This window comes from Mesoplodon mirus (assembly GCF_964341445.2).
Source record: "Mesoplodon mirus genome assembly, chromosome: 15".
NCBI lineage: Eukaryota > Metazoa > Chordata > Mammalia > Artiodactyla > Ziphiidae > Mesoplodon > Mesoplodon mirus.
Genome location: NC_138991.1, coordinates 87,189,743 through 87,261,625, shown reverse-complemented (window position 1 = coordinate 87,261,625; position 71,883 = coordinate 87,189,743). Strand labels below are relative to the sequence as shown.

The window sequence follows — 71,883 nt, the reverse complement described above, 5'->3', positions numbered from 1 at the left end:
GGATCTTAGCTCCACCACTAGGCATTGAACCCACACCCCCTGCACTGGAAGGCAAAATCTTAACTGCAGGACCACCAGAAAAGTCCCCATCTGTGTTTTTTAATTTTTCAGTAAATTTCTTTATTTATTTATTTTTGGACGCATTGGGTGTTTGTTGCTGTGAACGGGCTCTCTCTAGTTGTGGCAAGTATGGGTTACTCTTCGTTGTGGTGTGCGGGCTGTTCACTGCACTGGCTTCTTTTTTGCAGAGCATGGGCTCTAGGTGCGTGGCCTTCAGTAGTTGTGGCTATCAGGCTCAGTAGTTATGGCTCGTGGGCTGTAGATCACAGGCTCAGTAGTTGTGGCACACAGGCTTAGTTGCTCCACGGCATGTGAGATCTTCCTGGACCAGGGCTTGAAACTATGTCCCCTGCATTGGCAGATGGATTCTTAACCACTGTGCCACCAGGGAAGTACCCCCCCCATCTGGTTTTGATATCAGGGTGATGGTGGCTTCATAGAATGTCATTGGATGTATTCCTTAATCTTCAATCTTTTCGAAGAGCTTGAGAAGAATCAGTGTAAGTTTTGCTTTGTATATTTGGTAGAATTTGCCTGTGAAACCATCTGATCCTGGATTTTTGTTGGTAGGGAGTTTTTGTAAATTACAGTTTCTATTTTGCTTGTAGTGATCAGTCTGTTCAAGTTATCTATTTCTTCTTGATTCAGTTTTGTTTGGCTGTAAAAAACAACATATATTTTTAAGTTATGTTAGCAGCTAAGTACTTACCATGTATTAGACCACAAAAGAGCAAAGAAAAAAATATTAAAGTATTTTTTCAAATAGAAAAAGTATTGAAATATTTTTAAGAAATTGGGATAATAGTACTAGTTACAATAATGACAAATTGTTCTGAAATTAAACACTACTTTATCTAAGATGCATATCATATGCTTATCGTTTTACTGTTTTTAAATACATGGAATGTTTTCACCTTTCTAAAGTAATTATTTTATTTTACCTGTATATTGGGAAAAAAATTTTAGTTGCACATAATATAAAAAATTACAGTTTAATAGGAGACATTAATCCATTTACCTTTGCTGTAGTATTGAAAATACTTAGGTTTAGAGTTACCAGGTTATTGAGTACCCTTATTTATTTATTTATTTATTTATTTATTTATTTATTTATTTATTGCGGTACGCGGGCTTCTCACTGTTGTGGCCTCTCCCGTTACGGAGCACAGGCTCCAGACGTGTAGGCTCAGCAGCCATGGCTCACGGGCCTAGCTGCTCCGCGGCATGTGGGATCTTCCCAGGCCGGGGCACGAACCCGCGTCCCCTGCATCGGCAGGTGGACTCTCAACCACTGCGCCACCAGGGAAGCCCTATTTATTTATTTATTTATTTATTTATTTATTTATTTATTATTATTATTTTTTTGCTGTACGCGGGCCTCTCACCGTTGTGGCCTCTCCCGTTGCGGAGCACAGGCTCCGGACGCACAGGCTCAGCGGCCATGGCTCACGGGCCCAGCCGCTCCGCAGCATATGGGATCCTCCCAGACCGGGGCACGAACCCGTATCCCCTGCATCGGCAGGCGGACTCTCAACCACTGCGCCACCAGGGAGGCCCTATTTATTTATTTTTAAAAAGACTTAATTTGGGGGAGGTATAAATTATTTATTTATTTATTTATTTTTAGCATCTTTATTGGACTATAATTGCTTTACAATGGTGTGTTAGTTTCTGCTGTATAACAAAGTGAATCAGCTATACATATAAATACATCCCGATTTCTCCTCCCTCTTGCATCTCCCTCCCACCCTCCGTTTCCCACCCCTCTAAGTGGTCACAAAGCACTGAGCTGATCTCCCCATGCTATGCAGCTGTTTCCTACTAGCTATCTATTTTACATTTGGTAGTATATATAAGTTAATGCCACTCTCTCACTTCGTCCCGGCTTACCCTTCCCCCTCCCCATGTCCTCAAATCCATTCTCTACGTCTGCGTCCGTATTCCTGTCCTGCCCGTAGTTTCTTCCCAACCATTTTTTTTCTTTTTTTAGATTCCATATATATGTGTTAGCATACAGTATTTGTTTTTGTCTTTCTGACTTACTTCACTCTGTATGACAGACTCTAGGTCCATCCGCCTCACTATAAATAACTCAATTTCATTTATTTTTATGGCTGATAATATTCCATTTTATATTGAAGATGTGCAAAATCTTTTTTATCCAATCATCAGTTGATGGACACTTAGGTTGCTTCCATGTCCTGGCTATTGCAAATAGAGTTGCAATGAACATTGTGGAACATGATTCTTTTTGAATTATGGTTTTCTCCAGGTATATGCCCAGTAGTGGGATTGCTGTGTCATATGGTAGCTCTATTTTTAGTTTTTTAAGGAACCTCCATACTGTTCTCCATAGTGTCTGTGTATCAATTTACATTCCCACCAACGGTGCAAGAGGGTTCCCTTTTCTCCACACCTCTGCAGCATTTATTGTTTGTAGATTTTTTGAATGATGGCCATTCTTACCTGTGTGGGATGATACCTCATTGTAATTTTGATTTGCAATTCTCTGATGATCAGTGATGTTGAGCATTCTTTCATGTGTTTCCTGGCAATCTGTATATCTTCTTTGGAGAAATATCTAATAGGTCTTCTGCCCACTTATGGATTGGCTTGTTTGTTTCTTTGATATTGAGCTGCAGGGGGTGCTTGTAAAGTTTGGAGATTAATCCTTTGTCAGTTGCTTCATTGGCAAATATTTTCTCCCATTCTGGGGGTTGTCTTTTCATCTTGTTTACGTTTTCCTTTGCTGTGCAAAAGCTTTTAAGTCTCATTAGGTCCCATGTTCTTATTTTTATTTTTATTTCCATTTCTCTAGGGGGTGGGTCAAAAAGGATCTTGCTGTGATTGATGTCATAGAGTGTTCTGCCTATGTTTTCCTCTAAGAATTTTATAGTGTCTGGCTTTACATTAAGTCTTTTATCCATTTTGAGTTTATTTTTGTGTGTGGTGTTAGGGAGTCTTTTAATTTAATTCTTTTACCTGTAGCTGTCCAGTTTTCCCTGCACCACTTATTAAAGAGGCCGTGATTTCTCCATTCTATATTCTTGCCTCCTTTATCAAAAATAAGGTGACCATATGTGTCTGGGTTTATCTCTGGGCTTTCTCTCCTGTTCCATTGATATATATTTCTGTTTTTGTGCCAGTACCATACTGTGTTGATTACTGTAGCTTTGTAGTATAGTCTGAAGTCAGGGATTCTGATTACTCCAGCTCTGTTTTTCTTCTCAAGATTGCTTTGGCTGTTCGGGGTCTTTTGTGTTTCCATACAAATTGGGAAATATTTTGTTGTAGTTTTCTGAAAAATGCCATTGGTATTTTGATAGGGATTGCATTGAATCTGTAGATTGCTTTGTGTAGTGTAGTCATTTCACAGTGTTGATTCTTCCAATCCAAGAACATGGTATATCTCTCCACCTGTTTGTGTCATCTTTGATTTATTTCATCAGTGTCTTATAGTTTTCTGAGTAAAAGTCTTTTGTCTCCTTAGGTAGGTTTATTCCTAGGTATTTTATTCCTTTTGTTGCATGGGTAAATGGGAGTGTTTCCTTAATTTCTCTTTCAGACTTTTCATCTTTACTGTATGGGAATGAAAGGGATATCTGTACATTAATTTTGTATCCTGCAGCCTTACAAACTTCATTGATTAACTCTAGTAGGTTTCTTGTAGCACCTTTAGGATTCTCTATATATAGTATCATGTCATCTAGTGGCAAACAGTGACAGCTTAACTTCTTCTTTTCCGAGTTGGATTCCTTTTATTTCTTTTTCTTATCTGATTGTTGTAGGTAAAAATTCTAAAAGTGTGTTGAATAATAGTGGTGAGAGCGGGCAACATTGTCTTGTTCCTGATCTTAGTGGAAATGGTTTCACTTTTTCACCATTGAGAACAATGATGACTGTGGGTTTGTCATATATGGCCTTTACTATGTTGAGGAAAGTTCCTTCTATGCCTACTTTCTAGAGGTTTATCATAAATGGCTGTTTAATATTGTCGAAAGCATTTTCTGCATGTATTGAGATGATCATATGGTTTTTATCCTTCAGGTTTTTTAATATGGTGTATCACATTGATTTGCATGTATTGAAGAATCCTTGCATCACTGGGATAAACCCAGCTTGATTATGGTGTATGATCCTTTTAATGTGCTGTTGGATTCTTTTTGCTAGTATTTTGCTGAGAATTTTTGCATGTATGTTCATCAGTAATATTGGCCTGTAGTTTTCATTATTTGTGACATCTTTGTCTGGTTTTGGTATCAGGGAGATGGTGGTCTCATAGAATAAGTTTGGGAGTGTTCCTCCCTCTGCTATATTTTGGAAGAGTTTGAGAAGGTTAGGTGTTAACTCTTCTCTAAATATTTGATAGAATTTGCCTTTGAAGCCATCTGGTCCTGGGCTTTTGTTTGTTGGAAGATTTTAATGACAGTCTCAATTTCAGTGCTTGGGATTGGTTTGTTTATAGTTTCTATTTCTTCCTGGTTCAGTCTTGGAAGTTTGTGCTTTTCTAAGAATTTGTCCATTTCTTCCAGGTTGTCCATTTTACTGGCATATAGTTGCTTGCAGTAACCTCTCACAATCCTTTGTATTTCTGCAGTGTCAGTTGTTACTTCTCCTTTTTCATTTGTAATTTTATTGATTTGAGTCTTCTCCCTTTTATTCTTGATGACTCTGGCTAATGGTTTTATCACTTTTGTTTAGCTTCTCAAAGAATCAGCTTTTAGTTTTTTTGATCTTTGCTGTTGTTTCCTTCATTTCTTTTTCATTTATTTCTGATCTGACCGTTATGATTTCTTTCCTCTGCTGACTTTGGGTTTTTTTTTTTTCTTTCTTTCTCTAATTGCTTTAGGTGTAAGTTTAGCTTGTTTATTTGAGATGTTTCTTGTTTCTTGAGACAGGATTGTATTGCTATAAACTTCCCTCTTAGAACTGCTTTTGCTGCATCCCATAGGTTTGGGGTCATCATGTTTTCATTGCCATTTGTTTCTAGGTATTTTTTAATTTCCTCTTTGATTTCTTCAGTGATCTCTTGGTTATAAAGTAGTGTATTGTTTAGCGTCCATGTGGTTGTATTCTTTTACAGATTTTTTCCTGTAATTGATATCTATTCTGATGGCATTGTCGGAAAAGATACATGATACAATTTCAATTTTCTTAAATTTACCAATGCTTGATTTGTGACCCAAGATATGATCTATCCTGAAGAATGTTCCTCAAACACTTGAGAAAGAGTGTATTCTGTTGTGTTTGGATGGAATGTCCTATAAATATCAATTAAGTCCATCTTGTTTAATGTATCATTTAAAGCTTGTGTTTCCTTATTTATTTTCATTTTGGATGATCTGTTCATTGGTGAAAGAGGGGAGTTAAAGTCCCCTACTACGATTGTGTTACCTTCGATTTCCCCTTTTATGGCTGTTAGCCTTTTCCTTATGTATGGAGGTGCTCCTATATTGGGTACATAAATATGTACAATTGTTATGTCTTCTTTTTAGGTTGATCCCTTGATGATTATGTAGTGTCCTTCTTTGTCTCCTGTAATAGTCTTTATTTTAAAGTCTCTTTTTTTCTGATATGAAAATTGCTACTCTAGCTTTCTTCTGATTTCCATTTGCATGGAATATTTTATTCCATCCCCTCACTTTCAGTCTCTATGTGTCCCTAGGTCTGAAGTGGGCCTCTTGTAGACCGCATATATACCGGTCGTGTTTTCAGATCCATTCAGCCAGTCTATGTTTTTTGGTTGGAGCATTTAATCCATTTACATTTAAGGTAATTATTGATATGTATGTTCTTATTACCATTTTCTTAATTGTTTTGGGTTTGTTATTGTACGTCTTTTCCTTCTCTTGTGTTTCCTGCCTAGAGAAGTTCCTTTAGCATTTGTTGTAAAGCTGGTTTGGTGGTGCTGCATTCTCTTAGATTTTGCTTGTCTGTAAAGGTTTTAATTTCTCTGTCGAATCTGAATGAGATCCTTGCTGGATAGAGTAATCTTGGTTGTAGCTTCTCCCCTTTCTTCACTTTAAATATGTACTACCTGTCCCTTCTGGCTTGCAGAGTTTCTGCTGAAAGATCAGCTGTTAACCTTATGGGGATTCCCTTGTATGTTATTTGTTGTTTTTCCCTTACTGCTTTTAATATTATTTCTTTGCATTTAATTTTTGATAGTTTGATTAATATATGTTTTGGCATGTTTCTCCTTGGGTGTATCTTGTATGGGACTCTCTGCACTTCCTGGACTTGATTAACGATTTCCTTTCACATATTAGGGAAGTTTTCAACTATAATCTCTTCAAATATTTTCTCTGTCTCTTTCTTTTTCTCTTCTACTTCTGTGACCCCTATATTCGAATGTTGGTGTGTTTAACATTGTCCCAGAGGTGTCTCAGATTGTCCTCAATTCTTTTCATTCTTTTTTCTTTATTCTGCTCTGTGGTAGTTATTTCCACTATTTTATCTTCCAGGTCATTTATCCATTCTTCTGCCTCAGTTATTCTGCTATTGTTTCCTTCTAGAAAATTTTTAATTCCATTTACTGTGTTGTTCATCATTGTTTGTTTGCTCTTTAGTTCTTCTAGGTCCTTGTTAAACATGTCCTGTATATTCTCCATTCTAGTTCCAAGATTTGGGATCATATTTAGTATCATTACTCTGAATTCTCTTTCAGGTAGACTGCCTATTTCCTCTACATTTGTTTGGTCTGGTGGGTTTTTACCTTGTTCCTTCATCTGCTCTGTGTTTCTCTGTCTTCTCATTTGGCTTTGTGGACGGTGTTTGGCGTCTCCTTTAGGCAGGCTGAAGATTCGTAGTTCCCGTTGTTTTTGGTGTCTGCCCCCAGTGGCTAAGGTTGGTTCAGTGGGTTGTGTATGCTTTCTGGTGGAGAGGACTGGTGCCTGTGTTCTGGTGGGTTTGTCTGGATCTTGTCTTTCTGTTGGGCAGGTCCGCATCCGGTGTTGTGTTTTGGGGTCTCTGTGACCTATTATGATTTTAGGCAGCCTCTCTGATAATTGGTGGGCCTGCATTCCCGTCTTGCTAGTTGTTTGGCATTGGATGTCCAGCACAGGATCTTACTGGTCTTTGAGTGGAGCTGGGTCTTAGCATTGAGACGGATATCTCTGGGAGGCTTTCACCATTTTGATATTACAAGGTGCCCAAGGTCTCTGGTAGACCAATATTCTGAACTCTGCCCTCCCAACTCAGAGGCACAGGCCTGACACCCGGCTGGAGCACCAAGACCCTCTCAGCCACACAGCTGGGGGTGAGAGTAAGAGCTAACTTTGGTACATCTCAAAGAACACCAATGAGATTCACTCACCATTTTCTCTCCATCAGTGAAGAAAACAAAATTCAGTGTTCGGTGAGTCAGCCACCTTGGTAGCCAGCCTCCAAGAAGGCCCTAATCATACCCTAATTATCTCCCAGTCATCATGCACCTGTGTGCCTCCTCACAGTTGAAAAGGGCTGATGTTTTAACTAATAAGACATTGCAGAAATGACAAAGTGCAGCTTCCAAAGGTATAAAAGATATTGGAGCTTCTGCTTTGGTTTCTGCTAGATCACTCTTCCTGGGGTAAGCCAGCTGCCATGTCATGAGGACACTCAAGCAGCCCTAAGGAGAGATTCATGTGGCAAGGAGCTGAGGCCTCTTACTTACAGCCACATGAGTGAGTCATCTCACAAGTCACAATACTTAATTTTATTTATTTATGGTTGTGTTGGGTCTTCGATGCTGCACAGGGTTTCTCTAGTTGTGTCGAACAGGGGCTACTCATCATTGTGGTGCATGGGTTTCTCCTTGCTGTGGTTTCTCTTCTTGTGGAGTATGGGCTCTAGGTGCATGGACTTCAGTAGTTGTGTCACGCAGGCTCAGTAGTTGTTGCTTGCAGGCTCTAGAACGCAGGCCAAGTAGTCGTGGCACACGGGCTTAGTTGCTCTACAGCCTGTGGGATCTTCCCAGACCAGGGATTGAACCCCTGTCCCCTGCATTGGCAGGCAAATTCTTACCCACTGAGCTACCAGGGAAGTCCAGTGTGCTCTTTTTTAAACCTAGTCTGTTTTCATTATTTTCTATCTTAACTGTTCTATATTAAATAAAAAAAAATAATACTCCTTTCTACCCCTCCTCTTTGAGGATGATATATGAAGAAGTATGTCTTATTTATTAATCTGAAATTTTCACCTTACTTTTAAGAAGTAATCACAATGTCAAGTATTTAATACCTTTCACTTCCACCTTGAAAAGCATGGATATTAAAGTGCTAATATAATTACCTTCCCTAGTCTATCATTTTTACTTTTTGTTATGTATAAAAAACAACTAAAAATATGCATGGTTTGTAAGGAAATGACAAATTTCAGAAAATTCAGAATCTGCATGCACTCTATACATAGCTTCTAGATATAGACACAGAAAATTGCCAGATACTCAGAGCCCCCCTTGTCCAATTCTAGTGACTCCCCTTAAGGTTTAATATTGTTCTGCTATCTAACAAAAAGATCACTTTACCTGTATTTTGTATTTTATATAAATGTAATGACACAGTAAAATCACTTTTGGATTGGGCTTTTTTATTTTATGTTGTTTGTGAATACGCCTATATGGTTGCCTGTTGTTGTTGTCATGCACTGACACTGTTGCATAGGATTCTATAGTGTAAATATTTAACTATTAATTAATTTTTTCCAAAATGTATTACAATATGAGTGATTTTCAGTTTGGGTCTATTGAGAATTGCACTGGTATATACATACTAGAACTTGAGCTTTGGTGGTATGTGTATAAATTATTGTTCAATATACATGTAGTAGTAAAATTTTTGACTCATAGCTTTCATCTGTTTATCTTTTTAGATATTTCTAAATATTTTCAAAACACTTGTATGATTTTTCATCCTCAGCAGCAGTGAATGAGATTCAAGGATTACACACATTCTTGTCAAACTTGATAATACCTGTCATTTTCATTTGAACTTTCTGGTTGGTGAGTGATAATTCCAGGTATGACTTTTTTGCATTTAATTGACTACTAAGAAGCCAAGCATCTTTTGATATGTTTACTCAACGTTCTGTACTCTCTTTCTTGAAATATCTTTTGGTATATTTTTCCCATCTTTGCTATTACATTATGTTCTTATTGAAGACTTTTTTTTTTTTTAAACATCTGAAGACTTCTTATTTAGGAGTTTTAAATATATACTTGATATAAGTTCTTCTCTCTTTCTGTCTCTCCTCTTTCTTTAGATGAGTGTCAGTTTTTAATGTTAATAACATCTAATTTGTTATTTTCCTCTATTTAGTCTTATTTCTATTTATTTATGTAATCTTATCTGTTGGAGAACACATTATATATTCTAAACCACAAATATGTTTTCGTTTCTTCAATAAATCTAATTGTTAAGCTTTAAATTTAAGTTAACTTTCTGAACTAAATATGTTGTATCATAGTGAGCATTAATTTGTCTATGACAGCTGCAAGGTTACATTTATTCAGAAAATGTTGTATTCAGCTTTCTTTTCATTTGCTCCTACTTCTCATTGATTCACAGAGGTAAACATCACTTCATCCATGGATCTGACTTTTCTTGATTTCTCATGGTCATCCTCACTAATTCTTCTTGCCTCATGAAATCTTTAGGCATTGCATTATTCCACAAAAGCAAAAAGCTTCCTTGGGCCTTTTTCCTCAGAAGATTGATTATTCCCACATTTTAAATGGGAGATTGCAATAAGTTAGGAGAAAATGCCACAGGGGTCTCTCTCTCTCTTTTTTTTTCTTTCACATCTTGTATCAGCCTCTGCTTGCACTCTGTGTTCAAAGATTTTTGTACAACACATTGATAGAAGTGCCAGGTGTTTCTCTCCTTGGGGCAAAAGACAGACTAATTACCTGACAAATAAAATAAAGACAGTGTCTTTCTCTGTTCAAATGTTGGAAAGGATTGCTTGCATCCTAATTTAAAAGTTTCAGGTGAGTGAAGCTTAAGATGCCAAAGCTTTAATCCATATTTGCACCATGCACAGCATCCAACAGGACTGCTTTACATAACCCCATGAGACTTTTGTGTGCAAGTGAAATAGATAAAAATATAAAACTATTGCTGTCTTTTTGGGTCATAAAAAAGATTTTTTGTCTCATTTAAAATATTTTTTTTTCTAAAATCCAAAAACGTGTCAGGCTAAAATATTGGAATTTCAAACATGGTAAAACCCCTTTTGAACGATGCGAAGTGAGACTTCTTTGTAGTGCTGATTTGCATTGCCCACTTGCTTGGTTGGCCAAAAAGGGCCTACGCGTTTTTTCCTGAATATATTCAGGAACAAAAAACGTACGCCCTTTTTGGCCAACTGCATCATTGTCGAAGTTCTGCCGCTTTTCATGTGCTTTAAAGGCGACTCCGATCTACCTCTTGAAAACGGTTTCCTGCAATTCTGCCTTGTTTTCAAATCCTCTTCGTTGCCTTACCTCAATAAGGTACGAAAGTTATCATTTATTATCCTGCAGGTTTGTGAATTTTAGTGCCTCTGAGATCCATTTTTCAACTCGCCTTTTTGGGAGCTGGCCTCCAAACCGCAGGATTGCTTCAGGCCCTATTCTGGTTCCGGGGGGCAGGCAGAGCCTTTGGTTAATTCTTCTTCCTGATTGGAAATTAGAGTGACATGTGTCTGTCCAAACACCTAGAGCTGATCTCTCATTGGTTCCCCCTCTACCCGTTCAACCTCTGGACAAATTGCAAACTGTATGAAACAGGAGGTTAAAGGTGCTGATTCTCCAAGTGGGGAGCTTTTTGGTAAAGCATCTGGAATGGCGAACCCGAGCACCACGAGATGAAAAATGAGGTGCGTTTTAGAAACGTTTCCCGATCATATGGTGTACCATCCTCTGGGTTTCCCATGCATGTTTTAGCTGTAGGAAGATTCCCTTGAACCTGGAGATTTCTGACCCATGGAATGGGTAGCACGCAGTATTACTTTAAAGGGTCTGCATTTGCTCACGCAACCTCACCAATCCAGTCACCCCCAAGAGTGTCCAGCCTTATGTCTCTTCCAGCTGTGGGTCTAGATGTGGTCAATCCAGGTTCCATCACAGCCACTGAACGAATTTTGTAAGAATTTCTCTCTCTTTCACTATCTTTGCTTTTTTTTGTAATTTGTATTTATAATGGGATTTAGCTGATTTTCAATGCTGTGTTTGTGCCCCTTTACACCCACTATATTCACTTACCGAGAAATATCAGTAAATACTTTTTAAGATTCTTACTACGTGGATATATTCTTCTGTGGTGAATAAGGTGTGTTGAGTCCAGTTCACTGAGCAATGAGTAGGTCTTTTCTATTACATATTTGATTGATGGAACGGTATCTGTGCTAATTTCAAACTATTGTTTTATGCATCACCCCACCTCACCTTTCCCCTTAAGCAGCCATAAGTGTGTTTTCTAAATGTGTGACTCTGTTCTGTTTTGTAATTTAGTTCATGTAGCGATTTTTACATTCCGTCTATAACTGATATCTTATGATAAGTTTCTTTATCTGTGTGACGTATTTCTCTTAGAATCATCGTACCTAAATCCACTCATTATGCTGCTACTAGCCTTAGGACATTGATTTCATGGCTGAGTGATATTCCATTGTACATAAGTACTACAACTTGTTTATCCATTTTTCTCTTTCATGAGATACTTAAGGTGTACCCGAGTCGAGGATTTTGTGAACACAGCAGCCCTAAAATTTGGGGTGCCTGTGTCCTGTCGATTTTTGGTTTTCTCAAGATATAAGCCCATGAGTGGAAGTGCCCTGTGCTCTGTAGCTCTGTTTTTTAGATGTTTTAGGAAACACCATACAATTTTCGAGAGTGGCCGTTGGCAATTTATATCACGCCCATCAGCGTAAAAAAGCTCCCTTTTCTCCTTGACTTGCCCTGCATTTCTGGTTTTTACACTTTTTCAGCATGGCCCTTTTGACTGATGCCTAGTGAGACTTCTTTGCAGTGTTGATTTGCATTGCCCGCTTGTTTGGTTGGCCAAAAAGGGCGAATGCGTTTTTTCCTGAATATATTCAGGTGCTCACCAGGGCGTGTAGCAGGTGTGGGTGAGTGTCACGTAGCTCACACCCAGCGCATAGAAGGTACGCAAGATGGAGAGGCTACTGTCCAGTGAGTGGCCGCCCTCCACACCAGTGAGGCAAGCCAACTTCCGGGTATTGTTGAGAGCTGGGGGCACGTAGGTCAGATGATCATTTTCAGAGGCAGGGGTAGCTTACTGAAGTCCCTAACACCCACTACCACCAGTCTGTTTACCTTTTTTTTTGGCCGTGCCACGCAGCATGAGGGCTCTTAGTTCCCCCACCGGGAATCAAACCCGACCCCCCTGCAGTGGAAGCGTGGAGTCTTAACCTCTAGACTACCAGGGAAGTCCCCCGTCTACCTTTAACTGAGGTCACAAGCTCCAGCTCAGAATAGGAGGCACACATGAGGCGGATGAGGTCAATTTGTTCCAGGATGAGGCGCACAGCATCCCGTTCGTGGGTCTGGCATGGGACGTAGGCTGCCCAGAACTGAGGGAAGGCCAGGGCTTAGTTTGGGCTTTGGAACTCCTCGGGCTTCTCTTAGCCTCCTCAGCTGGCACAGCACTCACTGTGCCCAGAAGTCACATGTAATGCGTTGCTTTTTCTGTGGTACTTGGAAGCCCGTCAGGTGGGCTCACTGTGACCCCTGTAGCCCCCAGCATCCATGGCATGGCACTTTCTAGGTCACTATGGTAACTTCGTTCCAATGTGACTAACCTGTGGTCTCTGTGGCCCCCAAACTGCCCCACATTCCCCAGCAGCCATGGTGGCACCTTGTGTGTCCCTTTGGTACCTGGCCACCCACGAGACCACCTTTCAGCCTGTCCAAGCTGGTCTAGCCATGGCTGAAATTGCACACATTACCGTGCTATAGCCCATTGTGGTAAAACTGCCTCAGGACCAGGGGCATGTTGGTGTGGCTGGAGGGAGGTCAAGGCAAATGGGTGGGCTCCTTAGGTCTTGGGATCGGGCAGGACACATTGCCTGGCCTGGGCCAGCCTGGGGGTCCCCCACCTCACACTGTCACACAGACTATACTAGGAGCAGCTGAGGCCTGGGCTGAGGGTTTCCCACCAGGGAGGGGATGACAGAGAAGGGGAAGGGCATCCATAGATGATGGAGAAGACATCCAGGGGTGGTGTGAGGGAGCCTCCCCACTAGCGCTACATGCTCCGGACCTCCTCCCCTGCCCAGGGCCAGGCTAGGCCCCCACCGGCCCCCAGCAGCCCGTACACACTGCAGCCACCCTTCCACAAGCGGGAAGTCCCGCATCAGGGCCCGCGTGCACTCCCGCGGACTTGGGGTGCTGGAGGTGCCCAGCGTGGTCTGCACGAGGGTTACCGATCACAGCAGCAGACCCAGCAGGAGCAGTAGGCACAGCAGAGGCCGCTGCCTGCGTGCACGGGGACCTTCGAGGCCCCCGGGCCGCAAGCTGCGCAGGGCAAGGCAGGCGGGCAGAGGCGGGTGTGAGGGGGCGGGCGATGGGGTTCTGCCCGTCAACACAGGCCACCCAGCGGCGCGGCCTCGCGAGGGGGGCGGGGTGAGGGAGGGGATACAGAGTCACAGGACCCTGCGACCCGTGTGTGGAGAGCCGCGATCCGGGAAGCCCGGCAGCCACAGGGCGGCACTGCCCTCCCGCCCCCTGCTCAGAGGCAGCTCCCGCAGGCTAAGCTGGCCTCTGCTGAGAGCCCACTCGCCTCCCATCGCGGGTTCCCTCCGCCCCCGCCCCTCTTCCCACACCCACTGCTCCGAGGGGGCGCCCTAGGGTGCTCTCCCCCGCCTCTAACCTTCCTGTCCAAAATGGGGTGCTTCTCTCAGAGGGCCACCTGCAGCCTGTGGACTCCCGGGAGCACACCTCGTCCCCATCTGCCTGCAGCCGGCCCCACCCACCCCGAGGGCTACGTGCGAGGGTCTCTGTGGCCACAAGTGCTCTGGGCTCCCGGTTTCCCGGTACTGGGCCATGGGGGCTGGTGTGGGGGAAGAGATAATTTCTGGAAATGGGGGGGTAACCTTGTGAGCTCCGGATTCAGGAGGGGGCCCTCTGCCCCCGACCTTCTCTCTCCTCGTACTTGACTCCCCAACCTGCATGACCATTCTCTGGGGACTTGAACCAGCGCCTGGGAACTATCAGGAACCTCCCCCACTTCTGTCAGCCAGCCTCAGGAGAGCGCCCTCAGGAGCTGCTACACCTCCCCAGGGCCTGAATAGAGGGACTTTTGGGATGTGAACTGAACAACCTTCTGGGGAGAGTCAACACCCTTTTACTCAACAGAGCAGGAACTCAGTCAGTAGGCTATTTGTGTGGAAGGAAATGAAGTCGCTTCCATGGCAGAAGAGCCCCCACCGCAGCAACCTTCGTCCCAGAGCTGCTGGCTGACCTTCTGGCCAGGATCCCTCCTACCTCAGCGTGGAAGGCCCGGCCTCGTGGAGAAGTGTAGGTTCTGAAGAAAGACCTGGCACCTGGGTTCTGCTGCTACACTTGCCTTATCTCGTGGCCCTTGTGGCTCTAGCTTTCCCAGAAACCTCAAGGGCTAAGTGCCTGTGCTTGCTCAGAGGCCGCACGCCATTCCCCATTTCCAGCCTCAGGCCCTCCCGCTAGCTGCCTCCTCTAGGGAACCCCTCCCCCCACACACACACTGGGGATGTGCCTTCTCACAGAAGCTCAACCACTGAGATGATTTAGGGACTGTGCCCAAACTCCTGCATCCCCAGCCTCTCAAGTTTTTGCTCTGATCCCTGGCACCCCCTGGAGCTGTTCCACCTTTGGAACCTTTTCCAGGTGGCAGGAGTGCCTAGCACAGGGGTAGTGACCTAAGTCTGAGCACTGGCGACCCTACAAATCTGTTACAGAAAAACATTTTATTGAGCAGTAAGGGACCCCACTGGGGACAGAAAGGGCTGGCAATAAAGGAGCATGTGAACCTCGGGGCGGGGTGCGTGCTGCTTGACTCTCCATCCTGTTCTTGCTTCAGGGAGCAGGGCTTCCTGGGCCTCTCTGTCCTGCCTCCTGAGACCCCAGGCAGGAGGCTCTTTGCGAAGCCACAGATTGCTGCTTTCAGTTTCAAAAAGCCCAGCTCCCCCCTGGTTTGTGGTGGCCGCTGACAATGGCTCAGGGCAGGAGCCCATGTGGTAGACTACTAAGGCTTCTCTGCACCCTGTCTCTGCTCCTGCATCCTCCTCGGCTCGCAGAGTGCAGACTTCACTTTCTCCAGCTCACAAAGGGGCCCGTGAGGATTGAGCAGAGGAATGCCAGGTTTTCTTCCAGGCCAGCTTCCGCCCTGGGATGTTCAGGGCAGACTCTCATTTCAAACCTCACTTTCTGAGGCTCCTGGCTGAGGAAGGCTCAGACAGAACGACGCAGGTTCTAATCTGTGGTAGTGGGCAGTGGGGGGGGGGGCGGGAGGGGTCACTGCAGGAAGCGGCATTCGCTGTCTTAGGCAGTTAAACCATTGCCCTGTCTTCAGAATGGTTCAGCCAGCAAGATTCTGTGGAGTCCGCCTCCTGGCACCATGCTACAATCGCCGGATTTTGGGTCTGGAGCAACCGAGATCTTCGTCCGACTCTTCCGGAGTGTGCTTTCTCTCGGGAGCACATCTGGGGACTGGCTTCTCGGCTTCCGCCTTTGCTGGCATGGCCAAAGGAGCATCCCCGTAGGCCCGGTAGCCACCAACCAGGCAGTATGTCTCTCCATGCCGGCCCAACTGCGTTTCTCCACACCCTCGGTTGAGGACATGGTAGTGACCAGGTTTAGGAGGAGAAATGGGAGCCACAGCTGCTGCAAAGAAAATCAGAACTGATCAGTCACTTCTGCTGTACACAGTCTCCTGCCAGAATTTCCCTCTCTCATGTCTCTCCCAGTTTCTGGCTGAAGACCTTTAATCTACTTGACATCCAAAACACAGACTTGGCCCATCAGCTCTATGAGTCCCTAGAGAAGGGACACTGGCTGCAAAAGCAATTCCTAGAGCCTACGGCTGCATCAGGTGAGGTAGTCTCTTCACCGTTGCCAGGGAAAACAGTAGAACCCGAAAGAAATTGCAATCATGATCCTCTCCATCTCTCCCTTCCACAACAGAGAAAACATTTCTTGCAGTGTGTCACTTCTGAGGCTTTAATGGAAACGTCTTTCAAGTTTTGGAAAAAGATAACCTAATATAAATTGGTTAAGGACCCCTCCCACCTTGGCAACCCCTCTTGGGCCCCATTTATAATGCCTGTTACAACCACACTGAACTCTAGCCCTCTGATACTTTTATCTAGATTAGATCAAGGCCGAATACTGAGGCAGAGTGATCAGGAGACTCAGAACCGGGTTCTGGGTACCAAGTGTAGGCTCACATCCACCCAGCCTCCTGGGACACCATCTGCTCAGCCCTCCAGTCTCACTAGCACTTCATCACCCCCCTTGGTTCTTCCGGTCTTCCCATGAATATGGCACCACCCTCTCCCCTAGTACTCAGCAGCTCAGTATCGGATGTGTCTGAGGGGACCGATATAGATGTGTACATGACAGCACAGAGGTGCCTGGGTTTGAAGGTGCGGTTCAAGAGTGGCCCTCTTCCTCAAACTGCTCCGTTTACCATCTGCCAACAAAAACGCACTTGCCTTTTGCTAAGAGGCCAATCAGGAAAGGGTCTGAATGGAAGCATCCTGTAGCCCAAAGCGGAAGGCAACATTTGTAAAGATCAGAAGCTTCCTGAACACTAGTTCAGGGATGACCTTTCACTTGTCCTCAGCAGTGAGCACTGTGGGACCCTGAAGGTGTCCCAGGTCACTGGTATTACTTACAGCTGGGAAAGTGCTGAGGTTTACGTAGTGGGCAAGCCCCACAGGAACATGTGGCAGCCAGGTGAGGTTGTGTGTACACCATGCCTCTTCTACAGGTGCCCGGTCTCGGTGTACCTGCTGCACTGCCCAGCCAGGGAACAGAGCACAGGTTTGCGTAAATATAGACGATCCGGTCAGACATTCTCTCTCAGACAACCAAAGAGGTTGGTATCTGGTGGAGAACTGGTAGGGAAGTTTCTCTCAGGGCAGCACATTTCCATAGTTATGCTGCCATGGAAACTGTGAGAAAGCCTGTGAGGTCATCACTACCCAGTGAGGTCATAAGAAGGAACCTGTGACTTGCGGTCAGGCTTCAGGAGGAGGGGCAGTTTTGTGGAGGAGAGCAGGGTGGAGGCAGAGGTACTCTGCCTGGTCCCTCACCCCTGGGCTTCCCCACCCATGCCCTAGTCTAGTAGACACCCCACGTGGGGCGTGCAGGTGGGCTGGTACAGCCCCAGGGGCCCCAGGAGGGCAAGAGAGACCCACATTCTGAAATTGGCTTGAGAGGCAAGATTAACGTTAAGAGACAGCTAGGTTGTATGGCACTGACCCTAAGAGGCAGAGAATTGTGTGGACTGGGGAATCAGGGAAGGCTCCTTGGCAGTGGGCCTGAAGGACAAGTGAGATCTGGACCCATGGGGAAGAGAGGGAAGACATTACAGTTTGGAAGAATACAAGCAAAGACACACTCTTCTCGACCTTGTCCTGCCCCAAATATAAATTCATAGAACCCTCACATTTTTACACCTGAGGGCTTAGAAAAACCAAGATGTTAAGGAGCCTACCCAGTGTTACACAGGTAATGGAGAGGGGTTCTGCTCAATGGTTAGTTCATGTCGGGGCTCCGGATTTACAGCTGATAGGAATGTGAGGACAAGCTCATGCCGTTTCAAACATTTCCAAGTGATACTGAGAGAGATGTTAAAGGTGCAAAATGAGGGTGCTGAATGACCTCACAAAGTGGGAATGGTGGGCCCATTTTAATATGAAATTCAAAACAAATTCATGACAAAAGGACATAATACAAAATGACAACATAATCATTACACTCCCCTCTCCCCTAGAAGTAAAAATCATTATAATCCTCTCTCTCTCCACCATGAAAGGATGAGATAAAGGCTCAGCAGCAGCCCCCGTGAAAATCATGGTCAACACTGTGAAGAGGGGTAAGACAACTTGGTCCGACTCAGAGAAGGAAAGAGACAACTCTGCCCTTAGCCTGATCAGGCCCACAGGAAGGAACCACATTTGGGGCAGCTTTTGATAGTGTGGCAATGAGAGAGAACCTTCTTTAGGAGGGGACTCCCTGTTGCCGACCTTGAAAAAGCAAAGATGGGACCTTCATTTACTGGGGCTGTTGCAGAGGGGATGTGCCCAGGAGGTAGAGACTGCTTGGACTACCCTTTTAGAGGTTGGGCCACCCTGGTTGAGAACCACAGCATCTTCTATCCCTAAACTGCTTGAATCAGTGGGTGCCCGTTAGGACAGACGAAGTCAGGCCTCATTGGAGCAGACTGCCTTTTGGAGTGGTAGAAGGTAAATGTGAAGGGGAATGCTCTGGCGGAGGTTTGTCACGGCAGGTGGGCCAGCATGAGACCATTCAGAATCTCCAAGGCTCCGGAGATTACTTGGCTGGGAGCATCCCTCTGATGTGGTGTGGGGACTCCTACCTTAACAGGACCTGGCTGGGCATCTGGGGGAGGCAGAATAAATGGTTTATTAACTTAAGAGAGCGAGAGAATCACCTGGGGGGTTCCACCAAACCACTTAAAAGGCCTTGTACCTGGATTCTTGAGCCAACCCTCAGAAAACTTATCTAGATCTGGAGTAGGGCTCAGGAAGCTGCACTTTTCATAAGCTTCCTGGGCAGTCCCACCACAGTGGTCCATGGATAGAGAGACCAAATTATTGTGTATTCTCGGTTGCTTTTGGGAGTCAAAGTGGGCAATATTAAAAACTGCAGCAGGCATATGTATAAACAGGGAATATTCAAGGCAAGCAGAGGTGTATAGTTATTCTATGCATGAATCAGATTTGAGAAAAGCTAGCCTGGTGGTTAAAGAACACAACCCTGAGGACAGACAAACCAGATTCTTTCCTACTGACTTGTGTGATTTTGACCAAGTTCTTTCATCCTTCTGACTGTTTCTTCATATGGAAAAGAGCTATGACTGTACATTTAGCACAATATTCTCTTTCGGCAAAGATTGCTCTGGGTCCATTTGTGTTCTCTGCAACTTAACCCTTTCCAGTGCGCAAGCATTTTTAAGTTGTTTGGTGAAGTATTACATTTGACTTTCAACAGTTCATTACTTTGGGCAAAGCTTATATAATGCTGCAGAGACTAGAACATATGCAGAGATAGTGAGAGGATGTTATAAGCTTATTCTGCTGGTTTATAAAAAAGTTTAACCTTTTCTTCTCTTCCTCCACCTGCCACCAAGAGATGAGAAAGAAGGCAGAGCCTGGAAATGCACACCAAGCAATATTTCTGTGTCAGTTTGCCTTTTATTCCTCTGCCAGTACTTCCCAGAGAGATTTCACCAAAAGTGCCTAAGCTTGCCTTGGCCATTGTTGTGAAGAAAATTTCTCTTTATTGCTAGTCACATCCCCTTTTCCTTCTCCTGGAGGCTTAATGGATGTTTGGGGGCCGGAAACAAAATTTAAGCTAAAACATCAATTGAAAGAGCCTTCGTCCTAAGTGTGGTAGTTTGGAGTGTGAATCTTCTCAGGGTCTACTGAATTCTGCCCCAGTGGAAACTGTTATTAAGGGGCACCCATAGAAATATCGCTTATTGTTAGAAACCATGACATAATACAGAGCCAAGATCGACATTATTCTTCACATGAAAGACTACAGAGAACCAAGCTCAGTAGTTCACCCTCAAGTGCTGGCCAGCAACTAACCTTTTGAAGCCAGACAGCAGCCCGGGTCTTCAGAAGGTGACTAGGCAGTCCAGAGCACCCTACTGACAAGTGTGCTCACCCGTCCAGCACAGAGGGAAAGGTCCCTGTTACGGCATCATATGTAAGCCTGCTGCAATAAGGTTTGCTGGTGCAAAGGCTCTCTCACTGAGGACCCCAGTCCTGGAAGGCTTCTCCTCCGGCGAGCTGCCAGTTCAATCTTCTGAGCCAGGCTCACGTCCCAGGGATGGGTCACAAAGCTGACGACGGTGCCTGGCACCTCGCCCCCCACCCGGCCCACCCTCCCTGCTCTGTGGATGTAGTCTTACAGGGTGAGAGGGAAATCATAATTGATGACTAGCTCCACCTGGGTGCTGTCCAGGCCCCGAGAGGCAATGTCTGTGCAGAGAAGAATGTCTCGGGAGCCCTTCTGGAAGGACTGGAAGATGCCTGCTCTCATTGAGGCTGGCATCTGTCCCTGCAGTCTTAAGTGTTGGATTTTGTGGTCATCCAGAATATATACCCCAGCCAGTTCACAGCGCTGTAGCAATTACAGAACACCAGAACAGTTCCTGCGGCGCCAGTCCTATATGCTCTGTCATGCTGCCTGAGGATCTGTACCAACCCAGTCACCTTCTCTGTTCCCTTCGGCCTCATGAGTGTCTGTCTGACATGAGGCATGATGCAGTGGAGCTTGCCACTGGTAACGGGGGTTAGAGAGTCTAAGCTGGCAACTTTACTCAGCAGCTGGCCTCCACCTTCGGGAAATGTGGCCCCCACCAGCACTAACTGAGCTTTGGGATTGAAGGGGTCTTTTATGTCAGCTGAACCTTCTGCTATATGGCTCCCCTCACAAGATGTAATCCACCAGTTCCAGGAAGATTTCATCCAAAAGCATGTCTGCATCATCCAACACCAAGAAGGAGAGCTGCTCCAGGCTGATCAGTTGAGTTTTCAGGGCCTTCCACAGAGCCCCCAGAGTGGCCACCAGAATATCTGCTGGAGGTTGTTTGGACAGTTGCAGCCGGATCCTCCTCATGCCATGGCCTCCCCCTAACTCCCGCACCTGGAGGTCCAAGGAGCTGCCCAAGGCCTGGGCCACGGCACGCACCAGTTCAGCTAATTCTCGAGAAGGCACAAGAACCAGGCCTCGAGGAGCAGGGATACGACAGGGGTCCAGCCTTGGCTGGCCCAACAGCCGTTGAAGGAGAGGTAGCATGTAGCTGAGAGTTTTGCCACTGCCGGTTTCTGCGGCGCAGAGAATGTGGCGGCCGCGAAGAAGTGGGGGAATGGTACTCGACTGCACGTTTGTGGGCCAAACAACTTCGGGAGCAGCCTCTTGTAGTGCGCTCAGAACGGGAAGCTCCAGACACACTTCAGTGCAGCTGCCCTTGGGGGAAAGGTTCCACAGCGCTGGAGCCTCATGTTGCGCGCACTCGATGGAGAAATGGTCCGCGTGGGTGCACCGATTCCTCCAGCCCCACGAAGAGAGTGGCGCGGGTTCCAAGAGCCCAGCGTGAGGTGAGCCAGCTGGTTCAAGTCAGGTCGCCGCACTGACATCAGCGTCAGCCCAGGACGCGCCAGCATCGGCCGCAGGGGGGCTACGCTGGCCGCTATGCCGCTCTTCCTGCCGCCGCTGTAGAGCCCGCAGGATGCGCACCACGGGCAGGGGCTCGATGGGACCGCAGACCGTCAGGTCCCGGCGAGGCGCCAGAAGCAACCGAGCCGCGAGCGACAACAGCCGCAGCCGCCGTGCGAGAGCCATACTCCGCTTGCTGCGGGAGAGGCGCACGACAGTGACGTCACGGGCGCGCCAAGGCCTCGCGGACGGTGGCCGGCGCGGCTCAATAAGGCCCGCGGACTCGGCGAACTGTGTGGAAGGAGCGGGACGTGTAGAGCTCAGCAGCGGCGAGGTGTGTAGGTCCGAACCGGGGATGGTGACTCCAGACCCCCGCCAACCTTGGGGAAGGGTGCGCGACGGAGGCAGGACCGGGGTCCGGCGATGCGCGGCGATGGGGCCCTGGCATTACGAACCAGGAGGGCGGAGGGCTTCTGGCGATCCGATGTCCGATCCCTGCCGTGCTCTTTTGTCTCCCTCACAGCTCCTGTCATGGCTTGGCCAGTTCGGGTCTCCCCCCTGTGACTTATGATGAGGGTGCGGCGATGTTTTCCCAGATGTGGTCCCCGTGTAAGGTCTTTGAATACAAGTATTTATTGAGAGTCTGAGTGAATGGTCAGGCCTGGGGGCCGAGACCAGGAGTCCGGAGTCGTAGGTCCAGGCTCACCCTTCCCTTAGAGCTCCCCAGAGAGCTGAGGGCCCCGAGGGCAAACTGATGGCTTTCAGCGTATCTTCTCTTCAGTCAAGAGAACTCATCTCTTGGTACTTTTCCCCTTTCTTTTCAGCTGAGGTTCATTCTCCCCTCCCTTGTCACCCTTTCCAAATTCTCATCCTGAACCCACTGCTTTCTTGGGTAGTTCACCTCCAACGGCTTTCCAGTCAGATACCTCAATTCCGTAAACAGCAGAGAGGAGGGTCCTGCTACAGGTTTGTGTCTTGTCTCACAAAGCCACGGTCAGGCAGAATATTTTACTTTAATTCAGTTGTTCAGGTTGCCAAAAAGCCTTAGACAACAGGTACTTCCTGAACGGATACCGAAAATGGGTGTCCGATCATTTCTGTAATTTCCAGTGTCTTGGGTAGGAGATAAGGTAAACGTGGATTAATCACCTGGGAGGTTCTTAACATCTGGCGAAAGGGTTTTACTTTCATCAGACACCGTTATAGAGATAAATACTATCAAATTTCAAATAGCATTTTGATACACGATAGACGTTCTGGAGAGTTGAATGCTAAGCCAGCAGAGGAGAGGGTTTTGAGTCCTCATGGGTGAACAAAGTCATTGGAAAGAGCAGTGGCTCTTGAGTGAGGGTGATTTTGCCATCACCCGTCCTCCAGAACGTTTGACAATGGCTGGAGACAGTTTTCTTTGTCACATCCGGGGTGTGGGGGGGTGGTGCTGCAGACATCTAGTGGGTAGTGGCCAGGATGCTACTACATATCGTACAAGGCATAGGACAGCCCTTCCCACCACCCCAAAAGAATTATCTGGCCCAAAATGTCAATAGCGTGCTATGGAGAAACCTTGGATAGAGGCTGAGGACTGAAGAGAGGCTGAGGTTCTCACATGTACTCTCACATCAGGTTGTCAGTCACATTTGCCAGACCCTTGTGTGGCCCTGCCCCTTTCCCAGAATCTGTAGCAGGCACACTGATGCCATTGCTTGTCATGGCCTTGGGATGAGAAAACCTTGGGGGCTCCTCAAAGTCATAAACACAGGAAGGAAGGAGTGATTTAGGAGGGTGACGTGGGAGAAGAGAGCTTTAGGAAGAACAAAATTGTCCTCATGTGTTTGGGAAATGGGCCAGATGGAAAAGAGATGAGGTGTGCCATGGGGTGTACCATTGCAGAAGGCAGACTGGGACTGATGCGTGACAGGGAGTCAGATTCTGAACTTGATATAGACTGCTGTAGCAACTAGAAATGCCTAGATCTGTCTAGAGAGTGCTGGGTTTTCTGTCACTGCAAAGTTCGTGTATAGGCTGATGACCACTGATTGGTGATATGATAGAGGGGAGTTGATATAAAGGATGCTCTAAGATATTGTGATTCTACACTGCTTTTACGATTCTTTCCCAGAACTCGGAGCTCCTCGTTCGTTAGCTGAAGAGCTCCTTGGATGTCTGCTCTGACAAGTTTCATCCATTTACATGTGCCACTCATTTTTCAGGTACAAAACAAAGAATCGCTTTGCACAAAGCCAGAAGGGCTACAGTGAAAGAATGATCAGAAAAGAAGAATACATAGGTATGTATTTGCATTGACTTTCTCCAAATATTTGAGACAGGGTAGCTGGTTAGTGGCTGCTTTCTCGTGCTCGAGCCCTTACAACGTGATCTCCTCAGAATGTCATAGTGATAGGAGCCTGACTGAGCCTGTCTGTCTCTGCCCATGGACCCTAGTTTCTTCGTGTCATTGCTTTAGGTACTGTGTAAGGCCCTTCTGTTTTCCTCCCACTCACAGCAGACACTGAGTAACCTCTAGTTGTGACTGAGATGCATATTTCACAGTATAGTACTTTAGAAATGAGAAAGGTTTACTTATTGTGGAAACAAATGTAGGCTCCTGGGAGTGTTAGTGTCACTTGGTAATGTTTTTCCCAGGGCTGCCATGGTAACTGACTTTGCCTGGTTACTCCCTACGTTTTCCATTCGACGCAGCAGGCCCACTGCTAGGCCTCTCACCTGAGAAGTCCAGAATCGGGAAGACACAGGCTGTATCAGTTGCACTGCGGCCTTATTCACAATAGCCAAGATGGTGAAGCAACCCAAATGTCCATCAACAGGTGAATGGATAAAGAAGAAGAGGTCCATGTACACAATGGAATATTCACCATGGAGAACAATGAATTACTGCTCTTTGAGGCACCACAGATGAGCCTAGAGATAATCATGGAACATGAGGTAAGTTGGAAATCAAAAGACCTATATCCTATGATATTACTTATAGGCGTTATCTAATAACTGACCCACAGGAAGATATTTCCACAGAGAAAGACACTCACAGATGTAGGAAAAAACTATACTTATCTAAAAGGAAAGGTGGGAGGAATGGATAAATTAAGATCAGTGTTACATATACCAATACATATTATATACATGTGTCACAAAGACCGACCATATAGCAAGGGAGGTCTACGGAACACTGTGTAATATTTTGCATGGGAAGAGGATCTGTATATGAATAGACAGATATAATGTACAAATGAGCCAGATTGTGTACAACTAGGGCAAACAATATTCTAATCATTACCCCGATTACAAAAATTAAGACAACCAATAAGAAGTAATGACACATAAAATTATGGGGGTTTCTCCTGGCACATTCCATTCTAATTTACAACCTAGGAACACGACTTCCAGAAAGGCTCTCCTGCCCTACTACCCAGATTGGGGAATGAAGAAATGCTGCCTCCTTGTGACCGTTTCACACAACAGCAGCTTTAAACCCACTGCTAATGGTCACTAACTATTCACCAAACGTGCAGTTCTGTAATGGCACCTGTCCACCAAAAAATTCCTGGGGTCGAAAACCGAATAAGAAATTCAAAAGAGGGCAACCTTCCAAGAAGACAATTTCAAGAGGTATATTGTATGCACACTTTGTTCTCCTTTTTTTTAAACAGAAACAAAAACGGCTTGGAAAAATGATGAATTTTTGGTATTTGTAAAGACACGCAAACCCAAATTACAAAAACCTATCAGCTCACAGCAGTCAGAATGGCCATTAGCAAAAATGCTGCAAGCAATAAATGCTGAAGCGACTGTGGAGAAGTGCGTACCCTCCGTTCTAAGGGGGATGTGGTATGGGCCACTAATGAAAACACAATGGAGGTGCTTTGAAAAGGGAAACATTGCGCTACCAGGCAATCAGTCATACCCACTGCTGGACCTGTCACCTGAGAAAATGAGAATCAAAACCTCACAGACTGGCAATTCTGCACTCCAGCAATACTTACCATAGCCAACACTTGGAAGCAACGAAAATGTCCATCAACAGAGGAGTGCACCAAGAAGCAGTGGTCCATGTACACAATGGAATATTACTCCAATAAAAAGTTTAAATTAAATTTAAAAACAAACATAAGTAAGGAGACGTAAGCATTTGGGGGTTTATCTGGGCACATTCTTCTCTAATTTATAACCGAGGAACACCACTGGCAGGAAGGTCTGTTTCCCTAGTACCAGCGTGGGGAACTTAGAAAGGCTGCCACCCTCTGGCTGTTACCTGCAAAAGCAGCTTTAAAGCCTGTGCTAATGGTCACTTCATGTGAACAAGTACTGCAGGGCTGTAAATGAAACCTGCCCTCAAAATGTCTTGAGGGAGGTAATGGCCAAAAAATTTCAAAATGTGACACATACTTTAAGAAAACACTTTGAAGAGCTAAGCTGTAATCATAGTTTGAAAAATAAGAAGGACATGCCTTAAAGCTTAATGTCAAGGGATTATGAGACACACGGAAATTCAACCACAAAGAGGTATCAGTTCACACCCCTCAAAATAACCTTCAGCACGAAACCCATAATCAATAAATGCTGGGGCTTCCCTGGTGGCGCAGTGGTTGAGAGTCCACCTGCGATGCAGGGGACGCGGGTTCGTACTCCGTTCTGGGAAGATCCCACATGCCGCGGGTGCCTGTGCTCTGCAACGGGAGAGGCCACAACAGTGAGAGGCCCGTGTACCGCAAAACAAACAAACGAAAATAAATAAATGAATGAATGAATGAATGCATGCATGCTGAAGGTGTTGTGGAGAAATGCATACCCTCAACTTTCAGTGGGATGTACCCTGGAAAGAGCCACTAATGAGAACAGAATGGAGATGCCTTTAAAAGGTAAACACTGAGCTACAATATAAACCAGCAGGCCCATTCCTGGACCTATAACCAAAGAAGACAGAATTGGAAAGGCACAGGAAGGCAAATGTGCACTGCACAGTATTATAATAGCCAAGATATGGAAGTAACCAAAAAGTCCAGCAACAGATGAGTGGACAAAGAAGAACTGGTACAAGTACAGACAAAATATTAGCCAAGGAAAAAAAGGACACATTGCCCTGTGCAGCACCGTAGATGATTCTAGATGTAATCACACAACCTGGAGTAAGTCAGAAAGAGAAAGACACATATTGTATGATATCACTTATAGGTGTTACCTAAAAATTGATACCAGTGAAGATATTCCCACAGAGAAGGGCTATCAGAGATTCATTAAACAAATTTATGGTTCACCAATGGAAAGGTGTGAGGATTGGATACATTAGGATATTGGGGTTAACAGACGTATACAAACACAGGTGAAATATATAATCACCAAAGACCTACGGAATACCAAGAGAAGACTACTCAACATTCTGTCATAACGTACATGGGAAAAGGATCCCAGGAAGAATAGACATATGTTTATGTATAAAAGAACCACATCTTGCACACCTACAAGAAGCCAAACGTAATCAAACTTGCTGTAATAAAAAATAAAAAATTAAAAACACGAACAAGAAGTAGTGAGACAAACTTGAGGGGCTTTCTCCTGGCACATTCCATTCTAAATTCCAATCTAGAACACGACTTCCATTGAAGCTCTGTTGCCATAGTAACCAGATTTGGTGAGGGAGAACTGCAGCCACCTTGTGGCCGTTCCACACAACAGCAGCTTTAATCCCAGTACTAATGGTCAGTGGACATTCAAAATCATTACAGGCCTGTAAATGACACCTGCCCTGAAAACAAATCCTGGGGTCATATATCGACCAAAAAATTCAAAAGACGTCCATATTTCAAAACGACAGTTTCAAGAGGCATAATTTATGCACATCTGGCTTCTGTTTCTTTTCCTTTCCTTTTTTGTTAAAAAAATGGGAACGGAAAAAGGCTGAACATCAGGAATTAATAAAGCCATGCAAGTCCAGTGTACGAAAACGTTCACCTCACAGCCGTCAGAATGATTATCAGCAAAAAAAAGTCTAAAAGAATAAATGCTGAAGGGGTTTTAGAGAACTGTGTACCCTTTAGCTGCTGGTGGGATGTAACCTGGTAACAGCCAGTAGTGAGAACACAATGGAGGTGCGTTGAAGGGTAAAAATGGAGCTACCATGTGATCTGGTAGGCCCACTAATGGGCCTATCACATGAGTAGACCAGAATCAAAAAGACACAGGCTGGCAATCCTGCACTGCAGCAACATGTACCATAGCCAAGACCTGGAAGAAACCAAAATGTCCATCAACAGAAAAATGCACCAAGAAGAAGTCGTCCATGTACACGATGGAATATTAGCCATGAAAAAGCATGGAACAGTGCCGTTGGCACCACCATAGAAGGATCTACAGATAATCACCCAACATGAAGTAAGATAGAAACCGAAAGACAGACATCCTATGACATCACTTACAGGTGTTACCTAAAAATTGATACCCATGAAATAATTTCCAAGAGAAGGACACACATAGATTCAGAAAACCAAATTATGTTTAACCAAATGGAAAGGTGTAAGGAATGTAGGAATTAGGATATGGGGGTTAACAGACATGTACTAATACATATGAAATACATAATCACATAATACCTATGGGATACGAAGAGAGGTCTACTCAACACTCTATAATATACACGGGAAAGGATCCAAAGAGGAATAGACAGATACATTGATAGGATGAATCAGAAACTGTACACCTAGGAGAATCTACATTTTTATCAAATTTGCTCTGATAATTAATAAAAGTTAAATTTAAAAAGCAAACAATTTAGGATATATATGCTCTTGGGGCTTTGCGCTGGCACATTCCACTCTAATTTGCTGCTTACTAACACAATTTCCAGGAAAGCTCTGTTGCCCAAAAACCCAGAGTTGGAAATGTAGAAATGCTGCCGCCTTGTGGCCGTTTCCCACAAGAGCGGCTTTAAACCCACAGCTAATGGTCACTTAACATTCAGAAAGACTCAGGGCTGTAAAGGACACCTGCCCTAAACAACTGTGCGGAGGTAGGGAATGGACAAAAAAATTCAAAACTGCAAATTTTTCAAGAAAATAATATGAAGAGGTTAATTTGGCTCACTCTCTTTTAAAAAAGGAAAATGGATAAAAGCTCAACCTCAGTAATTATTAGACTCATGCAAATCTAATCTACAAAAAGGTTTCAACTCACACCAGTCAACTGACCATCAGCAAAAAGACTACAAACAATAAATATTGAAGGGGTTTTAGAGAACTGTGTACCCTCTAGCTTCTGGTGAGATGTAAAGTGGTAACAGCCAATAATGAGAACAGAAGGGAGCTGCAATTAAAATAAAAATTGAGGTACCATTCAATCCAGCAGTCACACCACTGGGCCTCTCACCTGAGACCTGAATCGAGAAGACCCGGGCTGCAAAATCTGCACTGCAGCCTTATTCACAATAGCCAAGACAGTGAAGCAACCAAAAGGTCCATCAACAGATGAACAGATAAAGAAGAAGTGGTCTATTTATACAACAGAATATTAGCCATGGAAAACAATGAAACACTGCTATTTGAGGCACCGTAGATGAGCTTGGAGATAATCACAGAACATGAGGTAAGTCAGAAAGCAAAAACCTATATCCTATGGTATCACTTATAGGTGTTAACTAATAACTAACACAAATGAACATATTTCCACAGAGAAAGACACTCACAGACTTAGAAGTATGCTTATCTAAAAGGATAGGTGGGGTGAATGGAAAAATTAAGATTAGGGTTACCATACGTGTACAAATACCTATTAAATACATGTATCAAAAGACCGACCATATAGCAAGTGAGGTCTATGGAACTGTGGAGATGTCCCAATCACCTGACTGCCCTCCGACCTGCCGTGAATTGGAGACTGAGACCAGGCACGCCTCTCTCCTTCTCCATTCACTCAAGGACAGACTGGGGGTCATGGGAACCTCAGAATCGAAACCAGATTCTAAGACACCCCTGGGGTGTCTCCTAGCCAATTTTACAGCCCTCGGTTTCTCCCAAGTTCTCCGTTGCCGACGGCTTATTTTCTATTCCACTGTGGCCAGGCCACAATATCCTCTAGACAATCAATCCAAATGGCCTCCTGAAGGGACTTTCAATTTTAACATCCTCTGTGATCTAGATAATTACTGCCGCAGGATGGGCAAATGATCCGAGGTCCCCTATGTTCAGGCCTTCTGGTATTTACGCTCCCGCCCCTCCCTCTACGTCGATTGTTTCACTTCCCAGATCTTTCTTGCCAAACAGACATCTCCTACATCCAAGCCCCTAATTTCTTTTGATGATGACCCCTCTCCACTAGGCGACCCACCCGAATCTCTCGCCTCTCCCCCCTCCAGAGCTCCTCTCCAGCATCCACCCAACCCTGAAGCGGTCCCTCCTCATCCCGCAGCCGCTCCGGCCCATCCAACCGCTCCCCCGCCTCCCTCAACGGTTTCTCCTCCCTCGCCCCTTACTTCGCCAATTAGTGCACATACACGCTCTCCCGACTCCCAAGATCCAAATCTCCTCTGCCCTCTGAGGGAGGTAGAAGGAGCGGAAGGATTAGTTAGAGTTCATGTTCCCTTTTCCCTCCAAGTTCTCTCTCAAATAGAAATGCGATTAGGCTCCTTTTCGGCCGACTCTTCCTGCTACATCAAATAATTTCGCTACCTCTCTCAAGCTTACGATCTAACCTGGTATATCTCTGTGATCCTATCTTCTACTCTGACCCCTGATGAGAGGGAAAGAGAATTCAAACTGCTGCCCGAAACCATGCAGATCAGGTTCACCTTACCGACAACTCCATGCCTGTCGGAGTGACTGCTGTACCTGGTACCAATCCAGGCTGGACTTATCAGGATGGCCAAGATGGCCGTCATAAACACGACCTCATGATCCAGTGCCTCCTGGCTGGCATGCAGGCTGCTGCTCATAAGGTAGTCAATTTTGAAAAACTAAAGAGATAATCCAAGAACCTAACGAAAATCCAGCTATCTTTCTCAATCGCCTTACAGCGGCCTTAACTTTCTACACACAACTGGATCCCGACACCCTGGCAGGGGCAGCGGTCCTAGCCACCCATTTTATCACCCAATCAGCCCCGGACATCCGAAAGAAATTAAAATGGGCAGAAGACGGCCCTCAAACCCCTATTCGAGATCTGGTAAAGATGGCCTTTAAAGTCTACAATGGCCCTGAGGATTTGGCAGGATCCAGCTGACAGGCTTGGATGCACCAGAAGGTGGCCCTCCAAACCCAACCTCTTGTAGCCGCCCTAAGGCCGGCCATCTCCCATGTATCACAGCATCCATGGGGTCCGCAAAAGGCAACCCCGCCAGGGGCCTGCTTCAAATGCAGAAAAGAAAGCCACTGGGCTCGCCAATGTCCCAATCCCCGACCTCCTAAGTCCTGTCCCAGCTGCGGGTTAATGGGCCACTGGAAGAGTGACTGCCCTACGACTGGCCCTCCCTCAGCATCTCCACGTGGGGGGCAGGCCGACCCAATGGCATTACCACTCGAACTGCTGGGATTGGCTGACGACTGACGGCACCCGGACTCAAAGACCCCCATCACCCTCACCGAGCCCAGGGTAACGCTACAGGTAGCGGATAAGTCCATTTCATTTCTGGTGGACACGGGGGCTGCCTATTCGGTCCTGCCTACTTATTCCGAGCCAGTTTCTCCTTCCCAGATCTCGGTCATGGGTATTGATGGCAAACCATCCTTCCCACTCCAGACCGGTCGACTCCCATGTCATATCAAAGGACTCTCTTTTACTCATTCCTTCTTAGTCATACCATCCTGCCCAGTTCCCTTGCTAGGCCGAGATGTCCTTTTCCACTTAGGGGCCTCCCTCCAGCTGGACAGACTTGACCCTAAGGTCCCCTCCTCCCAACTCCTGCTTCCTCTTCTCGGCCTGTCTCTAGAACCCTCCCCCTCTATCCCCCTCTTCCAATCACACGGAACCCAATCAATCCCCATGTCTGGGATGCTTCTAAGCCCATAATAGCAACACACCATTCCCCCGTCCTCATCCGCCTAAAGGACGCCTCCAAATTTCCACCAAGGCCCCAGTTTCCCATCTCTGAGACTCACCTTAGGGGCCTACAACCTATTATCACAGAACTCCAAACCAGGGACTCCTTATCCCCAGTGACTCTCCCTGAAACACCCCCATCCTGCCTGTCTGCAAGGCCTCTGGGGATTATCACCTAGTCCAGGACCTCCTACTAATCAATGAAGCCATAATCCCTCTCCACCCAGTAGTACCAAACCCATACACCTTGCTCTCCCATATCCCCCCATCCACAACCCACATTACGGTTCTGGATCTCAAAGATGCCTTTTTCACTATCCACCTACATCCCGACTCCTATTTCCTCTTCGTCTTTACCTGGACGGATCCGGATACTCATACTTCCAGTCAGCTCACCTGGACAGTTCTTCCCCAGGGCTTCCGCGAGAGTCCTCACCTCTTCGGTCAGGCGCTGGCACAAGACCTCACTTCCTGCTCCCGTACCCCCAGCACACTCCTTCAATATGTAGATGACCTCCTCCTTTGTAGCCCATCTCTCAGCCTCTCAAGACAACATACTGCAGATCTCCTCAATTACCTTGGCTCTCACGGTTATCGGGTCTCCCCAGCCAAGGCTCAGTTATCTGTATCTTCTGTAACCTACCTGGGGCTCCACCTTACTCCCACCACAAAAGATATAACAGCCGATCGCACCCGGATTATCTGTGAACTCCAGCCTCCGGAAACAGCGGAACAAATTCTCTCCTTTTTGGGCCTTATAGGATTTTTCCTACACTGGATCCCTAACCTTGCTCTCCTCGCTAAACCCTTATATCTAGCCGCTAAGGAAACCCCTCAAGGACCCCTCACCTCTCCTTCCGCCGTTCAACAGGCCTTTCTCACCCTCCGTAACACTCTGATATCTTCTCCTCCCCTTTCTCTGCCCAACCCAAACCGACCTTTTCACCTTTTCGTGGATGAACGGGCCGGAATAGCCACTAGACTCCTTGCCCAGCCTGTAGGGCCTTCCTACTGCCCCGTGGCTTACCTCTCCAAACAGCTAGACCCAACCATTCAGGGATGGCAACCATGCCTTCGGGCCCTAGCAGCAGCAGCCGAACTGACCAAACAAACACTACAGATACTCAACCACACAGGAATAGGTAACATCTCCGACTGCTTTCTATGTGCCTCGCTTGGCCGTCCACCCTTGGCTGCTGTCCCACTCGACCAGCCCTTCAATTCTACTTCCTACACATCCCAAAACCCACCTTTTTCCCCGTTAAAAGTCCCCAGATTCCTTGATTCAAAAAAATCTCACCATCTGTTACGGCAGCCGCCCAAATCTAGCTGATACTGGGTTTCTTTGCAACACATCCCTCACGGTAAAAACATCAATTGAAGCACCACCAGGCATGTTTTTGTGGTGCAATGGTTCCCTCACAAAAGAGATCAATTCTTCCTCCCCCTTCCCATGTATCCCCGTTACTCTCGTCCCACAACTCACACTGTATAGCCAAGATGAATTTTCCTCGCTAATCACGCCGCCCTTTACCCGACAAAAAAGAGCTATCTTTCTTCCTCTGGTCGCAGGCATCTCTCTCGCCTCCTCCCTGGTCGCTGCAGGCCTCGGGGGGCGGGGGGGAGCTCTAACACATAGTGTTTCAACATCCCGCGACTTAGAACATAAACTCCAGCTAGCCATTGAAGGCTCCGCCGCCTCCATCTCCTCTCTCCAGTGCCAAATCACCTCCATAGCCCGAGTCGCTCTCCAGAATCGACGAGCCCTGGATCTCCTGACGGCCGACCAAGGAGGTACCTGCCTCTTCCTACAGGAGGAATGCTGCTGTAAACGCCCTCCATCGCTTAAGAGAAGAACTCCAACGCAAACACCAACAGTCCGCCTCCCCAATTCCCGATTGGTGGCGATCCACCCTCTATACCTGGCTAACACCAATCTGAGGCCCCTTAATTCTCATCTGTATCTTGCTCATGTTTGCCCCCCGTTTTCTTAGGTTCCTTCGTCGGCGCAAGGAGGAAGTCTCTCGGGTGGCCACAAACCAAATGTTCCTCGGTCCTTACACCTTACTTCCTACAGAAACCCCCACTGGTCTCCCCTAAGCCTCGGACCTCTGGTCGCCCGACTCCCCTTTCGACGCCCCCATTCAGCATGAAGTAGCCAGAGATCGGAACGCCGCCCCATTACACCAAAGATGTCGGGATGTAAGGCCAACTGGCCCAAGGCAGGGGGACGCAATCAGATTCACAGGTTGCATCAGACCGAAACTCTCCGGACCACCCAGTTCCAGAAACTGACCTGGAGACATTCCGGACCACCCAGTTCCAGGAACTGACCTGGGGGCTTTCCACCCGGCCCAGCCTTCCCGCCTTTCGAGGGACGGGACTAGCGGTCCCAAGACTGATGTAATCGGCACCAGATAGTGCCACGACACCCGAAGAGACCACCAGATAAGGAATTCCCTGCGCCCTCCCAGATTCACCACACCCCTTTCCTTTCTTCCCCTATAAAATCTTGCCCAGCCCTCGCCCGGGGGCGACTTCTCTGGTCCCTTTCTCTCGGACCAGTGAACCTCGCCCGGGAGCGCCCCCTAATAAAGCTCACTTGAAGCTTTCCTCTGTTTCGCGATGCCGTTTGTTAAGATCCGACCTTACACTTACACATCAAGGATGGCTCTGAGCTGAATTTCTGCAAAACAAGACTATCCTGTGCAAAGAACCCAGTAGAGCTTTGTATCCCATCAGCTACAGAAGAGAATGGCTGCAGGCTACTGAAAGCCAGCAGCATTTACAACTTAACTCCCATGGCCTCTGCAGTGGTACGTCTGAGTTTTCTGTTTCTGCCCCTGTACCAAACAGCTGTGGTGTAATTCCTCGTTCCTTCCTCCACCCACCCCCACCAACCCCTGTCCCCTTACCTGCGGTCCGCAGCCCTCCGCTCCGCGCTCGGATGCCGCTGGGGTGCCAGGGACCCACGGGATGGGTCATTCCCAGCCGCCGGGCGCTGGCTCCGTAGACCCCCGCCAGCTCGCGTGGCGCCGACGGCGAGGAGCCCCGAGGACGCCCCGCGCCAGGTGCGCTCTGGCCGGGACGCCCACTTCCAAGACACTCTTCCGGCAGAGGCACGCAGACCACCGCCGCGCTCAGGTAACCCACAGCCAATGCCGAGCAAGACCCGCCCCGGCGGCGCCGCGTCCGCGCGGCGCAGCACAATCACGGCGCTCCAGGCACGGGCGCCAGAACGCCCACTTGCAGGACATTCTCCTCCGGGAGAGGCGCTCAGTCCACCGCCGCGCTAAGGTGACCCGCACCCAATGCCTAGCAAGACCCGCCCCGCCGGCGCCTCGTCCGCGCGGCGCAGCACGATCTCGGCGCTCCAGGCACGGGCGCCGGGGGGGGCGGGCGTCTCCTCTCCTGAGAGGCAGCTAGCGATGCCCCGGGGCGCGGGCCCCTGCAGCGCGGAGACGGCTCCAGGCTGGACTCACCGACACCAACGCCGCCAGGAGGAGCGCTTGGCAGGACTCGGCAAACAACCCAATGTTTTAAATGGAAAAAGGGCTTCAAAAGACCCTTCTCCAGATAAGACATACAAATGGTCAGCAAGCACATGAAGAGATGTTAATCGTCATTAGTCGTGATGAAATGCAAGTTAACACCACAACGCCGACCCCTCCACACACTAGAAAGCCTACAATCAAGAAAGCTAAAAATAACAAATGTTGGCAAAAATTTAGAGAAACTGGTACAGAATTTTCCATAGGGAAAATAACGTCCGGAGGGGGATGCTGAGACTATTTGTACAACAACGTGAATGTAGTTAATGCCATAGAATTGTATGCTCAAAATGATTTAAATGGTAAATGTTATGTGGGGGGTTTTAACATAATTTAGCCCCTGCTTTATACCAGACCCCAGAGTCGAAGCTTCTCATCCATTTTCTCACTTTTACTTAACCTCCTAGGATCTTCACACTCCAATTTAACAGACGAAGCTGAGCCTGAGAGGTTAAACTAAGTGACTTGCCCAAGGCTCACTCGGCCAAGTCTACACTGTTCAATGTTGCTGTATTTACTGAGCACCTACTAGAGCACCTACTGAGCAATACCTCCAGCACCTGCCAGAGACATTGTGGAAAGACCAGGATGAACGGGGGCTGAAAGCAGATTACAAAACATGGGTAGATCCTGGGGCCCTGCTCTCAAACACTGAAGTTTCTTGGAGTGGAGGGGATGGCTTGTGTCACACTTGTGGAGCCTTTTATTCCACGCCACCGCACCCCCACAGAGGAGGGAAGCAGCTGGCCTGATACTGAATATTAGCTCAGCTGGGGAGGAGTCCTGGGGCTTTGAAGAAGGCATCTCCTGCCCCACTCCCCACATTGCCCCCTAGAGTCCAGTATGTGGGCACAAGCATCCCTGTGGCGGGGCAGGAGGCACGTCTCATGGCACCCCTCGCCTCCCGCCCTGCAGTAATGACACTGTACCCATACACCCGCCAGAAGGACAATGAACTCTCCTTCTCTGAGGGCACCATTATCTGCATCACCCGCCACTACTCCGATGGCTGCTGTGAGGGCATCAGCTCAGAGGGGTCTGGATTCTTCCCCAGGAACTATGCGCAGCCCAGCTGCTGACAACCTGGGATCTCTGGGATGCTGACCCCAAACACCGCCTTGAGTGAGCCTCTTGAGTCCCACACCAAAGCCTGCTCCAGTCAAGACTGGACCAGACCGGCACGCCTCCTGGGCTGTGAGCTGTGTCTCTTCCTTTCCCCCATTGCAGTGGGAAGGTGTCTGGGTAAAGAAAGAGGAGGCACCCAGAGGCCTGCTGGAGACAGGAAAGAACTGGAAGCCAAGGAGCTTGGTGACCTTATCCACAGGGGACCCTTACGCCATGCAAGACAGGGTCTCCAGCTGCAAGTGCCAACTTTGAATAAAATTCTGATGACCTCCTGATGATTGCCCTGCAGGGCTAGCGGGCCAAGGGACTGAAAGGCAACCCACCTGTAAGGCTCCTGCTAACTGAGCCTCCTCTGCCTGCCCTAAGCAGCAGTATCTCCCATCTCCTCGGTGCTCACTGAGCCCTCCACACTAGGCCCCTGTGCCCCTCTGCGAAGGTGGGCCGCACCCTGCTCTTTTGCCTGTTGCCTGCTTTGTTGTGTATTCAGTCTTGGTGCCCCAGGCTGGGCACTCCTCCAAGAGTGGGGACCAGCTCCCTCACTTAGGTGGGGCTGAGAGCAGAGCTCACCTCGCCCTCATCCCCCAGACGGCAGCGTGAGACACCTCGCTCACCTCTGCCCCTTCACCTCCTTCACAGCTCTGAAACTCCAAAAGAGGGAGGTGGGCCTTGGGTTTCCACTGGCTCTGCTTTACAGCATCATGGCTTTCTGTTCCATACGGGAGGAGGGGGACTCAAAAGGCCCAGTCAGTGGGGTGACTTTGGTTAAGTCCCTGGTTTCTTGCTGCATACATAGACGAGGTTGGGGTGCAAGGAGACATCTTCGGGCTCTGTGAGGTCCCTGGCTGGCCAGACCCGAGCCCCGGGACAGTGTGCTACCTCTTTCCACCAACAGGTGACCGTTTCCTCTAGCTTTTTATCCTGTGGGGATGCTTACAGGGTGGGGTTGGGGGAGGCAAGGAGTGTAGTATAGAGCCACAGTAGGTGGCAAGATCTAGGCCTGGGACCGTTGGCAGGGAGCATCATCTCTCTCTGTGGGGAGTCCAGTTGGGGGGAGGTGGGGGGAAACATTTCAGGGCCTGGGTCCTCTGGACAGAAGACTGGAGGAGGGAGGCCACGCAGCCCAAGGCAACAGTTAACCGCAACGCGGCGGAACATGTTTCTTTTCTACCCTGACAGGGAACTCCGTCCTTCCAGCTGAGAGGACAAGGTTTGTGGAAACACTGCTGCCTGCTCAGATATGCGTGCCACACTGCTGCGGCCAGACTCCAGAATTCGCTTGCAGTGGAACTGGGGGAGGCAGCCGAGCTGGGTTAACTGCACAGATGGGGACAGCTCCCAACTCCCTCCTCCAGTCCCCAAATGGACCAACCTCGGATTCCGGGAAATCCCGGAGGGATATACCGAAACGAAAGGGAAAGGGAATAATAAAACTAGCTTTCTCTTTCCCAACCCCCACCGCCCCACGCCCTCCCTGCCGGGGTGGCCCCTGCAGGCCACATCCTCAGCACCTGATGCAGGTGTAGGCGCACTTCGGTGGAGGTTTCCCAGGGCACCACCCTGGCGCGGAAGGAGCTGGGCTTGGCCTTCTGCGCCTCCTGCATAAGGCGGTGCATGGGGTAGCGGCGGCGCAGGAAGGCCACTTCGCCGCCTGCCAGCAGCCCCGTGGGGCAGAAGTCGTTGGCGCTGTCGCTCACGTAGAAAAGGCGCTTGAAGGGCACACCGTCGTGGGCCCGCTCGCGCAGGTAGTCGCTGAGCACCTTGTGCTGGCACATGTTGGCGGGGCAGCGAGCGCAGCTGTGCGCGTGGAAGGGCTGCAGCGCCAGCAGCCCCCAAGGGTCGGGCCCCGACGGGTTGCTGAAGATGTGGCGGAACAGGCCGTGGTGGCCGGCGGCGCGCAGCGCACTCTCCACGCCAAAGGTGTTGGCATCTGAGATGAGAATAACCTCAAAGCAGGCACCCTGCTTGGCCACAAAACTGCAGCAGCCCGCCCGTGCCAGGCGACAGGGGGATGGCCTCGTAGATGGCGCGCAGGTCCCGCGGCCGCACGCCCTGCTCGCCCAGGTACTGGAAGACGCGCTGCATGTACTCGTTGTAGAAGCCCTCGCGCTAGGTGGCACGCAGGCTCTCAGGCAGCCGCTGGCCCGCCGCGGCACGTGCACGATGGAGTCGTTGCTGTTTTCGTCCACGATAGTCTCGTCCAAGTCGAAGGTCAGGAGGAAGCATGGCGCGCCAGGCACAGCCATCCCACTGTCCTCTACCAGCTTTGTCCTGAGCGACCAAATCCTTTTGTGGTCACCAAAAAGAGTCCCTCAGAGGAAAGGGGGACAGGACCTCTGAGCTTCCCCTGCAGGGTGGGGAGTGGCGGCTGCAGAGGTCTGTCCCGGCTGAGTCTGGAGTGTCAAGAGTGGGGAGAGGGCCTAGCTGAGGTATTTGGGTGCAGGATGGAGCAAGGGGCGCTTACAGGAATTGGAGGGGACGCTGCATCTTATCCACCCCCGGATTTCTGGGCTCCGGCTCTCACGAGTCCTTCCAGTCCAGAGGGTCCGTGAATGGTGTGCATCTGGGCCGTTCCCTCCACTTGCCCCCCATCACCATGTTATGTATTTTTAACCACAATAAAAAAATGAATGAAGCACTGATAATCCATGTTACAACATGGATAAACATTGAAAACATTCTAAGTCAAAGAAGTCATACTGAAAAGGCCACTCATATCACAACCATCTTGTGTGCTTTAAATCCATAGCAGTTTTGAAAATGAGGGGATGGGACTTCCCTGGTGGTCCAGTGGTTAACACTCTGAGCTCCCAATGTAGGGGGCACAGGTTCAATCCTTGGTCAGGGAACTAAAATCCCGTGTGCACAGTATGGCCAAAAAATAAAATAAAATTAACGTCATTGGCCTGGTTTGGATCATAGCATCGTCCTTGAACCCATCAGAGCACCCACAGGATGGAACATGGGATTGGCTAGATGTGGATCATATGCCCATCTTCAAGGTGGGTAGCATCAGCCCTCTGGAACTGTTTGGACTGGAAACAGGTAAGAAGTTCCCAAAGGAAAGCTGAGGTTCTGGACTTTGGCATGAGAACAGATGCTGGATTGGGGAAAGCGGCAGATTCCACACCACTGACAGCCCACTGCACAGCTGTGGGATCTGAAGGCCAAGGAAGGAAGGGGCTGATTTAGGGTCAGGGGCTGCAGCCACCCATCCAGTGCTCTTGCTGTCCGTCCACAACAGCAAGAACCTCTTCCTCTTGCAAAAGGCACAGCCCTCCTTGATGTCTCTGGTGGCGGGAGCCCAGGAGTCACACCTGCCCCCTGGCCACATGACTCACCCATCCCCCAAGAACAATACTGCTCATTTATCCAGTCTCCTCCCTCCTTTACAAAGAGCAGAGACTAAATGCTATGGTGGTTAGGAAATTCTTGCTCAGTGAAGCAGTGGGAGGCTCAAGGATTATGCCGTATCATGGAATCCATCATTGGCAGCTTTCAGAGACCACATGGGTGCACGTGGCTCTCCAAGACCATGCGGCCTCAGTGTGAAACTATCCACTGGGTGACCCAGTTGCTCCCATATCTTTGACTCTTAATGAGTATGAATATCAAAAGTTTGTTACAGCTGGAATCCCAAAGGATTGCAAGGCCATGGTCTGCTGTATGGTTGTTGTGTCAGGGACACACTCAAATGTTTAGACGGTTATTACCTCACTTGACAGGCTATGGGCCTGTGAGGGGGAGGCCCTTTTCTCAACCACATGCATGTTAGTAACTGAAACATCCCAAAGGGCTGTCTGTGCTGCCCAGGTAGCTGTTCAATTGCCCAGCAGCAAGGTCAGCTCAGTAATTGGCCACAGAGACTTGACAGGGACCGGACTGGCTTGACCTGGAGGACCACAGATGACTGCCTGGATGGTCAGAGGTCAAGGGCTGTCCTGAGACTTGATGTCTATTGATGCCCACTCAGATGGGACAAGGGATGCCTGCACTCCCAGGAGGGCCCCAGCAGCCCTCAGGAGGCAGCACCTGGGGGCTGGTAGGTCGCTGCACCAAGTTCTGTATAAATTCGTAACATGACCATGGAGTGAGCTCAGTCAGGCCTGTGCTGGACCCGGGCTGCCCAGGCCAAGTGGGGCCAGCACTACTCTCTCCAGTTCAGATGGTAGGAGGAAACCCTGTGGGCTTCTGAGGCCCTAACAGCCGTTGACTGAGGTTGAGTTGGATTTGAAGCAGTCAGTGACCAGAGCAGACATTTCATTCTTCTGCCATCAGGTTCCAGGATGGGGGTAGATAACCAGCAGTCCAGGTGAACCCCCACTCGTGAGTGACCCCAGGCAAGTCCTGTCCACCCTACAGGACTCAGACCTGTGGGGTTAGGGGGGCCGTGGGTCAGCTGTGCTTAACACTAACCCACTAACCCTAACGCCCAAATCTCTACTGTTCACTCCCTAACCCTAACCTCCTAATCTCTAATCCTAAACCCTAAGGCTCCTAACCCCTAGCCCCTAGATACTCGACCTTGACCTGTAAACTCCCAACCCTTACCCTGACCCTGACTCAGATCGTCTAACCTGATCCTCTAACCCTGACCCTCTAGCCTGCATCCTTTAACTCATCCCTCAAAACCTGGGCTCACCTGAGTGGCTCCATCCAGAGGTGAAGCAAGACCTGTCTGGGGCCCCACTGCCTCTGCCCTCTCCTCCTCCCAGGAACCAGAAAGCCCTGGGTTGTTGGACTCTCCTGACCAGATGGGCAGCTGCTCCTGGTCTACCTGTGCCCACACCCCCCTCCTCTGGGGCCCTTGGCCTCTGGACTGTCTGACCTTCAGTCCACCTTCAACAGCCCAGAGACTAATCCAGGTGAGATGCCTGCTTCATTGGCACAGGCGGGACCTGGTCCCCATCCTCACAGCCCGGCCAGAAAACTTTGTGTGCACTGTCTCATGAGGCTGCCTGTCCCCAGCCAGCTGGAGGGGTCGGGAGTCAGATGCAGAACCGAAGTGTCCTTGAGGTTGGAGTGCGGGCAGGAGACGGCAGAAGAGGTGAGAGGTGAGGTGTCATCATTCCCAAACCAGGCAGGGAGTGTGTGCTGTGTTTGCATTTCGGGCAGGGAAGAGTATGTCAGATGGAGGCTCTGAAGTAGCACACCTTGCAGGCCGACCTACCAGGGCAGTTCTTCCCTAAGCCAACGGGTGGCGCAAGACAACGCAACAAACTGTACATATATACTTACAATGAATCTGGAAACTGGAAAGGAAACGTTACAGGTCATGGCAACCGAGGCACGAGGAGCCCGTCCCGCCCGCCCAGGCTTGCGCAGTCTGGAGGTGGAGCCAGGGTAGGCTGGACAGGCAGCTCCCGGCTAGGGCCTGGGCCGGAGAGCCCCCAGAAGGTGTGGCAACCCGCAGACAATTTCCAGAGCCCACTGCAGCCAGGAGACGTTCCCTACAGAACAGCCTCGGGCCCTGTGTGTCCACCCTGCACACAGCACGACCCCGTCGACCCCTGGGCCTCATTCATGGCTGTCTGGCCACCCCTCCCCTCACTCCCTCAGTGCCTGAGCCCCCAGGGCCCCCTTGCCCGAGCCTTCTCTGCACACCTGGCTCTCCTGACTATCCCTGCCTCTCTGAGCACACCGTGTCCTTCCCCGGGGTCTGTGGGTCTGGCTAAGGGTCCCCCTTGTCCCCGGGTGGGCACCCCAGCCAACGCTGACGCTTGCCTTTCCTGAAAGATGGCCCCCTCAGTCTCACCAACTCCAAACTGTGTTGCGTTTACTTCTGGGAAAGAGGGAATGAAGAGGAAGCCCCATTCCGGCCTCACGCAAGGTGTGTGCTAACCTTGTGGACCCAAGGGACCACCACAAAGAGGCTGGAAGCCTGGCAGAGGCACAGCCCCCACCGTCACCCCTGTTCCTCGGCCCATCTCCTCTCTTCTGCCATCAAACCCCTCAGCCGCCACCAGAGGAAAAATGTGGGCCTAATCCTGTCACTCTGGTTCCAAAACTGTTCTGTCTATAAAACGAAGTCAAAGCTAGCTGTCTGGCCACCCTTGCAGCCCCTCTGCGATGCGTCCTCCCCGCGAGCCAGGCACCCAGCCCCTTCCCCTGCCCCCTGCCCCCACCCTCCTCTAGAGCGAGCTCCATCCATCCCGCTCCTTCAGTTCAGCTCAGCTGCCACCTCCGCTGACCCACCAGCCAGAGGTAACCTCTCCCTCCACAGACACACCTGGCCTGCAGCTTCTCTGTCCCGTGCACGGCTGGGCTGAGCACAGCTGAGAGCATGCGCCTGCTTCACTGTGGACCCCAGGCCCCAGCACGTGGCACAGGCTCAGGGATGTTTACTGGACAGATGGATAACCATGAGGATGAGCAGGCATATCACTCACGGTAGCGGGTAGTGGTCCTCCTTTTGAGTCTCTACACTTCACCACAAAGTGCTGAGGCCACAGCAAAAGGGAGGGTGGGGGAAGGCGGCACCAGAAAGCAACAACCCCGTGCCTTCCTCATCCCCCCACAGTATGCATCTGTACACACACATGTGCACGTACACGCCCAAGCATACCGGCATTCACACACATGTACACACACACATGCAAAGATGGACTGCAGTCACACACAGGCACACAATCACACGTGCTGCGCATGCAAAAACACGTGCATACACACATGTGCCTGCCTGCACATAAACACACTCACATGCACTCGGGTGTACACAGACCTGTTCATAGACAGCACACACATGCACGTGCTTGTGCACTCACGTAATGCACACACATACACACAAAAGCTCAGGAAATTTCACAAAGTTTGTTTGTGTTTCACGCTCCCCAAGAACGAGGAGACAGAAGATGGTCCCTGGGAAATAAAGATGGTCACGGCCCTGCATCTGTCACAGAGGCTCGTTGAAGGCTCAAGCACGCTCGGCCCTGCCCAGTCGTGGGGTACAGACCCAGCCTGCTCAGCTGCCTCAGCCGAGCCTTCCGCTGCCCCAGCCGCTCGTGGGAGAAGCAAGTCTGAGTGTCAGTTGCAGGTCATGTCTGTGCTACTTCCTGACAGGAGGTCTTGTGTTATCTTGCATGGTATCTTGCTCTGGGCTGAGGCTTACATTTTGCTATCTACTCTTCCATAAGCACTTCACCATATTCCTGAATGCCTATGCCCTCCAGAGGCCCCAGTTCTAGAACCCTGGAGTTGGGAAACAGTCAGCCGTCTCTGTGCACAATCACAAAGCTGCAGTCTGACCCAAGTCCACTTCTTCTATGTCTTAATGCTGCTCCACCTGGGGCTGATTGCAGAGGGGCTACAGTCCATGAAGATCTGGGAGACATGATCCCCCTCTTGCAGGCCTGCACGGACTTGCCTTTGCCTGTTAGTCCAAGTCATGCTCTATACAACATCTGTTTTTCTCCTCTAGAAAAAAATATTCCCAGAAGCAGCAGCATCTCTTTAGACCACAGTCAGGATGACCCTCCTGGAATGAGCCTCAATCCTGCCTCAACTGGACTCTCTCCTGCCCTCTGCCTGACAAGGACCAGGCCTTGGGTGTGGTCAGTCTCCCCTCCAGTCTGACTGGGCCTTCCTGACCAGAGAACCCAGGAATACCCCCTGAGCCTGTGGACTCAAGCACGTGCTGTGGGAAAATGTGCTGATGCATTATTAAAAAAAATGATAGGACTCTCCAAGACCATGAAAAATCACACACAACACGAACCATAAATAACAGCCAGGCCTGTTCTACACTGTGTGAAAACTGTCAATTTTTCACTACACTGGAACACAGTCAGAGATGCTCTGGGCCTGGAAGAGCCCCAGGGCCCTGGTGCTGCCCAGACTGGAAAGGACCTCACATAGCACCTTCTGGATCCTCACTGTGGTGGGATGGGGGATCCAGGGAGACTGCATAAGAAGTGGGTATGGGAGCCCAGCCAAGCTCCCAGGCTTTTGGGGCCTGGAGGGTCAGAAAGTTCCAGAGTATTCCCCTTGCTGAACTTGGATTCAGAGTCCCAGGTACTCTGTGGGCAGCAGGATCCTCCCATGAGGACACTGACCATCTCCTCCAGGCCTATACCACACAAAGGGTGACCAAACACAGAGCTGTGCCACAGGGATGCGGGCAGGCCAGGGAGCCTGAGGGAGAAGAGGCGGGAAGCGGCGGCACCCTAGTTCCATGGTCTTCTCGTCCCCCTGGAGCCCTGCCCTGGTGGTGCACAGTTCACACCCGGGCTCACCGTGAGTGACGCGCTGAGCAGGCCTTAGTCTTACCGACAGCCAGATCTCTCGGGCCCTCTGCGTCCTGTGTTTTGCTGCAGACAGTACACCCTTAGTAACTGCTCAAGTCACGGATCGAGAGGGAGAATGAATGAATGAGCAAGGGAATGAGTGAGCGGTGAAGGAACAGAGAAATGGGCAGATGGTGGATCCGCGCGGCCGTGCTGACCCCGAGAACGAAATGTCACAGGTGGGCAAGACTGTCCCACGAAACACAGTCTCCACCGCCTCCTGACCCCAAGCCACTCCCTTCAGGACACCCTTGTTCCACACCCTAAACTGTACCCTAGCCCTAGACCGTACCATAACCCATACCCTAACCTGTACCCTAACCCAGACCCTAACACTAACACGTACCGTACCCTAACCCATACCCGAATCCTAAAACTAAGGCATACCATACCCTAACCCATACCCTAACCCTAACCCGTACGCTAACACTAAACCATAACCTAACCTATACCCAAACCCATACCCTAACCCTAACCTAACCCTAACCCTGAACCTGACCCTAACCCAACACTAACACTAACCCTAACCTTAACCCTAACCCGTAACCCTAACCCTAAACCTAACCTTAACGCTACCCTAACACTCACCTTTACCATAAACCTTACCCGTTCGCTAACCCTAACCCTAACCCTAACCCCTAAACCCTAACCCTAACCTGACCCTGACCCTAACCCATACCCCAACCCTAAACCGTGCCCTAACCTTAAACTGTACCCTAACCTGTATCCTAACCCTAATCCATACCCTAAACCTAACCTGTACCCTAACACATACCCTAAGCCTAAGCCATAGCCATACCCTAACCTGTACCGTAACCCATATGCTAACCCTAAGCCTACCCTCTTACCCTAACCCTCACCGTAACCCTTAAACCCTAACCCCAAAACCCTAGTCTTGACCCTGACCCTGACCCTAAACCCAAAACCTAAATCCCTAACCCTAAACCTAACCCTACCCCAACCCTAACCCTAACTAACCCTACCCATAACACTAACGCTAACCCTAACCCTAACACCTAACCCTAACCCTAAACCTCTAACCCAAAACCTCTATCCATAACCCTAACCCTAACCCTAACCCTAACCTAACAAAAGCACCGATGCTACTCCTATCTCAGGCCCTGACACTGTCCCTACATAAAGACTTGCTGCTGTCAATATCTATATCCTGACACAGTCCTGAGCTTATATCCTGACCCATCTCTTACTGAAGTCCTGAAACTCTCCCTAAGTGAACCTTGACGCTGTCCCTAAGTGAGGCCCCGAGGCTGTCCGTAACAGACACCCCGACAACATCCTTAACCAACACCCTGATGCTGATCCCACAGAGGCGCTTGTGGTGTGACTAAGCCTTTCCCGGACACTGTCCCTAGATAAGGCCCTGACGCTGCTTCTAAATAAGGCCCTGATGCTCTGAGTAACTAAAGCCCTCAAACTATCCCTTGCTCATTTACTGACATTATCCCTAGCCCTTAACCTGACTCGATCCATAGCTAATGTCCTGCCTCTGATCCTACCTGAAGCCCTAATGCTGTCCCTAACTAAGGCCCTGACTAGTCCTAACTCAGGCCCTGACACGATACCTAACAAAGGCTCTGATGCTACTCCTAACTAAGGCCCTGACACTCTCTGTAACTAAGGCCCTGAACCTACTCCTAACGCAGGACCTGAACATGTCTTTAACTAAGACCCTAATACTGATCCTACAAAGGCCCTGATGCTGCTCTGAAGTCATGACCTGACAGTGTCCCCAGCTAAGGGCCTGACGCTAGGCCTCACTCAGGCCCTGTCACTCTCCCTAAGTCAGGCTCTCACGCTGTCCCTACCTGAAGCCCTGACATTGGTTCTAAAAATGGCCCTGGTACTGTCAGTAACTAACGTCGTGACACGATCCCTAGATGTTAACCTGACCCTGTCACTAGCTAATGTCCTCCCTCTGATGATAACTAAAGCCCTGATGCTGCGCCTAACTCAGGCCCTGAATTTAGTCCCAAGTCCGTGACACTGTCCTTAATTAAGGCCTAGATGCTTCTCCTAGGTCAGGGCTTGATACTGTTCCTAAGGCCCTAACACTATTCCTGACTCAGGTTCTGACACTGTACGTAACAGAAGGCCCTGACGCTAGTCCTAAGGCCCTGACACTACTCCTAACTCAGGCTCTGACACTAGTCCTAACTAAGGCCCTGACACTGGCCCTAACTAAGGCCCTGACACTACTCCCAACTCAGGCTCTGACACTAGTCCTAACTAAGGCCCTGACACTGTCCCTAACTAAGGCCCTGACACTACACCTAACCCAGGCCCTGACACTGGCCCTAACTAAAGCACTGACACTACTCCTAACATAGGCCCTCACACGATGCCTTTGAAGGCTCTGAAGCTAGTCCTAAGGCCCTGACACTGACCCTAACTAAGGCCCTGCTGCCGTCAATATCTAAAGTCCTGACACTATCCTGAGAATATATTCTAACAAATGTCTTAATAACGTCCTAGAACTCTCCTGATGTAAGCCTTGACGCTGTCCCTGAGTGAGGCCCTGAGGCTGTCCCTAACACAGGCCCTGAGAATGTCTTTAACAAAGACCCTGATGCTCATCCTACAGAGGCAATTGTGCTGCTCCTAAGCCTGGCCTCACGCTTTCCCTAGATAAGGCCCTGACACTGGTCCTAAATAAGGCCCTGATGCTCTGAATAACTAAGGCCTTCAAACTATCCCTCGCTCATTTCCTAACATTTTCCGTAGCCCGTAACCTGACTCGATCTGTAGATAATGTCCTGCCTCTTATCCTAACTGAAGCCCTAATGCTGTCCCTAACTAAGTCACTGACTACTCCTAACTGAGGCCCTGACACTGGCCCTAAATAAAGCCTTCAAACTACTCCTAACTCAGGTCAGACACTGTCCCTAACAAAGACCCTGACACTACTCATAACACAGGCCCAGACAGGATACCTAACAAAGGCTCTGATGCTAGTCTTAACTAAGGCCCTGACACTCTCCCTACCTAAGGCCCTGAACCTACTCCTAACTCAGGCCCTGATCATGTCTTTAACAAAGACCCTAATGCTCATCCTACAAAGGCCCTAATGCTGCTCCTAAGTCATGCCCTGAGAGTGTCCCTAGCTAAGGGCCTGATGCTAGGCCTCACTCAGGCCGTCGCTCTCCTTACGTCAGGCTCTGACGCTGTCCCTACCTGAAGCCCTGACACTGGTTCTAAACAAGGCCCCTGGTACTCTCAGTAACTATGGTATTGACACTATCCCCAGGTCATTTCCTGACACTATACCTAGATATTAACCTAACTCTATCTTTAGCTAAAGTCGAGCCTCTTATGCTGACTAAAGCCCTGATGCTGTGCCTAAATCAGGCCGTGAATTTAGCCCCAAGGCCATGACACTGTCCCTAACTAAGGCCTAGATGCTGGTCCAACGTCAGGGCCTGATACTGTCCCTAACAAAGGCCCTAACACTATTCCTAACTCAGGCCCTGACACTACCTAACAGAAGGCCCTGACCCCAGTCCTAACTAAGACCCTGACACTGTCCCTAACAAAGGTTCTGATGCTAGTCCTAACCAAGGCAATGACACTGTCCCTAAGTAAGGCCTGAGATTACTAATAACTCAGGCCATGACACGATACCTAAAAAAGGCTCTGATGCTGTTCCTAACTAAGGCACTGACACTACTCCTAACTCAGGACCTCAAACAATTCCTAACAAAGGCTCTGATGCTAGTCCTAACTAAGGCCCTGACACTGTTCCTAACAAAGGCACTGATGCCACTCCTAACTCAGGCCCTAACACTGTCCCCAATGAAGGGCCTTGTGCGACTCCTAATTCAGGCCCTAACACGATACCTAACAAAGGCTCTGATGCTAATCGTACCTAAGGCTCTGACACTGTCCTTAACTAAGGCCTGGACACTACCACTAACTCAGGCCCTGATACTGTCTCTACCTAAGGCCCTGACACTACACCTACCTCAGGCCATGACAGTGTCCCTAACTAAGGCCCTGACACTACTCCTAACTCTGCCCTGACATTATAACTAACAAAGGCTCTGACGCTAGTCCTAACTCAGGCCCTGACACGGTACCTAACGAAGGCTCTGATGCTAATCCTAACTAAGGTCCTGACACTGACCCTAACTAAGCCCTTGACACTACTCCTAACTAAGGCCCTGATGCTACACATAACTCAGGCCCTGACACTGTCCTTAACGAAGGCCTTGACACTACTAATGACTCAGGCCCTGACACTGTCCCTAACTGAGGCCCTGACACTACTACTAACTCAGGCCCTGACATGATACCTAACGAAGGCACTGATGGTAACCCTAACTAAGGCCTTGACACTATTCCTAACTCAGGCCCTGACACTGTCCCTAAATAAGGCCCTGATATTACACCTAAAACAGGCCCTGACACTGTCCCTAATAAAGGCCCTGCTGCTGTCAATATCGAAAGTCCTGACACTATCCTAAGCTTATATCCTGACCAATCTCTTACTGAGTTCCTGAAACTGTCCCTAAGTGAGGCCTTGATGCTGTCCCTAAGAGAGGCCCCGAGGCTGTCCCTAACAGAGGTCCTGACAATGTCTTTAACAAAGACCCTGATGCTGATCTTACAGAAGCGCTGGTGCTACTCCTCAGCCTTGCGTGGACACTGTCCCTAGATAAGGCCCTGACGCAGGTCCTAAATAAGGCCCTGATGATCTGAATAACTAAGGCCTTCAAACTATCCCTCGCTCATTTACTGACATCATGCCGAGCCTGTAACCTGACTCAGTCCGTAGCTAATGTCCTGCCTCTTACCCTACCTGAAGCCCGAATGCTGTCCCTAACTAAGGCCCTGACTACTGCTAAATCAGGCCCTGACACTGGCCCTAACTAAAGCCTTCACACTACTCCAATCTCAGGTCCTGACACTGTCCCTAACTAAGGCCCTGACACTACTCATAACTCAGGCCCTGATACAATACCTAACAAAGGCTCTGATGCTAGTCTTAACTAAGGCCCTGACGCTCTCCCTACCTAAGGCCCTGAATGTACTCCTAACTCAGGCCCTGATCATGTCTTTAACTAAGACCCTACTTCTCATCCTACAAAGGCCCCGATGTTCCTCCTAAGTCATGCCCTGAGAGTGTCCCTAGCTAAGGGCCTGATGCTAGGCCTCACTCAGGCCCTGTCGCTCTCCCTAAGACAGGCTCCCAGGCGATCCCTACCTGAACCCCTGACACTGGTTCTAAACAAGGACCTGATACTCCCAGTAACTGTGGTATTCACCCTATCCCCAGGTCATTTCCTGAAACTATACCTATACCTTAACGTAACCCTGCTTTAGCTAAAGTCAAGCCTCTTATGCCAACTAAAGGCCTGATGCTGTGCGTAACTCAGGCCCTGACTTAGTCCCCAGGCCTTGACACTGTCCCTAACTAAGGCCTAGATGCTGGTCCAACGTCAGGGCCTGATACTGTCCCTAACAAAGGCCCTAACACTAATCCTAACTCAGGCCCTGACAGTGTACCTAACAGAAGGTCCTGACGTTAGTCCTAACTAAGACCCTGACACTGTCCCTAACAAAGGCTCAGATGCCAGTCCTAACCAAGGCCCTCACACTGTCCCTAACTAAGACCCTGACAGTACTCCTAACTTAGGCCCTGACCCGATACCTAACAAGGCTTACTTATTAAGTAAGTAATAATTAGCCTACCTGAAGCCCTAACTCTGTCCCTAAGGACCTGAATAGTCCTAACTAAGGCCCTGACACTGTCCTCACCAAGGCCTTCACCGTACTCCTAACTCAACCCCTGACACTGTACCTAACTAAGGCCCTGACAGTACTCCTAACTTAGGCCCTGACACGATACCTAACAAAGGTTCTGATGCTATTCCTAACTAAGGTGCTGAAACAGGACCTAACTAAGGCCCTTGACTTAGGAGTAGTGTCAAGGCTTTAGTTAGGGACAGTGTTGGGCCTTAGTTCGGACTAGCATCACAGCCTTTGTTAGGTATCATGTCAAGGCCTGAGTTAGGAGTAGTGTCAGGGTCTTAGTTGGGGACAGTGTCAGGTCCTTACTTAGGACTAGCAACAGAGCCTTTGTTACTAATCGTGTGAGGGCCTGAGTTAGGAGCAATGTCAAGGCCTTAGATAGGGACAGTGTGTGTCAGGGCCTTGGTTAGGACTAGCATCAGAGTCTTTGTTAGGTATCATATCAGGGCCTGGGTTAAGAGTAGTATCAGAGCCTTAGTTAGGAACAATGTCATGGCCTGAGTTAGGAGTAGTATCAGGGCGTTATTTAGGGACACTGTCAGGGCCTGAGTTAGCAGTAGTGTCAAGGACTTCGTTAGGGATTGTGTCAGGGCCTCAGTTAGGAATAGTGTCAGGGCCCTAGGTAGGGACAGTATGAGGCCCTGACTTAGGATGAGTATCTAGGCCTTAGTTAGGGACAGTGTCACGGCCATGGGATTAAATTCAGGGCCTCAGTTAGGCACAGCATCAGGGCTTTAGTTGGCATAAGAAGCTCAACTTTAGCTAAAGAAACGGTTAGGTTAAGGTCTAGGTATAGTATCAGGAAATAACCTACGGATAGTGTCAAACTTTAGTTACTGAGAGGATCAGGGCCTTGTTCAGAACGAGTGTCAGGGCTTCAGGTAGGGACAGCATCAGAGCCTGACAGAGAGACGGTCAGAGCATGACTGAGGCCTAGCGTCAGGCCCTTAGCTAGGGACACTGTCAGGGCATGACTCAGGAGCAGCATCAGGGCCTCTGTAGAATCAGCATTACGGTCTTAAGACATGATCAGAGACTAATTTAGGGAGAGCGTCAGGGCCTCAGTTACGGGTAGCTTCAGGGTCTATGTTAGCGACAACCTCATGGCTTTATTTGGGGACAGCGTCAGGGCTGACTTAGGAATAGTGTCAGGCCCTTGGTTAGACGTGGGTCAGTATATTAGCTCAGTATACTGTCAGGCCTTTTGTTATTACTATCAGCAGGGCCTACATTAGGGACAGCTTCCAGGCCTTACTTACAGACAGTGTCAGGGTCTTAAGAGGACTATTCAGGGCCTTAGTAAGGGACAGCATTAGGGCTTTACGTAGGATGAGAGGCAGGATATTAACTATGAACTGAGCCAGGTTACGGGCTAGGGATAAGGTCAGGAAAGGACCGAGGGACAGTTTGAAGGCCTTAGTTACTGAGAGAACCTGGGCCTTCTTTACGACCAGCGTCATGGCCTTTGGTAGGGACAGTGCCAGGGCAAGGCCTAGGAGGAGCATAAAGGCCTCTGTAGGATCAGCATCAGGGTCTTGGTTAAAGACATTCTCAGGGCCTCACTTAGGGACAAGCTCAGGGCCTCACTTAGGGACAGCGTCAAGGCTCATGTAGGGACAGTTTCAGGACCTTAGTAAGAGATGGGACAGGATATATGCTCAGGATAGTGTCAAAACTTTAGATATTGACGGCAGCAGGGCCTTTGTTAGGGACAGTGTCAGGGCCTGAGTTAGGGACAGTGTCAGGGACTGAGCTAGGGTCAGTGTCAGGGCCTTAGTTAGGATTAGCATCAGAGCCTTCGTTAGGTATCGTGTCTGGGCCTGAGTTAGGAGTAGTGTCAGGTCCTTAGTTATGGACACTGTCAGGGCGTGAGGAAGGTGTAGTGTCAGGGCCTTAGTTTGGACAGTGTCAGGACCTTAGTTAGGACTAGCATTAGAGCCTTTGTTAGGTATCATGGCAGGGCCTATATTATGAGTACAAGGGCCTTAGTTGGGGACACATTCACGGGTTGAGCTAGGAGTAATGTCAGGGCGTTATTTAGGGAGAGTGTCAGGGCGTGAGTTAGGAGTAGTCTCAGGGCCTTAGTTAGGAGTAGCACCAGAGCCTTTCTTAGGAATAGTGTGAGGGCCTGAGTTAGGACCAGCATCAGAACCTCTGTTCGGTATCATGTCACGGCCTGAGTTAGCCGTAGTCTCAGGCTCTACTTAGGGACAGTGTCCGGGCATTGGTTAGGAGCAACAGAGCCTTTGTTACGGACACTGTCAGGACCTTGGTTGGGACTAGTGTCAGAGCCTTCTGTTAGGTACACTGTCAGGGCTTGAGTTAGGAATAGTATTACGGCCTTAGTTAAGGACAGTATCAGGAGCTGACTTAGAGCATCAAGGCCTTAGTTAGGGACAGTGTCACAGCCTTGGGGCTGAATTCAGGGCCTGAGTTAGGGACAGCATCAGTGCTTTAGTTGCCATAAGAGGCCTGACTTTACCTAAAGACAGGGTTAAATTATGATCTAGGTATAGTGTCAGGAAATGACCCAGGTATAGTGTTAACACCTTAGTTACTAAGAGTATCAGGGCCTTGTTTAGAACCAGTGTCAGGGCTTCAGGTAGGGAAAGCGTCAGAGCCTGACGTAGGGAGAGCGACAGGGCCTGAGTGAGGCCTAGCAACAGTCCCTTAGATGGGGACACAGTGAGGGCATGACTCAGGAGAAGCATCAGGGCCTCTGTAGGATCAGCATTACGGTCTTAGTTAAAGACATGGGGGCTTCCCTGGTGGTGCAGTGGTTGAGAGTCCGCCTGCCAATGCAGGGGACACGGGTTCATGCCCCGGTCTAGGAAGATCCCACATGCCGTGGAGCAGCTGGGCCCGAGAGCCATGGCCGCTGAGCCTGCGCGTCCGGAGACTGTGCTCCACAACGGGAGAGGCCACAACAGTGAGAGGCCGGTGTACCGCAAAAAAAAAAAAAAAAAGACATGGTCAGGGCCTGAATTAGGCAGAGCGTCAAGGCCTCAGTTAGGGATAGCTTCAGGGCCTGTCTTAGAGACAGCCTCAGGGATTTAGGGCCAGCATCAGGGCTGACTTAGGGATAGTGTCAGGACCTTGGTTAGAGATGGGTCAGTATATTAGCTCAGGATAGTATCAGGCCTTTAGTTAGTGCTGGCAGTAGGGCCTGCATTAGGGACAGCATCCGGGCCTTACTTACAAACAGGGTCAGGGCCTTACTGATGACTAGCCAGGAACTTAGTTAGGGACACCATTAGGGCTTCAGGTAGGGTAAGAGGCAGGAGATTAACTACGGACTGAGTCAGGTTACGGGCTAGGGATAAAGTCAGCAACGTAGCGAGGGACAGTTTGAAGGCCTTAGTTACTGAGAGCACCTGGGCCTTCTTTAGGACCAGCGTCACAGCCTTCGGTAGGGACAGTGTCAGGGCAGGCCTAGGAGGAGTACGAGGGCCTCTGTAGGATCAGCATCAGGGTCTTTGTTAAAGACATTCTCAGGCCTCACTTAAGGACGGGCTCAGGGTCTCACTTAGCGACAGCGTCAAGGCTCACTTAGGGACAGTTTCAGGACCTTAGTAAGAGATGGGACAGGATATATGCTAAGGATACTGTCAAAAACTTTAGATATTGACAGCAGCAGGGCGTTTGTTACGGACACTCTCAGGGCCTCAGTTAGGACTAGCATCAGTGCCTCTGTTAAGAACAGTGTCAAGGCCTGTAGTAGGTGTAGTATCAGGGCTTATTTAGGGACAGTGTCAGGGCCTGAGTTAAGTGTAGCTTCAGGGCCTAGTTAGGAAGAGTGTCAAGGCCTTAGTCAGGGTCACTGTCATGGCCTTAGTTAGGGTTAGCATCAGAGCCTTCGCTGGGTGTAATGTCAGGGCCTGAGTTACGAGCAGTGTCAGGGCCTTAGTTAGGGACAGTCTCAGGGCCTTGGATAGGACTAGCATCAGAGCGTTTGTTACATATAATGTCAGGGCCAGAGTTAGGAGGAGAATCAGGCCCTTAGTTAGGGACACTGTCAGGGACTTAGTTAGGGATAGTATCACGGCCTGAGTTAGCAGTGGTGTAAAGGCCTTAGCTAAGGACAGTGTCACGGTAGGCCTAGGAGGAGCATAAGGGCCTCTGTAGGAGCTGGGGCTGGAGCTGGGGCTTGGGCTGGGGCTGGGGCTGGGGCAGGGGCTGGGGCTGGGGCTGGGGCAGGGGCTGGGGCTAGGGCTAGAGCCTTACTTAGGAATAGTGTCAAGGCCTTAGTTAGGGTCACTGCCAAGGCCTTAGTTAGGGTTAGCATCAGATCCTTCGTTAAGTAAAATCTCAGGGCTTGAGTTAGAAGTTGTATCAAGGCCTTAGTAAGGGACAGTGTCAGGGCCTTGGATAGGACAAGCGTCAGAGCCTTTATTATGTATAATTGCAGGGCCAGAGCTAGGAGGAGAGAAAGACCCTTAGTTAGGGACACTGTCAGGGCCTTAGTTAGGGACAGTACCAGGGCCTGAGTTAGTAGTAGTGTCAAGGCCTTAGTTAAGGACAGTGTCAGGGCAAGGCCTAGGAGGAGCGTAAGGGCCTCTGTAGGATCAGCATCAGGGGAAGAGGCAGGGGCAGGGGCCGGGGCTGGGGCTGGGGCTAGGGCTAGGGCTAGGGCTAGGGCCTCAGTTACGAATAGTGTCAAGGCCTTAGTTAGGGTCACTGTCAGGGCCTTAGTTAGGGTTAGCATCAGAGCCTTCATTAGGTATAATGTCAGGGCCTGAGGTAGAAGTCCTGTCAGGGCCTTAGTGAGGGACAGTGTCAGGGCCTTGGTTAGGATGAGCGTCACAGCCTTTGTTCTGAATAATGGCAGAGCCAGAGTTAGGAGGAGAGTCAGGCTCTTAGTTAAGGACACTCTCAGGGACTTAGTTAGGGACAGTATGACGGCCTGAGTTAGTAGTAATGTCAAGGCCTTAGTTAAGGACAGTGTCAAGTCAAAGTCTAGGAGGAGAATAAGGGCCTCTATAGGATCAGGGGCTGAGCCTGGGGCTGGGGCTCGGTCTGGGGCTACGGCTGGGGCTAGGGCTATGGCTAGGTCTAGGGCCTTAGTTAGGAATAGTGTCAAGGCCTTAGTTAGGGTCACTGTCAGGTCCTTAGATAGGGTTAGCATCAGAGCCTTCGTTAGCTATAATGTCAGGGCCTGAGGTAGGAGTAGTGTCAGGGCCTTAGTTAGGACTAGCATCAGAGCCTTGGTTAGCTATCGTGTCACGACCTGAGTTAGCCGTAGTCTCAGGCCCTACTTAGGGACAGTGCCAGGGCCTTGGTTAAGACTACCATCAGAGCCTTTGTTAGGGACAGTGTCAGGGTCTTCGTTAGGACTGGCATCAGGGCCTGAGTCAGGCATAGTGTTAGGGACTTTGTTAGGGACAGTACCACATCCTGATGTTGGACCAGCATCTAGGCCTTAGTTAGGTACAGTGTCACGGACTTGCGGCTAAAATCAGGGCATGAGGTAAGCATAGCATCAGGGCTTTAGTTGCCATAAGAGGCTCGACTTTAGCTAAAGAAAGGGTTAAATTATGATCTAGGTATACTGTCAGGAAATGACCCAGGTATAGTGTCAACACCTTAGTTACTGAGAGTATCGGGGCCTTGTTTAGAACCAGTGTCATGGCTTCAGGTAGGGACAGCATCAGAGCCTGACGTAGGGAGAGCGACAGGGCACGAGTGACGACTAGTATCAGGCCCTTAGCTGTGGACACTGTCAGGTCATGACTCAGAAGCAGCAACAGGGCCTCCGTAGGGTGAGCATTACGATCTTAGTCAAAGACATGATCAGGGCCTGAGTTAGGAGGAGCGTCAAGGTCTCAGGTAGGGATAGCTTCAGGGCCTGTGTTGGGGAAAGCCTCAGGGTTTTATTTAGGGCCAGCATCAGGGCTGACTTAGGGATACTGTCAGGACCTTGGTTCGAGATGGGTCAGTATATTAGCTCAGGATAGTGTCAGGCCTTTAGTTAGTGCCAGCAGCAGGGCCTGAATTAGGGACAGCTTCCGGGCCTTACTTACAAACAGTGTCAAGGCCTTAGTGATGACTAGTCAGGGCCTTAGTTACGGACAGCACTAGGGCTTCAAGTAGGGTAAGAGGCAGGACAATAACTACGGAATAGGGATAAAGTCAGGAACGGAGCGAAGGACACTTTGAAGGTCTTAGTTATCGAGAGCACCTGGGCCTTCTTTAGGACCAGTATCACGGCCTTCGGTAGGGACAGTGTCAGGGCAAGGCCTAGGAGGAGCATGAGGGCCTCTGTAGGATCAGCATCAGGGGCTAGGGCTGGGGCTGGGGATGGGGATGGGGCTGGGAATAGAGCTAGAGCTAGGGCTGGGGCTGGTGCTAGGGCTAGGGTTAGGGCCTTAGTTAGGAATAGTGTCAAGGCCTTAGTTAGGGTCACAGTCAGGGCCTTAGTTGGGGTTAGCATCAGAGCCTTACTTAGGTGTAATGTCAGGGCCTGAGGTAGAAGTCGTGTCAGGGCCTTAGTGAGGGACAGTGTCAGGGCCTTGGTTAGGACGAGCATCAGAGCCTTTGTTATGTATAATGGCAGGGCCAGAGTTAGGAGGAGAGTCAGGCCGTTAGTTAGGGACACTGTCAGGGCCTTAGTTAAGGACAGTATCATGGCCTGAGTTAGTAGTAGTGTCAAGGCCTGAGTTAAGGACAGTGTCAGGGCCTCACTTACAACTAGCATCAGAGCTTTTGTTCGGTATCGCATAAGGGCCTGATTTAGGAGTAGTGTCAAGGGCTTAGTTAGGGACAGTGTCAGGGCCTGAGTTAGGAGTGGAATTAGTGCCTCTCTTAGGAACAGTGTCAGGGTCTGTGTTAGGTGTACTATCAGGGCATAAGTTAGGACAGTGTCAGGGCCTTAGTTAGGGTTAGCATCAGAGCCTTTGTTAGGTATAATGTCCGAGCTTGAGTTAGAAGTAGTGTCAGGGCCTTAGTGAGGGACAGTGTCAGGTCCTTGGTAAGGACCAGCGTTAGAGCCTTTGTTATGTATAATGGCAGGGCCAGAGTTAGGAGGAGAGTCAGGCAATTAGTCAGGGACACTGTCAGGGACTTAGATAGGGACAGTATCACGGCCTGAGTTAGTAGTAGTGTGAAGGCATTAGTTAAGGACAGTGTCAGGGCAAGGCCTACGAGGAGCATAAAGGCCTCTGTAGGAGCTGGAACTGGTGATTGGGCTGGGGCTGGGGCTGGGGCTGGGGCTGGGGCTACGGATAGGGCTAGGGCCTTACTTAGGAATAGTGTCAAGGCCTTAGTTGGGGTCACTGCCAGGGCCTTAGTTAGGGTTAGCATCAGAGCCTTCGTTAGGTATAATGTCAGGGCCTGAGTTAGAAGTAGTCTCAGGGCCTTAGTGAGGGACAGTGTCAGGGCCTTGGTTAGGACGAGCATCAGAGCCTTTGTTATATATAATTACAGTGACAGAGTTCGGAAGAGAGTTCTGCCCTTACTTAGGGACAATATCAGTGCCTTAGTTAGGGACAGTATCACGGCCTTGGGGCTAAATTCAGGGCCTGAGTTAAGCATACCATCAGGGCTTTAGTTGCCATAAGAGGTTCGACTTTAGATAAAGACAGGGATAAGTTATCATCTAGGTATAGTGTCAGGACATGACCCAGGTATAGTGTCAACACCTTAGTTATTGAGAATATCGGGGCCTTGTTTAGAACCAGTGTCAGGGCTTCAGGTAGGGACAGCGTCACAGCCTGACCTAGGGAGAGCGACAGGGCCCGAGTGAGGCCTAGCATCAGGTCCTTAGCTGGGGACACTGTCAGGGCATGACTCAGGAGCAGCATCAGGGCCTCTGTAGGATCAGCATTACGGTCTTAGTTAAAGACATGATCAGGGCCTGAGTTAGGCGGAGGGTCAAGGCCTCAGTTAGGGATAGCTTCAGGGCCTGTGTTAGGGACAGCTTCACGGCTTTATTTAGGGCCAGCATCAGGGCTGACTTAGGGATAGTGTCAGGACCTTGGTTCGAGATGGGTCAGTATATTAGCTCAGGATAGTGTTAGGCCTTTAGTAATTGCCGGCAGCAGGGCCTGCATTAGGGACAGCTTCTGGGCCTTACTTACAAACAGTGTCAGGGCCTTAGTGATGACTAGTCAGGGCCTTAGTCAGGGACAGCATTAGGGCTTCAGGTAGGGTAAGAGGCAGGACATTAACTACGGACTAGGGATAAAGTCAGGAACGGAGCGAGGGACACGTTGAAGGCCTCAGATATCGAGGGCACCTGGGCCTTCTTTAGGACCAGTATCACGGCCTTCGGTAGGGACAGTGTCAGGGCAAGACCTAGGAGGAGCATAAGGGCCTCTATAGGATCAGAATCAGGGACTAGGGATGGGGATGGGTTAGGGGAGGGCTAGGTCTAGGGTTAGGGCTAGGGACTTAGTTAGGAATAGTGTCAAGGCCTTAGTTAGGGTCAGTGTCAGGTTCTTGGTAAGGACGAGTGTTAGAGCCTTTGTTATGTATAATGGCAGGGCCAGAGTTAGGAGGAGAGTCAGGCAATTAGTCAGGGACACTGTCAGGGACTTAGATAGGGACAGTATCACGGCCTGAGTTAGTAGTAGTGTCAAGGCCTTAGTTAAGGACAGTGTCAGGGCAAGGCCTACGAGGAGCATAAAGGCCTCTGTAGGAGCTGGGGCAGGAGCTGGGACTGGGGATGGAGCTGGGGCAGGGGCTGGGGCTGGGGCAACGGATAGGGCTAGGGCCTTACTTAGGAATAGTGTCGAGGCCTTAGTTAGGGTCACTGTCAGGGCCTTAGTTAGGGTTAGCATCAGAGCCTTCGTTAGGTATAAAATAATGTCAGGGCCTGAGTTAGAAGTAGTGTCAGGGACTTAGTGAGGGACAGTGTCAGGGCCTTGGTTAGAACGAGCGTCAGAGCCTTTGTTATATATAATTACAGTGACAGAGTTCGGAAGAGAGTTCTGCCCTTACTTAGGGACAATATCAGTGCCTTAGTTAGGGACAGTATCACGGCCTTGGGGCTAAATTCAGGGCCTGAGTTAAGCATACCATCAGGGCTTTAGTTGCCATAAGAGTCGAGAGTTTAGATAAAGACAGGGATAAGTTATCATCTAGGTATAGTGTCAGGACATGACCCAGGTATAGTGTCAACACCTTAGTTACTGAGAATATCGGGGCCTTGTTTAGAACCAGTATCAGGGCTTCAGGTAGGGACAGCGTCAGAGTCTGATGTAGGGAGAGCGACAGGGCCCGAGTGAGGCCTAGCATCACGTCCTTAGCTGGGGACACTGTCAGGGCATGACTCAGTAGCAGCATAAGGGCCTCTGTAGGATAAGCATCAGGGGCTACGGCTGGGGCTGGGGCTGGGGCTGGGGCTGGGGATCGGGTAGGGGAGGGCTAGGGCTAGGGTTAGGGCTAGGGCCTTAGTTAGGAATAGTGTCAAGTCCTTAGTTAGGGTCACTGTCAGTGCCTTAGTTAGGGTTAGCATCAGAGCCTTTGTTAGGTATAATGTCCGAGCTTGAGTTAGAAGTAGTGTCAGGGCCTTAGTGAGGGACAGTGTCAGGTCCTTGGTAAGGACCAGCGTTAGAGCCTTTGTCATGTATAATGGCAGGGCCAGAGTTAGGAGGAGAGTCAGGCAATTAGTCAGGGACACTGTCAGGGACTTAGATAGGGACAGTATCACAGCCTGAGTTAGTAGTAGTGTCAAGGCCTTAGTTAAGGACAGTGTCAGGGCAAGGCCTAGGAGGATCATAAGGGCCTCTATAGGATCAGCATCAGGGGCTAGGGATGGGGATGTGGCTGGGGCTGGGGTTGGGGCTAGGGCTGGGACTGTGGCTGCGGCTGGGGCTAGGGCTAGGGCTGGTGCTTGGGCTAGGGCTGGAGCTGGGGCTAGGGGTCGGGCTAGGGCTAGGGCCTTAGTTAGGAAGAGTGTCAAGGCCTTAGTTAGGGTCACTGTCAGGGCCATAGTTAGGGTTAGCATCAGAGCCTTCATTAGGTATAATGTGGCCCTGAGTTAGAAGTAGTGTCAGGGCCTTAGTGAGGGACAGTGTCAGGCCCTCGATTAGGACGAGCGTCAGAGCCTTTTTTATGTATAATGGCAGGGCCAGAGTTAGGAGGAGAGTCAGGCCCTTAGTTAGGGACACTATCAGGGCCACAGTTAGGGACAGTATCACGGCCTGAGTTAGTAGTAGTGTCAAGGCCTGAGTTAAGGACAGTGTCAGGGCAAGGCCTAGGAGTAGCATAAGGGCCTTTGTAGGATAAGCATCAGAGGCTGGGCCTGGGGCTAGGGCTGGGGCTGGGACTGGAGCTAGGGCTGGGGCTAGGGCTGGGGCTCGGCCTGGGGCTGGGCCTGGGCTGGGGCTGGGGCCTTAGTTAGAAATAGTGTCAAGGCCTTAGTTAAGGACAGTGTCAGGGCAAGGCCTAGGAAGAGCAAAAGGGCCTCTGTAGGATCAAGGGTGGGGGCTGGGGCTGGGGCTGGTGCTGCGGCTAGGGCTACAGCTAGGGCCTTAGTTAGCAATAGTGTTAAGGCATTAGTAAGGAACACTGTCAGGGCCTTAGTTAGGGTTAGCATCAGAGACTTCATTAGGATTAATTTCACGGCCTGATTTAGAAGTAGTGTCAGCGCCTTAGTGAGGGACAGTGTCAAGGCCTCAGTTAGTACGAGAATCAGAGTCTTTCTTATGTATAATTGCAGGGCCAGAGTTGCGACGAGAGTCAGGCCCTTAGTTAGGGACACTGTCAGAGCCTTAGTTAGGGACAGTATCACAGCCTGAGTTAGTAGTAGTGTCAAGGCCTTAGTTACGGACAGTGTCAGGACCTTACTTTCAACGAGCATCAGAGCCTTTCTTCATTATCGTGTCGGGGCCTGATTTAGGAGTAGTGTCAAGGCCTTAGTTAGGGTCAGTGTCAGGGGCTTAGTTAGGAGTACTGTCAAGGCCTTATTTAGAATTAGTGTCAGAGACTTAGTTAGGATTAGCATCAGAGCCTTCATTAGGTATCTTGTGAGGGCCTGAGCTTGGAGTAGTGTCAGGGACTGAGTTAGGAATAGAATCATTGCCTCTCTTAGGAACAGTGTCAGGGTCTGTGTTCAGTGTAGTGTCAGGGCATAAATTAGGACAGTGTCAGGGCCTTAGTTAGGACTAGCATCAGAGCCTTGGTTAGGATTAGCATCAGAGCCTTCATTAGGTATCGTGTCAGGGCCTGAGCTTGGAGTAGTGTCAGGGCCTTAGTTAGGGACAGTGTCAGGGCCTGAGTTAGGACTAGCATCAGAGCCTTGGTTAGGTATCGTGTCATGGCCTGAGTTAGCCGTAGTCTCAGGCCCTACTTTGGGACAGTGTCAGGGCCTTGGTTAGCACTACCATCAGAGCCTTTGTTAGGCACAGTGTCAGGGTCTTGGTTAGGACTGGCGTCCGGGCCTTCTGTTAGGTACACTGTCAGGGCCTGAGTCAGGCATAGGATTAGGGACTTTGTTAGGGACACTATCAGGACCTGATGCTGTCCCTTATAGTCTCAGCTATCACTAAATAATGCCCTGATCCTGTCCACAACTAAGGCCCTGAATATGTCCCTAAGTGCATCTCTGACGATGTCCTTAACAGCCTGAACTCTCTTCAGGTTATCTCTGAGGTTCTGACACTGGCCCTTCCTAAGGCCTCACCCCGGGGTTGTCCCAGGCTGCTGGGCAGTTTTCTCTTGTCCGCATCTCTGGCCAGCTGCCTGCCATTGGCCACTCTAAGATTCTGCGATGCAGTGGTCCCACGTGGGATGTGCCTGTGTAGGCTCACCTGTGGGAGGAGAGTCATGGCCACTCCGCCCTCCAGGGGACTGCGGCTCAGGGTAGGAATCTCTCAGCCAGTGTCTGGAGAACGGGTTCTGTGTCCTTGTTTGTTGTAAATCCCTTGGAGTTACCTTTTTTAAATGGATATCCCCCTCAGGATAATTTGATAATAATTTGATTATATCAATAATCAAATTACTGATAAATAATATAAATTACTTACCACATAAAAATTCAGGAATGACATTATTAGAATGAGCAGGAAAACACCGGATGCCCCCCACCCCCAGTGATCTATTACTTGCAGGATTTAAAATTCTAATGAGAAAACTCACTCTCCTCACCCTCTGGGGCGTCAGCACAAGGCGGGAATCAGCTGCATCCCTTATTTATCCCTCTGATTTTCCAGAACCTTTCCTTCAAGGAGAAATCTCTGGGCTCTGCGGGAGCTGTGAGTGGTGACCATCAGGTAAATCTGAGACTGAAAAGCAAGAGGAAAAGAGATAGAGGAGGAGATGAGAATCGGTGATGGGGAGAAGCAGGGGCATCCCCGTTCAATCGCAGGCCGAGGGTCTGGGTTAATCTCCAATGAAGCTAAGGACCACCAGGATCTGGCCCCACTGGCCTTGTCACCTGGTGTGGGGACTGGGGACAGCCAAACCACCATGGCCACTCTCAGAGAAATAAAGAAGGTGGGAGGGCACCCCGAGAGCCAGATTGAAAATGGTCATGCTGTGAGATAGTAAGATGCCCTTTTCAGAAAAGTGAAGACTGTTCTCTTGGCTCTCAAAGACTTGCAAATACTCTGTGTCCTTCTGGAGGCATGCTGAAGGCTTCAGCCTTTGAGGGCAGTAATGGGAGTGCATCGGGGCTCAAAACCATTCAGCACTCACTCACTCCTTGAGGGTGCCGAGGATGACCAGTGACCACCCCTCGGGTGCCGTGGGGCCTGAAATTCCCTGATCACCGAGGACGGGAGGGGCCGCACAGACACTCCACTGGACCACCGGGGGCTTGGCCGGTGGGCTACATACAGTCCTTTATCAGATACATGGTTTGCAAACATCCTGCGCCATTTTGGATGGTGGACTATCTTATTCCTTGCTCCTTTTATACACAACTCCTTTTCATTTTGAGGAAGTCTAATTCATCTATTTTGTCTTTTGTTGCTTGTGCTTTCGGTAGATCTAAGATATCATGACCAAATACAAGGTCATGAAGATCTACTCTCATGTTTTCTTCTACGAGTTTTATAATTTTGGTTCTTGCACCTAGGCCTTTGGTCCATTTTGTGTTGATTTTGTATATGGGGTGGGGGGAGGTAAGGGTCCAACTTTACTCTTCTGCATGTGGGTATCCAGTTGTTCCACTACCTGTGCTAACCGTTTGGGAGAAAATACCTGCAAATGATGCGACCAACAAGGTCTTAATTCTAAAATATACAAACGGCTCATACAGCTCAAAAAAGGAAAAAAAAATCAAAAAATAAGCAGAAGGTCTAAACAGACATTTCTCCAAAGACATACAGATAGCCAATAGGCACATGAAAAGATGCTCCACATCGCTAATTATTAGAGAACGCAAATCAAAACTACAGTGAGTTATCACCTCATAGTGGTCAGAATGGCCATCATTAAAATGTCCAGAAAGAAATGCTGGAAGGGATGTGGAGAAAAGGGAACCCTACTACACTACTGGTGGGAATGTAAATTGATGCAGCCACTGTGGAAAACAGTATGCAGGGTCCTCAAAAACTAAAACTAGAATTACCATAGGACCCAGCAATCCCACTCCTGGGCACATATCCAGACAAAACTATAATTCGAAAAGATACATGCACCCCAGCATTCACAGCAGCACTATTCACAATAGCCAAGACATGGAAGCAACCTGAATGTCCCTCAGCAGATGAATGGATATAGAAGATGTGGTACATATATACAACGGAATATTACTCAGCCATAAAACAGAATGAAATAATGCCATTTGCAGCTACATGGATGGACCTTGAGATCATCATACAAAGTGAAGTAAGTCAGACAGAGAACAACAAATACCATATGATATCACTTGTATGTGGATTATAAAATGAGACCCAAATGAACCTATCTACAGAACAAAAACAGACTCACAAATATAGAAGACAGACTTGTGGTTGTCAAGGGGAAGACAGGGGAGAGGGATGGATTGGGAGTTTGGTATTAGTAGATGCAAATTATTATATATAGGATGGATACATAAGGTCTTCCTGTACAGCACAGGGAAATGTATTCAATACCCTGTAATGAACCATAATGGAAAAGAATATGAAAAATATGTATATATGTATGTACGTATGTATGAATCACTTTGCTGTGCAGCAGAAATTAACACAACATTGTAGGTTAACTATACTTCAGTATCAATTAGTTTGAAGGCGCTTTTATAAATTAGGTCTTAGTTCTCTTGTCCTTTCATCCTGGGACAAATGTATAACAGAAACTAACCTGGATTACTCCCGGATGAACTCATATCACACAGACCTTTAACTGTTGAACAAACCATGAATACCGGTTACACCAGGGGATGTCCTGATCCAATATGAAGCTTGTAAACCTTGTAACAAGCCTGCAGAATCCACTAAATTTGGAAATTCAAACTGAAATGAAGCCACCTATCCCATGAGTTCTCCACAACTAGTTATACATCAATTGGAAACCATATACAATCAAGTGAATGTAGACAGAAACAACTATAGCCTTCCTTTTTTTCCCTTTCAGATGAATACGGTATTTAAGGTGATGTCTTGGGCCGTTTCAGGGTGTTACTCAATTTCCTGGGTATCTGCCATGCACACAATAGGTACACGTTAGTTAACCTGTTTGTGCAACTAAATGAAGGTAGTTAATACCACAAAACTGTATACATAAAGTGAATTAAATGCTAAAGTCGTGTTTTGTATTTTTAATGACAATGAAAAAAAAAGCGTAGCGCTGATATTTGTTACAAAAATGAACGTTAAAAACATTCTTAGTGAAAAAAGTCATACAGAAAAGGCCCCCTAGATCCCATACTCATCTTATCTTGTCTGCTTCAAATCCATCAAGGTTGTCCAAATGAGGGAGAAACTCAGTCATGGTTCCAGAAAAAGAAAACGGGATCAGGATGGAAAAAGACATTTTCATACCGTTCGGACAGTAGGTGAAGGTTGAAGTGGGGCTGAGTATTAAATTATAATGTGGACGTCAGGATTTCTTTAGGGGTTATGTGCTGGTGCCTTGGGCAAAACACACTGAGCATTTTGTGTCAAGTGGCAAATGTGAGTACTTTTTGACATTATTGCAACTTTTCTGTACATTTTAAATGACTGGAAAGTAAATTACTTTTCTAGACAACCATGTCAGGATCATGCCAGAAAATCAGAGAAGACAGACATCAAATTTTTCTTACAGAGGCCAAGACTTACCCAGACCACGTTCAACCAAAGTTGTGATACTTATTTCCCTTGTAGGAGTCCGCACGGTATTAAGAGGCACCGTGGGAAGAGTGTATTAGTAGCTACCATGTCGTGGGTCCTGTGGATCACCTGGGGGGCAGTAGAAACGGTGAGATTTTAGTCTTGCAATTGTTCACGTGACTTCAAAAACTATGTTAAAAAATAAATTCAGTAAAGTTGCAAAATATGCACTCAATATACACAAATCAGTTTCGTTTCTATACACTAATAATGAACCACCAGCAAGAAACATTAAGAAAACAATCCCATTTACAATTCCATCCAAAAGAACGAACTATTTAGCAATAAATTTAACCAAGGACACGAAAGACCTATACTCAGAAAACTATAAAGCACTGGTAAAGAAACTGAAGGCACAATAGAAAACAATATTCCATGCTCATGCGTCAGAAAAATTACTATTATTAAAATGTTTGGGAGAGGGGGAAGGTGGCGGAAGAGTACGACACGCAGATCACCTTCCTCTCCACAGATACATCCGAAATACAGCTACACGGGGAACCACCCCTACAGAACACCTACTGAACGCTGGCCGAAGACCTCAGACCTCCCAAAGGGCAAGAAACTCCCCACGGGGCTTCCCTGGTGGCGCAGTGGTTCAGAGTCCGCCTGCCGATGCAGGGGACACGGGTTCGTGCCCCGGGCCGGGAAGATCCCACATGCCGCGGAGCGGCTGGGCCCGTGAGCCATGGCCGCTGAGCCTGCGCGTCCGGAGCCTGTGCTCCGCAACGGGAGAGGCCACAACAGTGAGAGGCCCGTGTACCGAAAAAAAAAAAAAAGAAAGAAAGAAACTCCCCACGTACCTGGGTAGGGCAAAAGAAAACAGAATAAACAGAGACAAAAGGATAGGGCCGGGACCTGCACCCGTGGGAGGGAGCCGTGAAGGAAAAACGGTTTCCACACACTAGGAGCCCCTTCGCGGGCGGAGACTGCGGGTGGCGGAGGGGGAAAGCTTCGGAGCCGCGGAGGAGACCGCAGCCACAGGGGTACGGAGGGCAAAGCAGAGAGATTCCCGCACAGAGGACCGGTGCCGACCGCCACTCACCAGCCCGAGAGGCTTGTCTCCTCACCCGCCGGGGCGGGCGGGGCTGGGAGCTGAGGCTCGGGCTTCAGTCAGAGCGCTGGCGGCGTGAACTCAGCCTGAAGGGAGTTAGTACGCCACGGCCGGCCGGGAGGGAGTCCGGGGAACAGTCTGGAGCTGCCGAAGAGGCAAGAGACTTTTCCTTCCCTCTTTGTTTCCTGGTGCGTGAGGAGAGGGGATTCAGAGCGCCGCTGAAAGGAGCTCCAGAGACGGGCGCGAGGCGCGCCTGAAAGCGCGGACCCCAGAGACGGGCGTGGGACGCTGGGGCTGCTGCTGCCGCCACCAAGAAGCCCGTGTGCGAGCGCAGGTCACTCTCCACACCTCCCCTCCCGGGAGCCTGTGCTGCCCGCCACCGCCACGGTCCCGGGCTCCACAGACAACATCCCCGGGAGAACGCACGGGCGCGCCTCGTGCTGACGCAACGTCACGCCGGCCTCCGCCGACGCACGCTCGCCCCGCCTCCGTGCCCCTCCCTCCCCCGCGGCCTGAGGGAGCCAGAGCGCCCGAATCAGCGGCTCCTTTAACCCCGTCCTGTCTGAGCGAAGAACAGACGTCCTCCGGCGACCTACACGCAGAGGCGGGGCCGAATCCAAAGCTGAGCCCCGGGAGCTGTGCGAACAGAGAAGACAAAGGGGAATCTCTCCCAGCAGCCTCAGGAGCAGTGGATTAAAGCTCCGCAATCAACTTGATGTACCCTGCGTCTGTGGAATACCTGAATAGACCACGAATCATCCCAAATTGAGGAGGTGGACTTTGAGAGCAAGATTTATGATTTTTTTCCCCTTTCCCTCTTTTTGTGAGTGTGTACGTGTATGCTTCTGTGTGAGATTTTGTCTGTATACCTTTGCTTTCACCATTTGTCCTAGGGTTCTATCCGCCCGTTTTTGGGGGGTTTTGTTTTTCTTACTTAAAAATTTTTTTCTTAATAATTCTTTATTTTAATAACTTTATTTTATTTGACCTTACTTTATTTTCTTTTATCCTCTTTCTTTCTTTCTTTCTTTCTTTCTGCTTTTTCTCCCTTTTATTCTGAGCCGTGTGGATGAAAGGCTCTTGGTGCTGCAGCCAGGAGTCAGTGCTGTGCCTCTGAGGTGGGAGAGCCAACTTCAGGACACGGGTCCAAAAGAGACCTCCGAGCTCCACGTAATATCCAACGGCGAAAATCTCCCAGAGATCTCCATCTCAACACCAATACCCAGCTTATCTCAATGACCAGCAAGCTACAGTGCTGGACTCCCTATGCCAAACAACTAGCAAGACAGGAACACAACCCCACCCATTAGCAGAGAGGCTGCCTAAAATCATAAGTCCAAGACACCCCAAAACACACCACCAGACGTGGACCTGCCCACCAGAAAGACAAGATCCAGCCTCATCCACCAGAACACAGGCACCCTCCACCAGGAAGCCTACACAACCCACTGAACCAACTTTAGCCACTGGGGACAGACACCAAAAACGACGGGAACTACGAACCTGCAGCCTGCAAAAAGGAGACCCTCAAACACAGTAAGAGAAGCAAATGGAGAAGACAGAAAAACACACAGCAGATGAAGGAGCAAGATGAAAACCCACCAGACCTAACAAATGAAGAGGAAATAGGCAGTCTCCCTGAAAAAGAATTCAGAATAATGATAGTAAAGATGATCCAAAATCTTGGAAATGGAATAGAGAAAATGCAAGAAACATTTAACAAGGACCTAGAAGAACTAAAGGTGAAACAAGCAACGATGAACAACACAATAAATGAAATTAAAAATACTCTAGAAGGGATCAATAGCAGAATAACTGAGGCAGAAGAACGGATAAGTGACCTGGAAGATAAAATAGTGGAAATAACTACTGCAGAGCAGAATAGAGAAAAAAGAATGAAAAGAACTGAGGACAGTCTCAGAGACCTCTGGGACAACATTAAACGCACCAACATTTGAATTATAGGGGTTCCAGAAGAAGAAGAGAAAAGGAAAGGGACTGAGAAAATATTTGAAGAGATTATAGTTGAAAACTTCCCTAATATGGGAAAGGAAATAGTTAATCAAGTCCAGGAAGCACAGAGAGTACCATACTGGATAAATCCAAGGAGAAACATGCCAAGACACATATTAATCAAACTGTCAAAAATTAAATGCAAAGAAAACATATTAAAAGCAGCAAGGGAAAAACAACAAATAACACACAAGGGAATCCCCATAAGGTTAACAGCTGATCTTTCAGCAGAAACTCTGCAAGCCAGAAGGGACTGGCAGGACATATTTAAAGTGATGAAGGAGAACAACCTACAGCCAAGATTACTCTACCCAGCAAGGATCTCATTCAGATTGGATGGAGAAATTAAAACCTTCACAGACAAGCAAAAGCTGAGAGAGTTCAGCACCACCAAACCAGCTTTACAACAAATGCTAAAGGACCTTCTCTAGGCAAGAAACACAAGAGAAGGAAAAGACCTATAATAACAGACCCACGCACATATGGTCACCTTATCTTTGATAAAGTGGCAGGAATGTACAGTGGAGAAAGGACAACCTCTTCAATAAGTGGTGCTGGGAAAACTGGACAGGTACGTGTAAAAGTAGGAGATTAGATCACTCCCTAACACCATACACAAAAATAAGCTCAAAATGGACTAAAGACCTAAAGGTAAGGCCAGACACTATCAAACTCTTAGGGGAAAAACATAGGCAGAACACTCTATGACATAAATCACATCAAGATCCTATCTGACCCACCTCCTAGAGAAATGGAAATAAAAACAAAAATAAACAAATGGGACCTAATGAAACTTCAAAGCTTTTGCACAGCAAAGGAAACCATAAACAAGATGAAAAGACAACCCTCAGAATGGGAGAAAATATTTGCAAATGAAGCAACTGACAAAGGATTAATCTCCATAATTTACAAGTAGCTCATGCAGCTCAATAACAAAAAAACAAACAACCCAATCCAAAAATGGGCAGAAGACCTAGACATTTCACCAAAGAAGATATACAGACTGCCAACAAACACACGAAAGAATGCTCAACATCATTAATGATTAGAGAAATGCAAATCAAAACTAGAATGAGATATCACCTCACACCAGTCAGAATGGCCATCATCAAAAAATCTAGACACAGTAAATGCTGCAGAGGATGTGGAGAAAAGGGAACACTCTTGCACTGCTGGTGGGAATGTGAATTGGCACAGCCACTATGGCGAGCAGTATGGAGGTTCCTTAAATAACTACAAATAGAACTACCATATGACCCAGCAATCCAACTACTGGGCATATACCCTGAGAAAACCATAATTCAAAAAGAGTCATGTACCAAAATGTTCACTGCAGCTCTATTTACAATAGCCCAGAGATGGAATCAACCTAAGTGTCCATCATCAGATGAATGGATAAAGAAGACGTGGCACATATATACAATGGAATATTACTCAGCCCCCAAAAGAAACGAAATTGAGCTATTCGTAATGAGGTGGATGGACCTAGAGTCTGTCATACAGAGTGAAGTAAGTCAGAAAGGGAAAGACAAATACCATATGCTGACACATATATATGGAATTTAAGGGAAAAAATGTCATGAAGAACCTAGGGTTAAGACAGGAATAAAGACACAGACCTACTAGAGAATGGACTTGAGGATATGGGGAGGGGGAAGGGTAAGCTGTGACAAAGTGAGAGAGTGGCTTGGACACATATACACTACCAAACGTAAAATAGATAGCTAGTGGGAAGCAGCCGCGTAGCACAGGGAGATCAGCTTGGTGCTCTGTGACCACCTAGAGGGGTGGGATAGGGAGGGTGGGAGGGAGGGAGATGCAACAGGGAAGAGATATGGGGACGTATGTATATGTTTTACCGATTCACTTTGTTATAAAGCAGAAACTAACACACCATTGTAAAGCAATTATACTCCAATAAAGTTGTAAAAAAATGTTTTTTCTACCTAAAGCCATCAACGACCAGTGCCTGGAAAACTAGACACCGGACTCCAAAGAACGACAGTGGTCACCATCTACACTGCATATAAAGCTGACTAAAAGCACACAGTATTCCACATTAAACTCTTTCTCTCCTGAGTCCCCTGAAGATGCACCCACCAAGCCAGCAGTCAGTTGCACAGGAAGATTCTCCACACTTGCTCATTTTTTCCTCTTGCGGAGTCTCCTCACCAGTGGCTCCTGAGAAAACCCAGCTCCTGTCAGTGTGGACAATGCCTCATGTTCCAGAAACCTAAGCCCTGACAGGAGACAAAGCTCCCGTCTGCTTGTCACAGAGCAAAGTCTGTGGGCAGGGTGCACCTGTGCCCCCAGGGTCAGACAGGTTGGTTTGGCGCCCCCTGTGGGACGTGAGAAAAGTGCCGGGAGTGCCGCACTCACAAACCCAGAGGCCTCATCCAGAAGGCAGTTCTGCTGTATATACTAAGTTTGGAAATCCAAACTGAAATGGAGCCAAGTGTCTCACTGTATCTTCTCTAAATTTGGTTAAGGAGCAATTAATTACAATCCATATGTAATGAAATGAATGTAGACACAAACATTACAACTTAAACCAAAATTCACTCAAAATTGCCCATAGACAAATTTAAATTACCAAACTATAAAAATCCTAGACAAAAAAAGATAATCTACATGACTTTGGGTCTGGTGACCTTATTCAGAAAACAGGAAGACAAACCACAAACTGCAAGAAACTATTTCCAAAACACATATCTGTTAAAGGATTTGTACTCAAATTATGCCAACAACACCATTAAAATTTAGTAAAGATTGAAACACACACCTAGCCCAGGAAGATAAACAGGCAGTAAATAAGCATACAAGAATATACTCAAGATGCTGGTGGAATGCATGTACAACCAACTTTGGAAGACAGTTTGGCAGTTTTTTCCAAATCTAAAAAGTCTCACCTTAGGATCCAAGAAGTGTACCTCTTGTATTTAGACAACTGCTTTGAAAAACTGTGTTCAAACCAAAACTAGCATCAAGTAATGCACAGCAGCTCTATTCATAATGGCTAAAAACTTAAGATATCAGGATGTCCTTCTGTAGATGAATTCATAAGCAAATTAGGGCACATACATGTCAAGGGGAGCAGAATACACCACCCCAAAATATGCCCATTTGACAAAGGGATTATTTTGGACTGATTAACTTAAGAAACAGCAGACCCAGGAGAATCTTTCAAAACCAAGTAGATGGCTTCCCTGGTGGCACAGTGGTTGAGAGTCTGCCTGCCGATGCAGGGGACACGGGTTCGTGCCCTAGTGTGGGAAGATCCCACATGCCGCGGAGTGGTTGGGCCCATGAGCCATGGCCGCTGAGCCTGCACGTCCAGAGCCTGTGCTCCGCAACGGGAGAGGCCACAACAGTGAGAGGCCCA

At 48.6% G+C, this 71,883-nt stretch overlaps 1 long non-coding RNA gene and 2 pseudogenes across 3 annotated transcripts; 1 reads left to right on the top strand and 2 right to left on the bottom strand.

Moving 5' to 3' along the window:
- Positions 1-14,975: 14,975 nt before the first annotated feature.
- Positions 14,976-21,650, bottom strand: LOC309816595 (putative ATP-dependent RNA helicase DDX28; annotated as a pseudogene). Its single transcript, XR_014296219.1, has 2 exons — positions 19,858-21,650; positions 14,976-15,898 (listed from the first exon to the last, which is right to left on the bottom strand). The product of XR_014296219.1 is annotated as a putative ATP-dependent RNA helicase DDX28 (transcript).
- A 6,348-nt stretch (positions 21,651-27,998) lies between these two features.
- On the top strand, positions 27,999-34,083 carry LOC309816596. The gene is made up of 2 exons (XR_014296044.1): positions 27,999-29,023; positions 33,190-34,083. It is a non-coding gene; the product is annotated as an uncharacterized lncRNA (long non-coding RNA).
- Positions 34,084-37,386: 3,303 nt separating this feature from the next.
- LOC309816689 (phosphoethanolamine/phosphocholine phosphatase-like) lies at positions 37,387-38,390 on the bottom strand (annotated as a pseudogene). Its single transcript has one exon. The product of its transcript is annotated as a phosphoethanolamine/phosphocholine phosphatase-like (transcript).
- Between the last annotated feature and the right edge of the window lie 33,493 nt (positions 38,391-71,883).